Here is a 60,948-nt window from a genome sequence, read left to right as displayed (position 1 = left end):
CATACATTTCTTAATGAAAGGTGTACATTTAAAGTGTATTCTAATCATTTCTATGGTATTTATTAGAAGGAAATGGGGTCTGGGAGGTCCTCCCCCGGAGAAAACATAGACTCTTCCATAGTCTGGTTCATTTAAGGTGTTCTTGTCGACTTTTTGCAGGTCTTGATTAATATAAATTCTCTTTGTTTTTGTACTTTCCCCCCACACAATCTTTTTATATATGCATTTATTTGATAGGGACAAGAATGCACAATCATATGTGACTGGTGTGTCATAAAAGCTGTCTGAGTGCTGGCATCTTTGACAGGGAACTTGTAGGCACCATACTTGCAGACAGATGAGGGGCGTGTCCAAGAAAAAGCTGAGTCGGCAACATAAACAGATACAAGGGGTCAGTTTATGAAGAACTCTGACCCTACAATTCTAGGCCAAAGTAAAGCATCACTTGCCACAAATGCCAGTGTTGTTCATCATACACTGCTCACAAAAACTTAGGGCACACTCAAAAAACACAATGTAACTCCAAGTCAATCAAATTTCTGGGATATCAGACTGTCCAGTTAGGAAGCCGCGCTTATTGTGAATCAATTTCACTTGGTGTTGTGGAAATTAAACAGACAACAGGTGGAAATGAGAGGCAATTAGCCAGATCACTCCAAAAGAGGAATGGTTTTGCAGGTGGTGACCACAGACCATTTCCCTGTCTTCATCCTTTGTACCGTATTTTTGGAACACTTTTGCATTTGTCCAGTGTTCTCACCACTAGAGGCATCATGAGGAGCATCTACAACCCACAGAAGTTGCTCAAGGAGTGATGCTCATCCAAAATGGCACGTCCATTCGTGCTGTGGCAAGAAGGTTTGCTGTGTCTCCCAGCGCAGTGTCCAGAGCCTGGAGGAGATACCAGGAGACAGGCCAGTACACCAGGAGACCTGGGAGGGGCCGACCGAGGTCAACAACCCAGCAGCAGCCAAACTGGAGAAAATGTGCTTGATTAAGGCAGGGATTAAGAGGGAACTCTACATCGGTTAAAGTACCTCTGATTTGTGTAAAGTTTTTTCTCAAAATCATCTTGAGGGCCAATGGTTCTATACTGGCTTCTGATTTTGTGCATCATCCATTAGATTTTACATGACATACTCCAACATTTATAGCCACGGTTAATTTATAAAAAGCAAGAATACATTTGGTTCCTCTTCAGAACATGCTTTAGTTTGTTTTTAAAGCCCACAGAGCTTAAAAGTGGACACCAATGACCAGCAATCTTTCAATTCAGGGGTAAATGCTCCGTTATTGTGCCACGAATCACTTATTTGACAATTTAGAGATGCGCCGGCTCAGGCTCTGCACCTAAATAATCTGTGATGAAACTTCTACAAACTTCTCCCTTGGAAAGATGAGCTCATCCGTCTGCTTTTATTGTGGAAATGACCGGAACTCGGGGTAACTCTTGGTGATCAATTATCCCTTTAGCGACCCAACGTGAGCGGGGACACAAGTGCGAGAGGCGCCCAGAGAGAGAGGGAGAGAGTGGGGGGGGCTTTGGTTCTGGTCCAGAGGAGTTTGTAAAGCGGTGGGCGCGGGGCAGCACGGGGCACACACACACACACACACACACAAAAAAACACACACAGGGCTGTCCCGCGTGTGTTCGGAGTGGGTGATCGAGGAGCCGAGGGAGCTGAGGTCCAGTCTGGGTCCCGGGACGTTTCGGTGCGGGCAGCGTTCGCGGGGACGGAAACGAGGCACAGGACAATGCGGAGCCGGGAGTGAGGGGTCTCCGCTCTGCAGACGCTCAACCACAGCCAGGCAGCCAGACTCGGGAAGGTAAGGTTTCACTATCACGCACATCAAAACAAAATCAAAAAGAGAGGACTGAGATGCTTTTAGCAGGTCTAAGCCGGGACAAGGATCAAACTTTTAGAAATGAGGTTTTAATTCTGTGTTTCCGACAGGTGCACGTAATGAAAATGACTCTAGTGAAGAATCACCATCAGTATTTCAGCAGGTGGAAGCACAAGTATATGATGTTTGAGGCTGAAGGAGAAACATTTGGACCAGTTTGGCCTTTCCTAAACATAAAAGTGAATTTAGATTTTGGGGTCAAAGTGTTTGCTCATGTTTGAACTAATCTAAGCTAAGATTAAAATGCTAATGCCAGTGGAATGAGCAGAAATCCCATTGGAATCAGACAATATTCGTTCTTCACAATTAAGAAAAAATGCACTTGTTCCATTTATTTTACCTAAAAAGGACAAAATCTACTCAAACTTTAGATTTAATCTGTAAATTCAAGTAGATTTATGTCACTTCTTCCATAACCTATTAACCCCCACCTGAACCGAGCGCATTTTCTCCAGTTTGGCTTTGGCTTTACTCCAATCTAGAAGCTTCTTGAACAAAGTGACATAATAGCGTCAAATGCAGGAAAAAAAAAGAAAAAAGAAGTGTTACAAAATAAAGAAAATGTGAAGAAAAAGGATAAAAAAGCACGAAAAAAAGCGATGAAGAAAGCAAAAAAAAAAACCTACAAAAACAGTTTTCAAATGAGGCGTTACTCTGGCCTGTAGGCTGTGAGCTCCAGTCCAGAAGCTGGAGAACATGTGGGGGCTAAGAGTAAGATGAATTCTTTTTCCAGTGCAAAAGTGAATCAGACGCTGAGTCATTTGTGAATTTTATACTCAAGCGTCTTTGCATGTCTGATCTGTGGCCCTGATGCCGCAACACAGGCTACATTAAATGGTAAATTATGGATAACATGCCCATCAATTTTCATATTCTTTTTTTTATCATTAATTTTGGTCCGTTTGTCCATTAAAAACATGTTGCTTTCACTACACATACTAACATACTCGACTGAATTGACTCTGAAGCTGCAGTTACACGTATGACCTGAGGTGGCAGTAGTGAGTATAAAATGGCCAACTTGAATCTAGCCCCTTTAAAGCATGTTGAAATGTGTGTTTTTAAATTCGGAACGTAGTTAATGAAGTCATTGACTCTGTGCATGACTTCAAATCATAACCACGCCGACCCAAGACGTGACTTCCTGTTTGGATCCAGCACGCCAAAATAAAAGCACACAGCTCGTCTCATTGATTTGTTCAGCAGGTGCTTGCAACATTAAAGAATATCATTAAATACACACATTTTAAGTGTTTTGTCTGTTAATAGTTGAAGTTGAACTAATGAACTGCTGAACTAATGAATAAGATGGTGCTTTTTTTTTGGCGTGCTGGATCGAAACAGGAAGTCACGTCTTGAGCGGCGTGGTTTGAAGTTATGCACAGAGTCAATTGCTTAATTAACTACTTTCCAAATTAAAAACACGCATTTCAACACACTTTAAAGGGGCTAGATTCAAGTTGGCCATTTTATACTCACTACTGCCACCTCAGGTCATACGTGTAACTGCAGCTTCTATTTTAAGCTCGCGCATGACAGCACTTCGGACCCAAAGTAACAACTTCTTGAGTGACAGTGCAGGATTTTAGAGGCAGGTCTGGGCTCTTTCTACACCTTAGGACATGGCTGGAACATGTAGGGGGAGGAAAATACATAATATTTACATTTTTAAACTCCGAATAGTCCCTTTAACAAAACCAGTCAGTGCCAACAATTGGCTCTAATTGGCCCCCGTAACAATGGGATTCTGAGTTCCCATTATGTAAAAGGAAGTCTTTCAGAGCTGGTTCTTTGGTGTAGAAAATAATACTGTGGTCAAAGTGTAGCCTCGTCATTCTAAAGATGTAACGAGTCTTAAAATAGCACTTTTTGGAGTTCCAAATGTAGCCACAGTCGCCCTGAGGATGACTCACATAAACGTGCACTGAGTCCGTGAAAAATGAACCCTCCAGTTTCACTTTCACACATTCATGACCCGAGCGGTGAAGGGTCAACTTCTCAAGTTCCGCTTTGTAAATGTTTAAGTCAGCTAAAGTGTGAAGTTCGACATGATGAGGCTGAAAAATATCTCAATAGACGATGTAATTGGAGACCATTTTGATAAGTAAACCTTTGTCCTTTAGGCTAAACTTGTCTGAATGAATAACACGTTGTAACAAATCTGAAACACAATATAAAAGTGCAAATAAATGTACAGACGATGAACATGAAGCCCCAAAAAAACATTGTTCTGTTCTTCCAAGAGCCACCAGGCTTAGATTAAGATCAAATCAGGACTAAACCCAGTCTAAAATAGATTTAAATGAGTCTAAACTGGCTGTAAACTGTCCAAATCTGAAAAAAAAAAAAAACGAAACAAAAACAAAACATTGAGCTTGACCACATCCCTAAAGCATAAAGGTCAACAACAACAACAACGTCACAATATTATAATCACTCTATAATTAAAGCTGGATACAGCAGGATAGATTTCTATTGCAGTAACTATGGTAACCGTCAAAACGCTGAATGACCGACTTGGTTTATAGTTAATATCCCTGTAACAGCTGAGATTATCCACATAGTTTTCTACTAAATAAAGATACAAAGACATGGAGAGGAGCAAAGTGGTTCAACAGCCCATAAATACATATAAAACGGAGAGTGCTAGCACGATGCTTTATGTTAGCATCGTGCTAATGCTAGCATTAGCTAACGCTAGCTACGACTGCCATTTTTTTGCTTTTACTGAGCAATCTGCTGTGAATAAACATCCATATGGGCCCGATTTAAGACTTGAATTTATTTGTATGTGATGAATAAATTTATTTTTCATCAGAAATTGTAGGCCACGGCCCCTTCTATGAAATGTTGCAGGTTTGTGAATCCAGTCACTTCCAAATAATTATCAGGGAAAACAACTGGGGCAGACTGACCATTTATCACGTGGCTATAATGTGCTGTTTATATCCTGATCTCTTATTATGTCAGTGCCCTCTGCTGGACACGTGTGGAATTCTTTCTGTTTTTTTTTTATGTAAGCTGCCCCCTAGTGGCTGGAGTGAGCAAACTCGTTATTTCTTTATTTCCATAACTCTGCACAGGATTGGGCTAGAGACTTACTTTTTTTTTTACATGCCCGGGAATTCATGCTCCTCCAAGGGCCGTCCACCTAAGTGGCAGCTTTGGCTAAAACAGTAGCTTACCACCACTGAGTATGGCGTGAATGAACAATGCCTCCAGTGTGGCGCTTTGAGAAACTTGATAACACAGGCTTGTAAAGTGCAATACAAGGGTAAACCATTATTACATTTGTAGGTTTTCTGTTTAGACTTTCCAAAACTGTCTTTCCCATTGAGTTGTATCGGTCCCTGCTCCAACGGAAATTGTGCTGTGACTTTCTAAAACCTATTCAACCTGTTCATTCTAATTAAAATGAAGTCTAATGAAGTCTAAAGTCTAAAAAAGCAGATGAGGCCAAAAACCACAGTTTCAGAAATACAACTCCAGAACAACAACATCACACTGGGCCAAAGCATCGCACCGATACTCAGTTAGAAGTTATTATAGTTGTTGCTGCTGTCCGGATATTGGGCGATACAACAAACAAATCAAAATAAACCTCCAAAACAAACTCCTCTAATTCCATGCTCCAGTGTATTGACCCGCTCGCTCATTTGCATAATAACCACATGTTTACCCACTGCCAGCCTGCATAGCTCCTGTCCGGGCGACCATTCCCTCCGTCTTTATCCCGCCTCCCCGGTCGCCGCTGTGGCCCAGTGTGAGTGAGTAAACTTGGATTAGATTAGGAACCTCGAGCTGGAGAAAACATGTGCCGATTCCTGCTCTGCCCGGAATATTAACGAGGGCCTTTTGTGGATGATTTCTGTGTTTCTTCAACCTGCCCCCCACCCCACAACCCTCACCCACCCCTCGCTCGCTCTGGGCCCGCGCCCGGTCAGAGCAACAGTAGCGCGTTAGCGGACTGTATCAGGCATCACTGTATATCCGAATGCCCACTGTCCATTCACACGCCAACGGGCACCAAGCAGGTTCTGGTCAATGGTGGCTTTTGTTTCTTTTATCTGTGGCTCTAACAAAGCATTCCTGTGTATGCTGAGAAAACAGAGAGAGAGAGAGAAAGAAAGAGAGAGAAAGAGGAGAACAGAAGGAGGGATGGACAGAGGAGGGAGCGTAAACACTAATGTGAGAGTTTGGTCTGAAGAAATGTTTAAGTTTTAGTTAAAATGACTTGAAATCAGAATGTTTTACCATGATTTTAGTAATTTTGACTTGCCAAGTAACAAAACTACCAATAGAACGAGTTTTTATGCACCTAGTAAAAAAAAAAAACTATTTTAAATCAGTTTTATTATCAAGCTTGTTTTTGCGCAAAAATACTTCCATTGGCAAATCATTTTACTTACTGAACAGAAAAATCTATTTCAAGTAAACTTTTACCAACTTTTAAATGAGTTTTTGGAGTGTAGTTCACAAAAAGTGTGACATTAACCTGAAAAGGTGGTGAAAAATACGAAAATATGTAGCTTGATCAGTGTTAATTTCGTCGACTAAAATATTTCATCTTAATTTTAGTCAAAGTGATATTTTTGACGACTAAAATTGGACTAAAACTAAATTAAAAGTTTCTCATGAGACTAAAACTATGACTAAAATGTACAGATATTTAAGTCTAAAATAAGACTAAATAAAAATGAAAAGGAGAGACTAAAATCATCCAAACTTCAATTGAAAAGAGCCTCATATCATTTAAATTCACTGCCAAAGGAGCAGCTCTGAGCTTATGTGGGAGCAGCTCCATGAAGCAGAGGAACAAGATTAAATATGATTATAATGAATATTATAAATGCAAAGTCAACTAAAGTAGTCTTGAATTTAGTCGACTAAATTGACATGCAATTTTAGTCGACTAAAACTAGATTCAAATTGATAAGATTTTTGACTAAATCTCGACTAAAATTAAACTACATTTTAGTCAAAAGATAGAATATGATGTCAAAATCATATTCTATTCTATCATATTTATGTAGTACACTGATCTTGATGTGTTGAAATGACTAGAATATATAATTTCTGACATTAATTTAAGTAATTCTGACTTGCCAAGTAAAAAAAAAATCTGCTTGTGGAATAAAAAGATTTTCTAATTTCTAATTCCATCTAACTTGCCAGTAAAATAAGGTATTTATCTTACTTAAGGTTCAATATTATGATGTTTCTTGTACTTCAACACTGAAATACTTGATCGACTCAAATGGTCAAGTAATGTTATTTCAAGAAAAGTTTTCATATTTAGTTTTTGTGTGAGGTGGGTCTATAAAAAGCAAATGAAGAGTAGAAAATAATGGATTGCCAATTATGGAATTAAATAAAGTTAATTTGGTCTTAAAGGAACAGGCCACAGTTTTCCCATACTGAGATATGTTCTTGCCTGAGCTTAGACGAGTTGATGTGTACCTGTCTGGTCTTTGTGCCCGTGGAAGACCTTGGTCTCTTCTAACTCCACCTCGTTTGGAGCTATAGGAATACACTGGGAGAGGCCAAACGCTAGCAACATCTTGGGTCGTTTTGCATGTCTGAGCGCACGTACAAAGACCAGACAGGTACATATCAACTCGTCTAAGCTCAGGCAAGAACATATCTCAGTATGGGAAAACGGTGGCCTGATCCTTTAAAACTTACAAGTTTTACAAGTGGGCGTGGCCTCGCGGAGGGGGAAGAAAAACCTCTGATGGGACTCACAATTTTTCACTCTTTATAGCCGTTTTCTAGTTGATTATGAATATATTTATCACACAACTAGAGTCAAGCCAAAATCAGGTCCATATGTATGTTTTTTTCACAGCAAAAAGGCGCTTGTTGCCTACGTTAGCATATGTAGCATGAAGCTAGTGTAGCTTCCTGGTTCACAAGTAATTTATGGCCTGTTGAGCCACGTGGCTCCTCTCCATGTCTCTATATTCATCTCGTAGAAATATTCATATTTCAGCATTTGTTGAAGTAAGAAATGGGAGAAGAGAATGGGAGTTTTTCCCTTTTGTTCGTCTTTGGGAAAGAAAATAATCATGCAAGTCGTCCCTGTTCTCCTCCTCTGGAAGCTCTTGATATTGGGGAGCAGTGTCTCTACTCCGAGCACCTTTTTAATGACCGTCCGCAATCCTCAGTGAGCTCAATACTCAGGTCATGCATAGCTCGATAGCGGGTGATTAATGAGCAGTCACAATATGTGCGGGTTAAGCCTTGATGCCCCTCTCTTTCTCTGAACAACTCTGACAGTGACCAGTTCAAAGAGCAGCTCCTCAATGCTCTCATTATGAGCCTTACATAATCTCTGCAATTAACGCCCGAGTTACATCATGTTCATGAATCGCAAACATAAACCTTTACTGTATGGGAGATGCAGAGGAGCACGCACAGCTCGGAGGGCCATCCCAGAACAGGACGAACCTCAAACTCGCCACACACGGCTTTGTGGACTCATGGAGTAACAGCACCATGTCAGCCGCTTCCCTGGCTCCATTATTGGACACAGCGTGGATCTGATATACTCCCGCTACCCACTCCTTGAGGACCTTCTCCCCCCTGTCCTGTCCCAATCACGGGATCAATAGTGAAATTCACTCCCATATCGTCATCCTCAACATCTCAGCTCCATGACTGCTGCTCTGTCCTTGGACAAGACACCTCACACACCTTACCCTGTGTTCATGCTCTGCCCGTCTGTCCCAGGGCAGATGTGACAAGTTTCTTTTCCCCGAGGATGAGAGTGAAAGAATAATGCAATGAGTGGTCAAAGGTGTGAGTAATTAATGTTTACCCGGGGTCACATGACTAACCTGACGTGAGTTAGTGAAGTCGTTGTTAGTTGAACTCGGTCCTGCTCAACTTTCTCTTTCTGGAACTCGCTTGAGTCCACTGTAAATATTGTTAAAGCTGCATTATGCAACTTTTGATGTGGAAAAAAAAGTAAATATTGTTAACCTTAGGGGGATTTCGAGCGGACTAGACCAGTTCAGTTCACCTGAGACCGATTCATTTAGGAAGCGGCAACCTGCAAGTTTGTGTTTCCAGTGTCTTTAGGGTAAAGTGGTCTGGGTCGTTATGGGAGTGGCCAAGGTCATTTATGTTCATGTGGCAACAACCACAGCCTGATATCACTGCTTTAGTCCTGCATCAAAACACCTTTGGCCTGAAATTTGGCCATTAGGTGGGACAGAGCGCTCATCAACAAAAAGATACTTAATACAGTTATTCTATATTATGCCTTTTACATTGTACAGCAATAGGAAAAAAACTAATTATAATATAGCCTCTAGGTTCAATCCATACCGAAGCGAAAGTAAAATAGTATGTTAAAGGAATAGGCCACCGTTTTTACATACTGAGATATGTTCTTACCTTAGCTTTGACGAGTTCTTTAGGACCTGTCTGATCTTCCCCCGTGCCTTCAGTCACGTAAACACAGCGCAGACGGCGTTAGCATTTAGCATCTCCTCCTCTTCTCTATAGCTCCAAAACAGGTGAAGATAGAAGCTACCAAGCTCTTCCACGTTTTCCCTATTTAAATATGGTTACGTGAAGTGTTACACTACAAAGTATAATTACACAAAATTAAACAATGTGGATTTTCTAAGTGGATAAAAGGGGGAACTATATTGTAAGGAGTAATAATATCAGGAGTAGTTCGAAATCCGCGCAGTAATCTTCACTTTACTGTGCGGATGCCAAATTACTCCTGGTATTATTACGCCTTACAATATAGTCCCCCCTTTTATCCGCTTAGAAAATCCACATTGTTTAATTTTGTGTAATTATACTTTCTAGTGTAACACTTCACGTAACCATATTTAAATAGGGAAAACGTGGAAGAGCTTGGTAGCTTCTATCTTGACCAGTTTTGGAGCTATAGAGGAGAGAGGGAGAGGCTAAATGCTAACGCCGTCTGCGCTGTGTTTACGTGACTGAAGGCACGCGTGAAGATCAGACAGGTCCTAAAGAACTCGTAAAAGCTAAGGTAAGAACATATCTCAGTATGTAAAAACGGTGGCCTATTCCTTTAACTTCATTCCGTTGCATCCAAAATAAAAGAGGGAGATACGAGACCTTGTTTCTGTTATTTAGACAAAAAGAAAGAATGCATGGGAAAACTGTTGTGCTAATCAGACGTGAAAAGCAGTAGTTTACTGACATAAATATGAGGAAAATTTTATTGAATGTTTCCACATCAAAATCAGACATAAAGGCTATGAGCAGAGATTTGCTAAAAAATTGTCCATAATATCTGTGAACAAGTCATGATAGAGCCTTGTTTAAATTTGTGAAGAGAAACCTGACTTTCAAAGGCCTGACCTATCAGAGAGGTGACAAGCCCCCCTCCCCTTATCCCCCAAACCGCTCCAGACCCCATGGCCGGCGGTTTGGACCCCTCGATGGGAGCGGACCGGTTCACTTTTGGCTATTGTAACAGTGACCCAGCTTCTTTTGTGCTTAGCATGGCCCTATACTTTACATCCTGGTGGCTTCTAGGACGCTCCAGAACCGATTTTAATTTAGGTTTCTTCGGGTTTCCTGTAGGTTTGCTGGAATGTTTATAACCATGGACACAGGTTCATCAAACTAGAACGCAAAGTAAAGGCGCCATGTTAACCACCCAAGCAGCCACTGTGTCACTGAAAGGTCGAATACGCACAAATAATCAACTTCTGTAAAGATAACAAATGCAATGGCTGATTGAACACTCTTCTCTCTAATTTATACTGGCACCACTGTTGGCACTTGGGCTTCTTTAACTAGACTTCATTTCTTTTCTTTTAGAGACCTTTCCATTTATGCCTGCCTAGTTTAGACATAATTTAGTCCAATTTAGTTTTGCCCTGATTTGATCTTGATCTCGGTCTGCTGGTGCTTCTGAAATCAAATATTTATCGATGTGGTACTTTGTGTGAAAGGTTTGCTTTAGATTATCCGGCCTTTTACCTGTTTGAGAGAAAGGATTCTTAACCAAATCGAATCTCTCGAGGGCACGGCTTTAGTGACGCTTGCCAAGTTTAAATGGGCCGAAGGCAGAGTCCAAGAAAGACGGCGTTTGGATCCGTTCGTCCCAAAACTCAGTGAACTGTCTCTTGTTTCCAGCGCGGAGTCGGTCCCTTGGTGCCGAGCTGGCCTTTCGACTGGGAAATGTCCTTCTTAAAACAGACGGCAGATAAATGTGCTCCCACCTTTATTCACTCGTTCACTGAGGCTCCACAATTGCGACTCTGTGGGATCGGAGCGTCTTCTTTAAAAAGTATCTTCTTCTTTTGTGTCCGTCCCGCGTCTTATCTCCTCCTGTTGCCCCGTCTCCTGTTTGTGGGATGCACTGGAGAAAAGCCTAATGTGTCCAGATAAAACTCAACAATGTCATAGCTTAACAATATTGGATACATTTAAGGGTATGAAAAATACACAGCGTCACCAAAACAATAATCACTACCTGGAATTAACACATGATTCTGTTTTACTGGATACTTTAGTACATCTTAATGCACAGAGTCCGTAGTAGCCATGAAAGACCCAGCTTTATAAAAGTAAACAAACAAATATGAGCTAAAGACATTTGAGATCTACAATTTTCTTCTTCTGAGACACTGAAGAGGCACCAAGAGCCCCCACACCTGCAGCACTGGAGGCGCGACAGGAAACAAAAAAGGGACAAATGACGAGAAGATGTTGAAAGACTGTTGTGGAGCGGAGGGAGCTGCGCAGGAGGAAGAGGAAAGAGGAGGAGGAGCTGACCAGTGAGGGACACCATGCTCTGAAACAGAGACAAATCCAAGAGGTGCTGCACCGTTTCAGAGAATCAGAGGAGACTGAAGGCTGTACTCCGGGTTCACCTACGTCCAAAAACATCAGGACTAACCCAACACAAAAATGACTTAATAACTAAATAAATCTAATAGTGGCAGCGCGGCTCAGCTGCAGCAGCTCAGCACTAACACCTGAACACATGTCGTTGTACGCCTGTACAATGACAATAAAGCACTTACTTAGGCCCTGTCCCAATATTCGCACCCTCATGGGTCTTTCACTCCGCCCCCTTCGCGCCCCTGATCCACCCTGCGCCAAAGCCTGCATCCAAGTGGATTTTGGCAAAGCATATTGCCCATAATGTGGTCATAGCACCTTTGCTCTGCCCAATCCCGTCAGACCTTGGAAGCTAAGCAGGAAGGGCCTGGTCGGTACTTGGATGGGAGACCGTTTAGTAGCACCAGGAAGCCTAGCGAATGTAGTGTGTGAGTGAGTGGTTGGTGGTGGTCGGAGGGGCCGACGTCAGTCTACCCCAGGGCAGCTGTGGCTACAATAGTAGCTTACCACCACCGAGTATGGAGTGAATGAATAATGCATAGGAAAAAGCTTCTTTGAGTGTCCAGAAAAGCGCTATATAAAACCGATGCATTATTATTATTATTATTATTATAATTCTTTGCGGTATTGCCCAAAATGGCGGAAAAATAAACAATAAACTTAGGATGTATAAAAACATAAAACTTACCAGATACCAGTAGTTACCCACTCTACATTTACATTTTAAATTATACAACTAGCTCAGATAAATGACTCATATCCAATATACAGTCAGCTCATTAACTACTACTTTTTTTTGACAGGGCCGGATGAAATTATCTTCAATTTTATTCACTTGAACCTTACATGCACTTCAAACAAGTGCACACTTCATAGAGGGCGTAACGCGCTGTGTGGGTATTGGGACAGGGCCTTACTTCTTGCTTACTTAGTTTAATTTAAAATGTCACATGAGTTTCCTTCGCAGGGTGGCTGGGCGCACCCTCCGAGATCGGGTGAGGAGCTCAGCTACCCGGGAGGAGCTCGGAGTAGAGTCGCTGCTCCTCCACGTCGAAAGGAGCCAGCTGAGGTGGCTCGGGCATCTGTTTCGGATGCCTCCTGGTCGCCTCCCGCGGGAGGTGTTCCAGGCATGTCCTAGTGGGACAAGGCCTCGTGGAAGACCCAGGACACGCTGGTGGGACTATGTCTCCGAGCTGGCCTGGTGTCGCCTCGGGGTCCCCCCAGAACAGCTGGAGGAAGTGTGTGTGGATCGGGAAGTTTGGGCATCTCTGCTGAGACTGCTGCCCCCGCGACCCGGCCCCGGATAAAGCGGAAGAAAATGGATGGATGGATGGATGGACATGTGTGTATACACATGTGACACCACCACCAAAACTAGAAATAAAGTGAACTGTCAATACAATGGCCCTAAACCGACTAGAGGGTTACTATTTAAAATAACAAAGCAAACTATTTCTAAAACAGGAAGTAACAGGTGCACACGCTCAGGAAGAGGAAGTTAGCCTGTGTCGCTCTGATCACATGACCACACCAGGCCTCCATATGTGGCAGGGTGACATAAATGGATTTCTTCTTCCCTGATGGCACAGGCATATTCCAAGATGACAATGCCAGGATTCATCGGGCACACGTTGTGAAAGAGTGGATCAGGGAGCATGAGACATCATTTTCACACATGGATTGGCCACAACAGAAGAGAATCTTTGGGATGTACTGGGGAAGGCTTTGCACAGTGGTCACACTCTCACATCAATACAAGACATGAAAGATGAACACAAGCCTGGATCTTTTGACATCACAGAAGTTTATTTTAAAGTATTATTTCTGTAGTTTGAATAGAATTTGTATATACAGTAAATCATGTTGTTGCCAATAACACAAACAGTTCTTAATTGTTCTCTGGAGCAGTTTGACCTAATCTTCTTATGTCATGTACTTTTCTTTAGTTAATTGGCAAATAAAAGACGTTATTATCACGTCATGTGTTAGTCGGGGAAACCTCTCTGTGTTGATCGGAAAGTTATGTGGAGACCAGAAATACCACAGGTTGTTGAGGGACTTTTGTCTGCACTTGATGCTGTTTCATGATTGTGATAGTGAGTCACCAGGTGGTCAGGACAGAAAAACAAATGGTTTCCCCCGATTCTCCGAGTGATCAAAGAAACAAAATCGAAATAGTTCTATACTCGTTCTGTCTGGGAAACTTTTACAACTCTGTCAACAAGGTTATGGTTTCCGCTTTGTGGAGTCCAGTTTGCATCAAGCACAGAATCTCCTTTTAACAGGTTAATGATGGAGAAACTAAATGCTCTGAAATCACCACGCCACACTTTTATATCGGGACAGACTTCACCAGTCATTTATCTGTGGAGAGAATCTGGATCGAAGGTTTGACAATGCAAATTAGCAACAACAGGGAACCCAAGTGTCCGCACGTCACGGAAAGTGCTTTGAGCAGTATCGTTAAAGAGCGGGTATTGTGTTTAAAGGCATTTGGTAATGATCTCAAACACATCTTTATCACCATCTTACACTTTGTTGGTTAGAAAATGAAATATTGATCAAAAACAGCTGAAAATATAAAAGTCCTGATTTTCAATTCATCTTCCCATAAGCCCCTCCCACATCCACTCCTCTCGCTGTTTCTATAGAGATCATCTTCTGGTCATGTGGTGGGTGCAGGAAGTAAAAATACAATTTATTTTCTGCATTGACTTTTCAAAAAAATTCAAATGTGCGTAGAAGACAATTTAAAAAGTGTCTTAAAGAGTGACATGGTGTGCCGGAACTTTTGTTACTTTTTGCAAATATTAGAGTTTAAAAACACAACGCAGACTAACGCGCGGATATTTTACAAGAAAGAAACTTGAAAGTACTTGAAAAGTGCTTTTATAACGTTTTAGATACATTTTCAATGTTTCAAAATTGTGTATCTTATATCGATGAGTTAGCACAGAGCTGGAGCTGATTAGCCGGCGTAGTGAGAAATCTATGCATAGAATTTTTACTTTTGGGACCCACCAAATGAACAAAAGTGGACGGGACAGACCAATGGACCGACATCCATCCATCCATCCATCCATCCATCCATCCATCAAAGTTTATTTCAATAGCACTTTACAACAACACTTGGCAGACCAAAGTGCTTTACATTAAAACACCATTGAGCTCTATAGAGAGAAAGAAAAAAGGCTGTAGTGAAGCTATAGTGAGTGTTTTCACTTTGCAATGAAAGGATTAAGCTTAGAAAGAGATGGAGAGGTGAGGATTGGCTTGGATGCGTAGGACCTCAGAAGAGAACAAATGCTAAATGCTTAGATTAATCCCTGGAGAAGATTCAAAGATGACTCAAAGATGTGCGAGTGGCTTAAAACACAGCTCCTGGTCTGTTTTTAATAAGAGAACGACATTGTGCCATGATAAAAAGCTCTAAAAGTGTGATGATACCCCTCCCTTCAAGTTTCTATAATCAAACCTGTCCTGTGTCTCCGCTCAGATGACGTCGTCCACGCCCTCCTCGTCTCGCAGCTCGTCCCCGAACAAAGTGTGCCACTCCCAGACACAGACGGATGTGCTCAAGCCGCTGCTGGGGGGGGCCATCCCGGGGGTCATGGGCCTCAGGAAGAGGAGGCGGGTCATGTCCAAAGATGGCCGCAGTAACATCCGCATCGAGCACGTGAGCGGCCGCAGCGCCCTCTACCTGCGGGACCTGTGGACCACCTTCGTGGACATGCAGTGGAGGTACAAGTTCTTCCTCTTCACCGCCACCTTCGCCGGGACCTGGTTTCTGTTCGGGGTGCTGTGGTACCTGGTCGCTCTGGTGCACGGGGATCTGCTCGGTAAGAAAGACGTTTATGTTCATGGAACTCCTGATTTAAGTCGAGACTAATAAATGTGTCAAGATGCTGTTCATTTGCCTATTACATGTCTGACCTCATTATTGACCTCTTACCCCCCGGTGTTGTGTCAGAGTTCGACCCGCCGTCCAACCACACCCCGTGCGTGATGCAGATGCAGACTCTGACCGGGGCCTTCCTGTTCTCGCTGGAGTCTCAGACGACCATCGGCTACGGCTTCAGGTGCATCACAGAGGAGTGTCCCGCGGCCATCATCCTGCTGATCGTGCAGCTGGTCATCACCATGCTCATGGAGATCTTCATCACAGGGACGTTCCTCGCAAAGGTGCCGCGCTCTCGATGTTAAAGCTGTTTACAATAATACATAGATCGGGTGAGGAGCTCAGAGTAGAGTCGCTGCTCCTTCACGTCGAAAGGAGCCAGCTGAGGTGGCTCGGGCATCTGTTTCGGATGCCTCCTGGTCGCCTCCCTCGGGAGGTGTTCCAGGCATGTCCTAGTGGGAGGAAGCCTTGTGGAAGACCCAGGGCACGCTGGTTGGACTATGTCTCTGAGCTGGCCTGGTGTCGCCTTGGGGTCCCCCCAGAACAGCTGGAGCAGGTGTGCGTGGATCGGGAAGTCTGGGCATCTCTGCTGAGACTGCTGCCCCCGCGACCCGGCCCCGGATAAAGCAAAGAAAATGGATGGATGGACAACAACACATACAGTAGTCTCAAAGTCAACTTGGAAATGCACAGTACATTACTGGGGTGCAAGTTGGAAAGTAGCAAATATGTTTGTGGGTATGTTGCACCATTTGGACTTGTATTACAAATCTGAAGAATCTGTAAACGAGAAAAATGTGCAAATAATTCTATTATGAATCCACTTTTGCATGTGCTTCTTGTTTTGAACATGAGACAACTGTTGGTCAATGAGAGTTTCAAAAGCTCATGTGAAACTGACACTATAAGTCAAGTCCAACTAGACAAGTTAAAAAATACTGACATACAATGAGAAGAAGAAAGTAAGAAAACCCATAAAACAACATCTGTTTCTCATGATTTTTTCTATTACATTGTATGAAAGTATGTGAGCACTGGTCTCAGGTTAGATTTCAGTTCCTGTATATCAAAAAGATCGGTAGCCTACAGGGCATTGGTCTGAATAATTTTATCGGGATCAGCAGAATTGAAGGCACACGCCCAAAGTCAGGTGTTATTCTCAGGTAAAACCTTTGCCGCTCCCAAAATGGCCGCCTTTCTTCTTCTCTCAGGTGGCACGGCCGAAGAAGCGTGGCGAGACGGTGAAGTTCAGCCAACACGCCGTGGTGTCGTCCCACGATGGAGTGCCCTGTCTCATGATCCGAGTGGCCAACATGCGCAAGAGTCTGCTCATCGGCTGCCAGGTAAAAGCCCTATACTTGACGTCATTTTCTTTTTGCAGGGTAGCAGTCTTTTTGCCACATAAAAGTATGTTGTTAAAGTACTAACTGTTATGGCTGTGACAGTTGAACAACTCATTTCATCATCATGAAGTTGGTCAAGATGACTATAGCCAGTCTCGGGACAATACACTGTGGTCTTGCGCTATTGCAAGATGATTCCTTTTGATTTAATTTTGTCAAATGCAGAGGAAAAAATTAGGAGGATAAAAATCTACAAATAAAAGGTTTTTTGTCTTAGAAATTAAAGGAGAAGCAGTGTTCGATCCAGATATATGTGGACATTTAACAAGTCAACTCGTCCAGGAAAGATGTCAGAGTCCGTTAGCCAGCTCAATGTGTTTTCCCTATAGCCGTTAGCATTAGCCATCAACATAGCAAAATATGAACGATCCAGATGTTTTCAGCTGTTATCAACCATCTACCACATTTAAATGGTGTCAAAGTTAGAAATGATTCATGAATGTACAGACCTTTTGAGATTTTACAAATTAGAGTAACAACAGTGGCCTCCAAGCAGTGTTAATTTCGTCAACCAAAATATTTACTCTTAAATTTAGTCAAAGTGATATTTTTGCCGACTAAAAATAAATTAAAAGTTTCTCATGAGACTAAAACTATGACTAAAATGTCTAGATATTTTAGTCGACTAAAATAAGACTAAATATAAATGAAAGGGAGAGACTAAAAACATCCAAACTTCTATAGACAGTGTGAAAGAGCCTCATATCATATAGAGTCACTGCCAAATGAACAGGTCTGAGCTTTGTTCATGTGGAGCAGCTCCATAAAGTCGAGGACCTGGATTAAATATGATTATAATGAATATTATCAATGCAAAGTCAACTAAATTAGTCTTAAATTTAGTCGACTAAATTGACATGCAATTTTAGTCGACTAAAACTAGACTAAAATCGCAAAGTTTTTTTTTGACTAAAATTAAATTAAATTTTAGTCAAAAGACTAAGACTAAAACTAAAATAAAATATGTTGTCAAAATTAACACTGCCTCCAAGCTAAATGTTAAATCATATTCATTCAGGTTTCTGCTTTTTGTGGGGTCTGATATACATGCAATGGCATTTAAACATCATCTTAAAATATATTTATGATAAAGAAACCACATAAATTATATAAATGCGATGAAATGAATGGAAAAACCTTTGTAGGAACAGGCTCAGAGAGCTAAAGATGTTTCTAAGATTTCCATGGTTTTGTGAGAGGAATTGTCGGTAAAAGGCTAATAAGCGAAAACACAGTTAAAGTTAGAGTTCAGAGTCAAAGTTTAAGTATTGTAAAGGAAAGATCTCGGTAAAGATTGTTGGGGACTTGGTTTCAGGTGGCTGGTAAGCTGCTGCAGACCTCCCTGACCAAAGAGGGGGAGACTGTGCGTTTGGACCAGAGGAACGTGCCCTTCAGCGTGGACACCTCCAGTGACAGCCCCTTCCTCATCCTCCCCCTCACCTACTACCACAGGATCGACGACTCCAGCCCTCTGCGCGCCTGGGCCGACAAAGGTGAGAGCTCATCGGTGTGAACCAATTATGTCAAAGAGCCGCTTAAAAAGGCATTCAGAACTTTATAGGGATTTCTTTTAAGTGGTTTGAGGCACGAGATATAAAAGGGCACATGGAAAAAATCTACACTTTAAGGCAATTTATGATCATTTCGATTCATTCACGCAGAAGTTACTCTGTTTACTTTGGACATTGGGTCTTAAAAACTCAGATCCAGTGTTAATTTAAGTGATATTTTTGCTGACTAAAATTACAGTAAAACTAAATTTCAAGTTGTTTATGAGACTAGAGAAATATCCAGCTATTTTTGTTGACTAAAATATGACAAAATAAAATGAAAAGAACAGACTAAAATCATCAAAACTTCCAAAGACAGTTTGAAAGAGTCTCATATAATGTGAATTCTCTGTCTTCTCTGTTCAGAGAAGAGGCTTATCTGCAACCAAAATTTATCACAAGGCAGTGGATTTATTAGCATGCCATTGGAGGAAGTGAAATTAAGGCTCACATACTGTTTTTAGCATGTTTAATTCCCCAATACCAGTGGAGGGCACCCTAACCAAACTTTGACCCCCAAAACCACCTTAGATTTATGTGATAAAGTCTCTATGTACAGACTTTTCTCTTTTAAGTTACATACATTAAAAACAACAACCCACGGCTCAAATGCACAGAAAAAGGTACATGTCAACATTATGCATGATAATAATAAAATAAAAATCTGGACTTGTTTTACCGTTTGAAAAATGTGTAAACATAAATAAACTTTGTGCCACAATAAAAAAAAAAAGAGTCCACAGCTGCTGCTTTCACTCTCACTGCCTGCTCTCCTGTTTGTTCATTTATAGCTGTGCAGACCTTTACCAAATTTAAGAAAAAGATCCAGCACAAAGAACAGACGGACAGACATTGCGGAGTATTTCTACCATTTAAAAGTACTCTTAAACACTGTAATGTATTTTAAGTAAAGGCTTTAGTTGACCACAGACTGTGGAGAAAAGCTGTTAGTTAGAGGAACAGGAAGTTTCAGTTTCCTTTGAAGTGATGGGGGTTGATAGTGGTTGTAAAACATGCAATTTGAGTCCACACAACAAGCCTGAGCCAGTGCAATCTTTGTGTAGTTCCCAAACCTGGAGAAATTGAAGGAGATGCAGCACCAATAATATTCAGATCAGTATATCCTGAAACAAATGCTAATTAATTATGGCTGAACATGTAAATGTAAATGATGAATGTAGAAATCTATCTTGCTTTCTGTCTATTTTTCCTCACTAGAATTGCTTTGTGGTTTTAGTTTTTGAAAGGCCATAACTGCGTGCCAGGGAGTAAATGCAATACTGGTGCGTGCGTGCAGAGCTTGCTCTTCCTGTGTCTGGGTGGGTCTGACAATATAAGGGGAAGTTCAGATACACGACTGAACCTTTATCTTGGTCTTACACTAACTACACACAAAAATAGAGATGTTAAAGATGAGATGAAACAGAAACAGCAATTTGAATTGCTGCAAAAAAACAAATTGCATCCGTTTCTGCAGTACATATACCTTGAGTCTTTCTATGTTTAACGCCTGCTAACCCTGTACTAGATAAAATGTCTTGAGTCATCATCTGTTGAAGTGTAGGATGTTTTGCTTTCATCCAAGAAACTTCGTCAGTGACACCAAAGAGTTCAGACAACAGGCGGACTGAACAGAGACCGATGGGAGGGGTCAACTTGTTTTATTCCCACCCCTTTTATTCTACTCTCAACCTGTTGATAAACAAACTGAGTTTCAGTCTCCATGACCCGGCCCTCACCTGATCAGTGAAGAAGAAGAAGAAGAAGAAGACGAAGAAGAAGGAAGAAGAAGAAAGAAGAAAGAAGAAGAAGAAGAAGAAGAAGAAGAAGAAGAAGAAGAAGAAGAAGAAGAAGAAGAAGAAGAAGAAGAAGAAGAAGAAGAAGAAGAAGAAGAAGAAGAAGAATCGGACACCTCCATTTCTTTTAATGGAAGTTTCAAGTAATAAGCAGTGAGCAGGTGAGAGTAGGGAATAAAAGTGGTGGGACAAGGACAAGCTAGCCCCTCCCAGTGTCTATATCTAGTCCGCCTGTGGGCTGAACTCTTTAGTGTCACTGACGAAGCCTTTTGGATGAGAGGCGAAACGTCTTACACTCTAACTGCACAGTACAGATGATGACTCAAGAACATTTGTCTTGAATGGACAATTCCTGTACGACTGAGAACTTATGCAACATTATAGATACAGACGGCATCTCTGGAATCACCCATATATGGTCATGTTTGAAAACAGTTAAGGGGGAAAACAATTTGGAGAAAAATCTAAACTTTCTCTAATTTTTAAAAAACAAACGCTAAATTATGAATATGGTTTTCTACTAAATAAAGATACAAAGACATGGAAGGAGCAAAGTGGTTCAACAGCCCATAAATACATAAAAAACGGAGAATGCTAACACGATGCTTCTTGTTAGCATCGTGCTAATGCTAACGGCTAGCTAGCGCTTGCGACGACTGCTGTTTTTTCACTTCTACTGATCAATCTGCTGTGAGAAAGTATCCATATGGGCCTGATTTACACTTTACACAAAGTTCATATTCCACCAGAAAATGGCTAAAAAGAGTGGAAAATTGTGTTTCTAAAACGATTCTATTTTCCCCCTCGGTGAAGCCACGCCCCCTTCTATGACGCAATGCCGTCTGTATCGATAGACTTCTGTACATGTATCTGAACCAAAAATCCAGGATCTTTTCGTGGTGAGAGGAAATATCAGCCACTCTGTAAATGTATCTGCTGTAATGCTCTGTTTTCTCCACCAGGGGGCGGCTGGTCTGACCCGGAGCTGGCCGACTTCGAGCTGATGGTGATCATGAACGCCACGGTGGAGTCGACGTCCGCGACCTGCCAGGTGCGCACGTCCTACCTGCCCGACGAGATCCTGTGGGGCTACGAGTTCCCCCCGGTCGTCTCCCTCTGCCCCAACGGGAAGTACGTGGCCGACTTCGCCTTCTTCGACAAAGTGTTCAAGACGAAAACGTCGCCCATGTTCATGAAGCCCGGCAGCTGTCAGAGCAACGGAGGCGGGACCATTTCGGAGGTGAGCGAGGCCGGGGAGAAGATCCGTCTGGAGCAGTGCTTCACACAGAAAGGAGACGAGCGCGGACGCCGCCTCAGTGTCCGCATCAGCAACGTGTGAGAGACCAGAGGTTTCTGTGACAACATGGACATTAGAAACCACTGTAAAGATGGAGATGTAAGAAGCAAGTCTATGCAGAAACGTACCAGATATGCAACAAGAGTGTTCGAAAAACTAGATAGGATAACACTGACATGAAGCCAAGGGACCAGTTCACCCAAACATATCTGCAACATCAACTTTTTTGAGCTGTGTTCCTTCACCAGAAACAGACCAGGAGAAGCATTTCAGTTTGAGCGATCCTGTTAACTTGAGTTGTTTTTAGTTTTAGGTGTTTTCTTTGACTAAAAGCGTTTACAAGAGAGAAGGGTCACTGAGACTGAGAACAACAAAGGTTGAGAGTAGCCTTTAATAGAGGGGAGGGACTTAATTTACCCTCCCAGTGGTCTTTATATAGTCTGCATGTGAGTTGTAAACCTAATGTTGCCGATGAAGTCTTTTGGATGAGAGGTGAAACGTCCTACACTTCAACTACAGAGTACAGATGATGACTCAAGAAACTTCATCTAAACCATAACTCAAGAAAGCGCCACCAGAAGGGAATAAAAGGCGTCACATCCCCCTATTGGAGGAATTGTGTAATTGCATCTATGTAATGATAGATTCTAATGGCTTCTCCCACTAATTGTGGGCCGGTGTCAGGTACAGTATAACGGGCCTTATCTTGATCTTGACTGGCCCAACCAGCCTAAAAGTACGTCGGATCACCAAGAAAACTCCCGAATCTCCTGATGGCCAGTCCAGCCCTGATCGTCAGGTTTACAGCCATTTCTTTGGCAGAAACTACACCAAGTTTTGGAGTTGAGACAAAACGATGGAAGATATTTGTGTGTTAATGATACAGTTTGAGCTGAGGTCAATGACTCATGCTACATGCAGTTATTTTAATTGTGAAAAAATATAATTGAACCCAATATTGAGATTGATCCTTTCTTTGCATAAACTTTATTTTGTTATTATTACTGCTTTTTTCCCCCTTTTTTGCAGAATATGTCCACTTTAAACGGACAATACAGAGTTTAAAAAATTCAAAATGATGTATTTTCCTGTATGTTCCAGCAATGTCCTAATGTGTAGAATGAGCCCAGACCTGTTCACCACAACTGCCTCTAAAATCCTGCACTGTCGCTCAAAAATCTGTTGATTCGGGTCCGAAGTGCCGTCATGCACGAGCTTAACCCTTTAATAGTTTGCTTAACCATTTGGTAGAACATACTTCATTGAATCATGTGTTGTTTCTGATTCTGCCTATCTCTACCATTCTCTACTAAGTGAGTAATACTCAAAATATCCAGTTTAGATAAGGGTTGGACTAGTTTGGACTGGTTTATGCTGGTTTGGACTGATAAAGACCTGGTTTGGACTGGTTTAGATCAAGTTTGGACTGATTTCGGCTTCTTTTGACAACTGTTAGACTGGTTTAGACCAGTTTTAGACTGACTTAGATCTGGTTTGGACCGGTTAAAAAACATTATTTGTCTCCCAAACAAGGTTTCTTGGCGGAGGCCGATTTTCTTTATTGTAAACAGACCGAGAGCTGAAGCCGCTGATTAATAGCCCAAAGTAAAGCACAACACTGGAAACTTAACCTCTTAAATGAGATAAATGTCTTAAAATTGCTTGAAATAAAGTTTTTCTATATTGAATTTGAGTCGGTTTGAACTAATCCAAGATACAAATGCTATAGCGCCAATGGAACAAGAATAAAAAAGAGAATAACGACTACTAGAGGTTTTATCTCGTCTAAGACCAGACCAAATCTACTCAAACCTTAGATTTAATCTGTTAATTTAAGTAGATTTATGTCATTTCTTCCTTGAAACGATTATTCTTTTTCCAGTGCACTTCTTTCAAATGCCAGTGTTGTACATAATATATGATCTCATCGGGTGTGTTGACAGTATTTCTAACTTTTTTCTTCCATTTAACTCTAATATGATTTGTGTAATAATGTTTCTCAAAATCATCTTAAGGGCCAGAGGTGCTGTGCTGGAGGGCCAGATTTGGCCCCTGGGCCTGACGTTGCCTACCCCTGCTTTAAAGGGTTAAGATAGAAGCTCAAGCTGAAGTTACACATAAAACCTGATGTGGCAGTAGTGAGTATTAAATGACCAACTTGCATCTAGTCTCTTTAAGGTAGGACTAAGTTTACCTTTAAACAAAGCCTTTATGTTATAACACATCATCTCAGGGCATGTTTTAAAGCCCTTTTGTGCTGTTCTGATGATTTCTGCACTGACACTCAGACACCAGCTCCTCTGTTATAGTCTCCTCATGCAGTGACTGAGCAGCTCAAACCAACATTCTCTATATGGAATAAGTCACCCTGTTCACCATGATACTAGTTTGCTAGGGTGCAGTCGAATCTGTTTTTTCTTTTTTGTTATCTGTGGCTACATTCATTTCTGTCACAGTTCTGAGTTTGCTGCATGTATTTTGATACTGTGCCTGTTTCACATACATTTGCAGATTGTGAAAACAGCCGTTGCACCAAAAACCACTCACAATTTCCTGTACCTTCCCCCAGTGGTGGTAAATTTCTAATTGGTTGAAAAAATTTGTCATCACCATATAGGGAAGGCTGCTATGCACGATACTGAGCTGAACTTCCTCTCTCTCTATATTAAGCTCGTGCAGGATGATATTTCGGACCCGAATTAACACTTTTTTTTTGTGACAGTGCAGGATTCTAGAGGCAGTTGTGGGTCTGAGCTCGCTCTACACATTAGGACATTGCTGGAACATATAGGGGAAAGAAAATACTTAATTGTGTATTGTCCCTTTAAGTTAGTTTTAAAATCAATTTGACCCGAAAAATGAAACTAAGCCTTGAAATGGTGGTACTTTCAAAACCCAAGTCCATAATGTCCTGTTTTCTGACAGGCAGTGCATTTACAGCAGTGGAGCTCAATATATAAGGCTAATGTGTGGACGTGAAGGCAGTTTGAGAGCAGAATTGATCATGTGAAGGTGTCTGGCTGTGGGGGAGAACTTCCTGGAAAGCAAGGGTACCACATCGGAAGGTGGAGCATCTTTACTCAAGCATCAATGGAACAAAGCTCAAAAAAGTTCAATTCAAAATAACCATGACGCCCTCGGCTTACTTCTGTATAAAAGGACCTAGTTTTAGATCTTTATAGAGACTCATTGAATGTATTTTCCGAAATGTGACGGACGAGACATGAGTGGGAAAAACAACATGTAAATATTGCCCACTTACAGACACAGGGGAAAAAGAAAAGGGGAATAACACAACCATGACTGCACATTGTTTTGTAGTAAATTTGAATATATTACAGGAAACATTAGGGTTTTCAGACACACTGTAGGGGTATTTTTGTTACATTCGACAAATGCATAGTTTTGTATATTTGTTATATTTGGTACAAGGGGTTTGCACAGAACACCACTTTCTAGCTCAGACAGGGGCCTAATCACATAGCTTTCCATTCCACTAGTCCCTAATCAACCTAAAACATACACAACAGGTTTAACCGTCTAGGTTGCTGGCTCCATGACAGCAACATTAACGGCTGGGCCAAATGTAGAGTTCTTGATAAGGCGAGTCACCGACTGTAAATTCAAATGTCTCATCTGTATCCACATGATAAAACATTAAAGTGACATGAAGCTTCTGTTGAACAGTGTAGACCAGTCAGCAACAAAGAGACATTATTAGTCTTCGATCTCAAAGGATGAAGGATTTTTCTTATGAAGTTTTGTAAATACATGTTTCTAACTAACAGAATAGTCTATCTTTCTGTGGTTGGTGATGCTGAGTGTGAGAGGCCTGAGGTATAAAGAGCAACAGGAGACTGGATTGTTATTTACAGAGGATGTTGACGCGATGTAAAGCAGTGGCTTGTTTTTATGTGGATTAAATGCTGTAAGTATGTACGACCAAGTGAAAGGACTGACCAGTGAAATGTAAAGTGTGTTTGTACAGAGATTAATGATTAACTTTTTAAACTGATTCAATAAAATGTGAAACAAGACATTTTGTGTTGTGATGTTTCTAATTTGAGTGTGTATGTTTGTTGTGCAGTGAAGATGTATTTTGCAGTGGTGGCTGGTCCATTATGGGCGGTGGGGCGCCGCCCCTCCTATCAATTTTGCAAATAAAATAAAAAGTTTTAAGTTTAGAAAAGTCATAACTTTCTTATGTACAGGTGTTTTTTACACTGAGGGAGGGAGAGCGGAGGTGAAGGAGCGTGTCATTTTGTCTGCCTGGTTCATCTTGTGCTGTAAGTGTTGTCAGCCCATTTTCGACAAAGTATTTAAGCGCTTTCTTATTGTTGGTAAATGGTTCACTGTAAATAACAGTATTTATTAATCTTTTCGCTAAAATTAAACACTGTCTTTTATTAATTGAAACCGGAAGCACGTCAATCACGTGACCTGTTGATGCTAGTTTAAAAGAGCTAGGTCCACAGCCTCAGGGCAGAAGCTGTGGCGCAGTAGTCGGGCCGTGGCCTAAGCCTTGTCACATCTGGGACGTGTAAGTGTCGTTTTATCTGTTTGTCCATTTTAACTTAATCCATAGTACGCTAAACTATTTTATCCTTTATTCACAGGGGACCTATGTTTACCCTTTTCTTTTCTGTAATATTTGAGCTCGAAATAAACTTTGAAAAGCCAACTGATTCTCCCTGGTGATTTCGAGGGGGCAACAAAATCTTGGTGTTTCTGCCCGGTCGGATTAAGTTTGTGGATGACCTGGATCGCTACCGTGGATTGTGGCTACCGGAGCGCGTGTGTGGACTATATTCGTGAGTGGAATACGCTACGAGAGACACCAACACGAAGCTATCACGGAGCTAATGCTAACGGAAGCGAGGTCAAGGAAGACGACACAACCCACCGCAAGTCACGATCAAAGCCAAGGTAAAAGACTTTCCAATCATGCCAGACTTTAACGAACAAGTGTCTGAATGGGATAATATGCTGGAAGAAATCGAGGGAAAGCTAATTGCCTTACCTGCTTCGGAACTTCTTAAAATATGCACTACACTTGAAATCAACGTTGAAGATGAAGAAAAAAACTCACCTCGCAAATTGAGAAGGCTAATTCTGCAGCATTTGGAGTGTGAGGATGTCACGTCGCTTGAAGATGGAGGAATGTCATTTTTATTGAAAATAAATGACAGAATTGATGAACTGAGAAAAACGCTGTCTACGTCTGGTCCCACGTCGCCACGCCGCCCTCTGGCGGACACAGCTGGTACTGCGCCCAGCAACACGGAACCTGTGGTAAGACCACGCACCTCTGCCACCACGCTTACTGCCGCTAATAATTTGTCTGAAAGAACTCAAACTGTTGTTCACCCAATGTATAGAAAAGACTTGAAAATTAATGGACAAATTGGTGAACATAATCAAACGGATAAGCTGGGATATGCAAGTTTAGAAAGACAAATTACAAAAGCATTAAAGAAAGGATATGATGAATGCGAAATTATTGATGCAGTCCTTCAAGCTATTATTCCAGGAACAAAACTGCGAAGTTATCTGGAAAGTAGAGATGATTTGTCATTGAAAGCTCTGAAACAAATATTGCGGACTCATTTTGTTGAAAAAGATTCTAATGAGCTGTACCACTCCTTAACTCGTGCTGCACAAGATCACGGAGAGACTCCAGTCCAGTTTTTAGTTCGAGCTATGGACTTGAGGCAACAGATACTCTTTGCTTCAGAAAGAGCAGACACTGGCTTGAAGTACAGCCCAGAGCTCATCCAAAATCAGTTTTTGCAAACCATACTTACCGGACTCCAAGATGACACCATCCGTATTGACTTAAAGCCATATTTGCAAAATCCAAGAATAACTGATGAAGTTCTGCTGGAGAAAATGACCGCCGCCTACAACCTGGAGATGGAGAGGAAGGGCAAGCTGTCAAGCAAATCCAGAGCCAAGGTGTTAGCGGTGAGTAATGATCCACATTTCACTGATTCAGAGAGCAGCAGTTATGACAGTAACTCTACCAGTTATAAAAAGCAAAAGTTTGAAAAACGTGACACATTGATGGAGAAAGTAGACCAGGGGAACAAAGCAATCTGTGAAGCCATTCAGAATCTCACCACTCAGCTGTCAAGCCTGCACCAGCCACCCGGACAACCACCACCATGGGGACAAGCCAGCCACAGCTACAACAGACCACCACCAAGGACACGCCCCAACCGGCAGTGTCACCAGTGCCAGCGGACCAATCCAGGGGGGAAATGCGACCACTGCTACAAGTGTGGGAGCATAGACCACTGGGCCGTTGGTTGCCGCAGAGCGCCTAGGAACACCACAGCCTCCACCAACAAGATCGAAACCAGCGTACATCTTGGTAAGAACACAGACATATTCTGCACCACAGCGCCCCTCACTGGTAAACAACATCAAACTGCTAAGCTGGTGGGGAGGAGGTGCCTTGTTCGAGCCACAATGAACAATGTTTACACCAAAGTGCTGTGGGACACTGGCTCACAAGTGTCCATTATTGGAGATGAGTGGAAGCAGAGACACTTACCCCATGTTACTGTGAGACCTGTGGAAGAGTTACTGGAAGAAGGAGGGCTGGATCTGTCCGCAGCAAATGGGACAAAGATTCCATACCAGGGCTGGATTGAAGTGAAGTTTGCACTGTCACAAGATGCTGTTGCTGGGATGAGTGATGAACCAGTAGTTGTTCCTATCTTAGTCGCTTCTACAGATCTGGAACGTCCTATTATTGGATTTAATGTAATTGAGGAGCTGGCTTTGGCAAATGAGGGTCTTGGAAGCTGTTTTCCTTCTGGTCACATGGTAAGGAGATTTTGTTCAGCACTTGATGTGGGTCAGGAAACTGCGAGGGCTGTTCTAACTGTTTTACAGAAGCCGTCACCTGAAAACAACCCCCACATTGCTCGTCTGGGAAGAATGCCAGTTACTGTCCCAAAGAGGAACGCCATCCAAGTGCAATGCAACTATCTACAGCAAGGTTTGCTCTGTGGAACTCACGTCGTGTTGGAGCCTAACCCGGAGACACCGTGGCCCACAGGACTCAAAGTAAGAGAACAGCTCATTCAACATCAAGAGAATACAAGGATTAAGGTAACTGTTGAAAACACAACAGACTGTGATATTAAACTTTGTGGCCCCACAACGCTTGGCTGGTTACACAGTGTTGATGCTGTTTATCCACTAGAGCCCAAGTCACCAGAGGGCAGTGCCACATCCTCACCGGAGCAGCCCAGTCAAGCACCACAGAGGGAGCCCTGGGTCCCGCCTGTAGATCTGAGTCACCTCTCGGCAGAGCAGCAGCACAGAGTTCGTCAGATGCTGATGGAGGAGGGTGACGTGTTTGCCAGAGATGAGTGGGATGCTGGTTGTGTCACTGTTTTGCAAATGGACATTAATTTGAAAGACTCTGTTCCTGTCCAGAGAACATACAATGCCATACCCCGACACCTGTATCAGGAGGTCAAGGCTCACATTCAGGATTTGTTGAGTAGAGGTTGGGTTCAGAAGTCCTATTCCTCTTACTCTTCACCGGTAGTCTGCGTCAGGAAAAAGGACGGCACTCTCCGGTTATGCATTGATTACAGGCTGCTGAATGAGAAGACCTGGCCAGACCGTCATCCCATCCCCAGGATCCAAGAAATCCTGGAAAACTTGGGTGGAAACTCCTGGTTCACCGTCCTGGACCAGGGCAAAGCATACCACCAAGGCTTCATGAGCGAGAAGAGCAGACCATACACAGCCTTTATTACACCATGGGGACTCTATGAGTGGACCAGGATCCCATTTGGCCTCTCAAATGCCCCGGCTGCTTTTCAACGCCACATGGAGGGATGCCTGGGAGATCTGAGGGATGAAGTCTGTGTGCCCTATCTGGATGATGTCCTTGTTTTCAGCCGCACATTTGACCAACATGTGGAAAACGTCAGACAAGTCCTGCGGCGACAGAGAGCCTGTGGGATGAAGCTGAGAGCCGAAAAATGTGAGTTGTTTAAGCCACAAGTAACTTATGTTGGTCGTGTGATCTCTGCAGAAGGATACAGGATGAACCCAAGAGAGGTGGAGGCAGTAAAGGCGCTCACGTACCAGACCCCAGCTACAGTGAGAGAGGTGAGGAAGCTCCTGGGATTCTTGAGCTACTACAGAGCTTACATCCAGGACTTCTCCAGGACTGCAAAGCCACTGTATGAGCTGCTGGCAAAGCCCAAAGGTGAGCCAAAACACTGCCACAAAAAGGGGACAAAACATTCAGGTGCTCAGCTCCCACCCTTCTCTCCGGTTCAGTGGACAGAGATACACAGAGCAGTTTTAGAGACGCTTGTGAACCAACTTACAAATCCACCTGTTATGGCATATCCAGACCTCGAGCAGCCTTTCATTCTCCATGTTGATGCCTCAGAGCAAGGGCTCGGTGCTGTGCTGTACCAGCGACAAGATGGCGCACTGAGAGTCATTGGCTACGGATCCAGAACCCTGACGCCTGCAGAGAAGAACTACAAGCTGCACTCAGGAAAACTGGAATTCCTCGCACTGAAATGGGCCATCACAGAGCGTTTCCGTGACTACCTGTTCCACGCGCCACACTTCACAGTCTACAGTGACAATAACTCACTCACTTACGTTACCAGGTCGGCAAAACTCAACGCCACGGGTCACCGCTGGGTTGCAGAGCTGGCAGACTATAGATTCACACTCAAGTACAGACCTGGAAACTAACACAGATGCTGACTTTCTCTCTCGCAGACCTAAGCCCATCAAAACCATCATGCAGGAGTGCACGGAAGAGTGTGAGCCGGAGGTCATGGACAGCATCTGTAAAGCAGTCAAAAGCAGCCAAACAGGTGAGATCAACTGGATTTCTGCTGTCACCTGTAATGTGGATGTCCTACCACCAGATGGCAGTGCTGTACCACCCCTTCAGCCCTTCTCCGTCCAAGACATCCAGGCCCAGCAGAATGCAGATCCAGCCATCCAGAGGGTCTCCAACCTGAAAAGAGAAAACACTTACCTGAAGTACAGAGACAAAGCTGCAGAGAGTGAGCAAGTCCGGGTTCTCCTGAGAGAATGGCCAAAGCTGCAGCTGGGTGAAGATGGACTCCTGTGGAGGAAGACCAACAACAGGCTGCAACTGGTGGTGCCAGAGCCCTTGAAGCCCCTGGTGTACAAGTACCTCCATGAGGAGATGGGACACTTGGGTGCTGACCGGATGGTGGCCCTGGCCCGAGAGCGCTTCTTTTGGCCAAAAATGAGGCAGGAGATGGAGCACTACGTTACACGTGTCTGCAGCTGCATCAAAAACAAAAGGCCCAACAGAGTCACAAGGACACCACTTCAAAGCATTGAAACTTCTGCACCATTCGAGATGGTCTCAATAGACTTTTTACATCTGGAGAAAAGCAACGGAGGGGAGGAGTATATCCTGGTTTTAGTGGACCATTTCACTAAATACGCTCAGGCCTACGCAACCAAAGACAAGGCTGGGAAAACTGCTGCCAGAAAGCTGTTTGACGAATTTATCCCACGCTTTGGGTTTCCATCCAGGATCCACCACGACCAAGGAAGAGAGTTTGAGAACCAGCTGTTTCGGAAGCTCCAGGAATATGGTGGTATTCAACACTCTCGCACTACACCTTACCACCCCCAAGCTAACCCTGCCGAACGTTTTAACAGGACTCTGTTGAGTATGCTGCGGACACTGGAGGAGACACAAAAGGCCAGATGGAAGGAGCACCTCAACAAAGTAGTTCATGCCTACAACTCCACCATCCACGAGGCGACAGGGTACTCCCCTTTCTTCTTGCTTTTTGGACGTGAACCAACCCTCCTAGTTGACCTCTTGTTTCCCAAGAAGCTCGGTGACGCAGAGAAACAGACCCCTGCTGGCTATGCGGAGAAGTGGAGAGAGGCAATGCAGGAAGCCTATGCCATTGCCCTGACGAACATGAGGAAGTCTGCAAAAAAGGGCCAAGATTATTACAATCAGCGCGCCTGGAGCTCCACGCTGAACCCGGGTGACCATGTATTGGTGAGAAATCTCACGCCTCGAGGTGGTCCGGGGAAGCTCCGCAGTCACTGGGAGGACACTGTCCATGTGGTGAGGGAGAGCAAAGGCCCTGGAAGCCCTGTCTATGTGGTTGAGCCTCTGAATGCTGTAGGGAGAAGACGTGTGCTGCACAGAAACTTGCTCTTACCTTGTCCTTACCTGGTTGAACCAGCGCCTGTCGTCCCCAACCCTAAAAGGAGAAGCAGGAGAACCAGAACGTCGCCAGGAAGAGGGACAAGTGTTAAGTGCAACATCCAGCCTGCAGGTACAGAGAGCTCTAGTGAGGAAGACTACCATCTCGTCCTGCCACCCCAACCCGCTCTTCAGCCGCTCAATCCAACTGCCAGAGAGTTCCAACCTAGAGTCCCCACTCCAAGACAGCCCGAACAGGGAGCTGCACCTGCTGAGGAGAGAGCTGAAGTGGTGATCCTGATCCCAGAGGTTGACCCTGAGCCGGAGCCAGAGCCAGTGCAGGAAGCGGATTCATCTGAGCGAGAGGCATCCTCCTCAGACTCCTCGGAGGGATCTGCAAGACCTGTCAGAACTAGACGGCCCAGGCGCTTGTACACCTACGACCAGCTTGGTGAGCCCACGGTCCGGGAAGTGCAGACCTGTCCTGTCGGTGTGTCCAAACCAGCGAGGGTCCGAGACGGCTTCTTCAGCACCTCGGCCAACCTATATCCTTTTTAATTCCCAGTCGTAATGCAGTAGTAACATGCACTTTATGTACCTGCTAATTGAGTTGCACTTTGCACTTTGCACCTTTTAAAGTAGGTGGCTTGTGTGCAATAGAGATATGTGCAATAGTAGTAAATGTACTTTAATTATGGTTTAAGTAGTACATGCTATTTGTTTAGTTGATTTGCTATGCTGCTACAAAATCTTGGGTAGAAGGTATTTTCCTTGAGTCACTTCTGAAGATTCTGGGGCCCACCAATGCTTCAACGGACTATCTACCCAAATACGGAAATGGACCTTTAAACCTGCGCGTACCGCCGTGCCAAAGGACTCTTGGATAACGGACACTATTCATTTAGCCTGGACTCTTTTGTGAAGTATTGTTGTGGTTCAAATTGTTTATTTGCTACAATTTATGGTCTAAGTCAAGTAAGACCCCCCAGTAGGATTAAGGGAATGTTGGTTTAACATTATTTTTAGTGGGGGAGGGTGTTGTCAGCCCATTTTCGACAAAGTATTTAAGCGCTTTCTTATTGTTGGTAAATGGTTCACTGTAAATAACAGTATTTATTAATCTTTTCGCTAAAATTAAACACTGTCTTTTATTAATTGAAACCGGAAGCACGTCAATCACGTGACCTGTTGATGCTAGTTTAAAAGAGCTAGGTCCACAGCCTCAGGGCAGAAGCTGTGGCGCAGTAGTCGGGCCGTGGCCTAAGCCTTGTCACATCTGGGACGTGTAAGTGTCGTTTTATCTGTTTGTCCATTTTAACTTAATCCATAGTACGCTAAACTATTTTATCCTTTATTCACAGGGGACCTATGTACCCTTTTCTTTTCTGTAATATTTGAGCTCGAAATAAACTTTGAAAAGCCAACTGATTCTCCCTGGTGATTTCGAGGGGGCAACATAAGCGCTGCAACAGCCTCATAAATGTGTAGTTTTGTGCTTGGGGCGGCAGGAACAGCGCCCACGCAATCTAACCAATGGCGCTCTACTATGGTATAAAAACGTCACTGTATATCATTAATTCAACCAATCAGAGACGCGCAATAATAAATCCCCGATGGGCGCTGAGGCCAAGCGCCCATCGGGGATTTAACAGGTGAAAGACGAGGAAGCGTCTCCTGTAAACAAACGCGAGTAGCCCGTTGTGGGAGCAGCTCTGAGCTCACGGACGATCGGAGGAAAAACTTCTTATTTGAGAGACGGAGAAGCTTCGTGTTGTTTCCTTAGAGGAGGTGAAAGGATTTAGTCAAACTAATGGACTTGGGACAACTTTCTTCAGTCAGAAGTCACGTCTAAACGGACTTTCCTGGAGGTAGCATGACGATGCTAACTAGCTCATCTGCTTTAGCTGCTGCTTGTTTATCTCACACTTTGGGAAAACCCTCGCTGACTTGGACAGACAGTTCTGTCCCAGGACGTGGACATTTGATGGAGAGAAGATTCAGGACCGTGAGGAGGAGCTACGACAGGAGAGGGAAACTTCATTCGAGGAGGAGGAGGAGGAGGAGGAGGAGGAGGAGGAGGAGGAGGAGGAGGAGGAGGAGGAGGAGGAGGAGGAGGAGGAGGAGGAGGAGGAGGAGGAGGAGGAGGAGGAGGAGGAGGAGGAGGAGGAGGAGGAGGAGGAGGAGGAGGAGGAGGAGGAGGAGGAGGAGGAGGAGGAGGAGGAGGAGGAGGAGGAGGAGGAGCTTCTAAACGTGAGCTGCACATTATTTCTGAGCGGATCATTTGTCTGACGGTTTATACGGGTTTAAACCTGTGGCTCTGAGGCTCATAATGAAACCATAGCAGGTCTGGGACTAAAACTGTACATGAAATCAAAGAGGAAACACCTCCTGCCTTTGTTCTGGTTCTGTTGGTACAAAACACAACTCAGTGGTGCACAACAAAAATATGTATAGTGACTATCATTACACTTAAGGCAGAAATTATTTATTTTATTGTTGAATAAAACTAAACAAGTTTTGAATATATTCTACATAAAATAATGATATTATTACATGCCCCAAAGATAACTTTCTTTTTTAAGTTAAAAACAATGTTTATAAGCATCTTCTAAAATATAATTGAAGGTAGGTAGAGGCAACAGCCCCCCCTGGTTTAAACATCACCAGCCGCCACTGGTATTTTGGTTGTAAGTTAACGATACTGTACTTACAGAGGCGTATAGGAAGTCAGTCAACGCCTCATGTTCCGACTTCCTCAACACAATTTGCCTGACAATGAAAGATGGGACTTCGACTTGGTGTATGTTTCCTCCTCTGCGTCTACTTTTTTGAAATTAAAGGTAAGGCAACTACATTTTTTGTTGTTATGTCATGTTTGTGATCACAGCTCTGGCCCGTGCTGAGTCTTGAAGGCGATCGCTTAAAACTAATGTTTATGTGCAACTTCCTTGTTCTAAAGAGACAAAGTTTAATTGAAATGGTAACGCTTTATTTTATTGAACAGTCATATATCATTGTACTTTGACAGAAATAGCATCCAATCCAACTTTATTTATAAAGCACTTTAAAAACATCACAGTCGATCAAAGTGCTGAACACAAAATCGTGCTGCAGAAAATGAGTAAAAATCAACGCTCAGGCTTAGTCAAATGCCGAAGAAAATACACACATTTTCAGAATAGATTTAAAAACAAGGAGAGAATCAGCCATTCTAATCTCTCGTGGGAGCTCTCCGTTACTTCTTGGTGGGAGAGCCACAAGTCAAGCCTGATCTGCCGTCTGAACTGAGCGACCACACAGCAGCTGGAGGGCTGATCCATGCAGACATTTCAATGCATATGAAATAATTTTAAAATCAGTACATTTAATAATAATACATCGGTTTTATATAGCGCTTTTCTGGACACTCAAAGACGCTTTACATTGCACTATTCATTCACTCCATACTTGGTGATGGTATGCTACAGTCAAGGGGTCTCATAGTGCCTGTAAGAGTAAGAACATAGTGATAATTTGTCGGGCAAAAAATGTACGCAAAGCAATTCAAAGTGCAGGAAGGAAGTGTTATGAATGCATTTGAAATTCAAATTGAACAAATAAAACAAATACATTATTTATAATTACAAAACAATAAACAATTTTTAAAAGTGAAGCATGCCGACAAAGTACTTTTATTTGTTTTACAGGTGCTCGTCATATATTGGAATATCATGAAAAAGTGCATTTACTTCTGTTATTCAACTTAAACTATGACACGAATATATGATAGAGACTCATTACATGCAAAGTGAGATATTTATAGCCTTTATTTGGTTTATTATGGCTCACAGCTTGTAAAAAACCCAAATTAAAAATCTCATAAAATTAGAATATAGAAAAGGGACTGTAAGCCACAATCATCAAAATTGTGGCTAGAGACATGGCGCCGAGGCAGGGCGCCGTAGCAAGAGCTCTCCTGTGTGCTGTTTGTTTTATGTTTGTACTTGTTTTCGATGCACTTGCCACTTTAAGCTATGGTCGTGAAACACTTTTAAGGATTCGCGAGGAAGTTTATGAACTGTCATATGTCCATCCGGGACTGAAGTGCGCTGATTTCGATGCGTGCCCCACTCGAGACAAGCGAGACCAGGAGTCAGGCTACGGAGGACGGGAGCAGAGCGAGGGGACTGGGCGGAGGCATCGCCACACACGCCGCACACCTGAGCCCCTGAGCCGGGACGCACCGGGCAACCAGCGGCGGAAGCGCAGACATCGGGGGAAGCGAGGGGGGCTGCTTGTGAAGCTACGCAGCCGCCAGTCTAAGACCCCGCTGCCGTCCATCTACCTGGCGAACGTCCAGTCTTTGCCGAATAAGACGGACGACCTGCTGAGTCGCATCCAGACCCAGCGCGAAGCCCGAGACTGCTCCGTGTTCTGCCTGACAGAGACGTGGCTACACAGCGGCGTGCTGGATTCTTCTTTCCAGCCACCGGGCTTCTCTGTTCACCGCTTGGACAGGGTGAAAGAGCGCACCGGGAAATCGAAGGGAGGGGGTGTGTGTTTCCTCATAAACGAACTTTGGTGCACGGATTGTGTTATCGTGAACAAAACCTGCAACGCTAACCTGGAGTGTCTTATTGTGAAATGCCGCCCCTTTTATCTCCCCCGGGAAATGTCCGTGCTGTTCCTGTGCGGAGTTTACATACATCCACGGGCGGACATTTCTGTGTCCTTGAATGAATTGAGTGGCATTGTACACAAATTTGAGAACTCCCACGCTAATGCTGTGGCTATAGTAGCTGGTGATTTTAATAAATGTAATCTTAAAGCTGCTTTTCCCAACTACTATCAGCATGTTAAACAGGCAACTAGGGGAGCACACATTTTGGATCATTGCTATAGTAATATAAAGTCTGCTTATCGGTCCAGCCTCAGACCAGCTTTTGGAAAATCGGACCACTCCTCTGTACTACTTCTTCCCACATATATCCAGAGGAGTAAACAGTCAGAACCTTCTTTATGCACTGTTCAGTGCTGGACGAATGAGAGCGAAACTAAATTGCAAGGATGCCTTGACGCTACTGATTGGTCTGTGTTCCATTCAGAAAACTTGGACGAGTACTGTGATGCGGTGACTGGGTACATTGATTTTTGTATTGATTGTTGTGTTCCAAAAAAGGAAATAAAGCGGCATGCCAGTCAGAACCCGTGGTACAATGCAGATGTGAATAGGAAAATGCGACAGCGGGCTGAGGCTTTTAAATCTGGTAACGCTACTGCTTATAAACTGTCCAGATATTCTTTGGAGCGGTCCATTAAAGCTGCAAAACGAGCCTATGGAGCCAAGATAGAAGGACATTTCATGGAGGGGGACCCACGACAGATGTGGCAAGGGTTAAATTCTATCACCGCTTGGAAACCTAGAAGAGGATCCATCACAAATGTTGATCCATCTTTGCCAAACGACCTAAATGAGTTTTACTGTCGGCTCGAAATTGAAAATGTTGAACCTGTTGTTTTTCCTGTTTGTAGCGAGCAGAGCCTCACCATCATTCAGGAGGATGTCCAGAGGCTCCTGTCCAGGACGAAAGTTAGGAAGGCCCCTGGACCGGACTGTATTCCTCCCCGTGTCCTTAAACTCTGCTCCGAGCAGCTTGCTCCAGTCCTGACAGATCTTTTCAACATGTCACTTAGGAAGTGTACTGTTCCTCTTAGCTTTAAAAGATCGCTTATAATTCCAGTGCCCAAGAAGACTCCTGTGACTTGTCTGAATGACTATCGGCCAGTGGCCCTCACATCTGTCCTGATGAAAACTTTTGAGCGGCTGGTGTTGAATTTTATCAGAGATCAAATCCCTGTGTCTGTGGACCCGCTACAATTTGCGTATAGAAAAAACAGAAGTGTTGAGGACGCCATTTCCTTTGCTTTGAACTCTGTCTACAAGCATCTTGATGAACGGAAAGCATATGCTAGAATGCTATTCATAGACTACAGTTCAGCCTTTAACTCAATGGTCCCAACAAAGCTCATCGAAAAACTCAAATACTTGGGCCTCGATGATGCCATTTGTAATTGGATTTTTAATTTTCTGACTTGTCGGCCACAAAGGGTCAAAATCAACGGTTGTGTTTCTGATGAGCTGTTCGTTAGCACTGGTTCCCCGCAGGGGTGTATTTTGAGCCCCCTGCTGTTCACACTGTATACTCATGACCTTGTCGCATCTCATGATAAAAATGTGATCATCAAATATGCCGACGATACGACCATCATTGGGCTGATCAGTTCAAATGATGAGTCTCATTATCGTGAGGAGGTGGAGAATGTTGTTCAGTGGAGTAGAGAAAATAACCTACTTTTGAACACTTCAAAAACATGTGAACTTGTTATTGATTTTTGTCACAATAGGAATCAGTTGCCTATTACTATCCAAGATTCTGATGTGCAGATTGTTGAGAAATGTAAATTCTTGGGTGTGACTCTTTCTCATGACTTGAACTGGAGCTCACATACGATGAACTGTGCTAAGAAAGCGAGACAGCGCCTCTTCTTTTTACGCAGGCTTCGAGAGTTTACCCAAAATACCAGGATTCTTCTGAACTTTTATTATTGTGTAATTGAGAGTGTCCTGACCAGTTGTATTACTGTGTGGTTTGGTAATCTCACTCTGAAAGAGAAGAAGGCTTTGAACAAAGTGGTTTGCTCAGCCAGCAGGACCATTGGCTGCACTTTGCCGCTCCTGGAGGCCACATATAAAGCTCGACTACTGAATCGAGCTTTAAAACTAGCAAATGATGCCTCAGGCCACCCTGCTAAAGCCTTTTTTGAGATGCTTCCTTCAGGGAGAAGGTATCGCTCCATCATATGTTCTACTGATCGACATATGAACAGTTTCTTTCCTCAAGCTGTGATCACTTTAAACAAGGCACTTTAAACAGGCACTTCTATTATATTTATCGGTGTGGACTTTTATTGTACAATGTTTTGCCCTTAGGCTTTTAATGTGGCATTGTCTGTTTGTTCTGTTTTTTATATTGTGTCTTTTTACTTGTTTTACATATTGCACTTTGAGCTCTTTGCACATTTTTTTCCAATGTGGTTTTTCAAACTGCAAATGGCCAATAAATGAATCTGAATCTGAATCTGAATCTGAAATTATATAAACAAAGGCTTGACATATGTCACTTTGCATGTCATGAGTCTATATCATATATTAGCTTCACTTTCTAAGTTGAATTACAGAAATAAATGAACTCCATGATATTCTAATTATATGACGTGGACCTGTATCCATAATTAAATAGTATAGTAAAAAAACAGTTTCCAGCCTGGATGGGAAAATCAACTTATAGGAAGACAGTTTCAGATATTAGCAACTTAACACTGAAACATCACGTTTAGTCCTGACTCTGTGACCAGCAGAATCAAAAATGTAATTTGATGCTAGACCTTGAGGAGACTTGGACAGAAGCAGAGCCGCAAAAAAAAGTCTGTTCTCTGAGCGACAGGAAGCCAGAGAGCTGATCTAACCATCATAACCTGGCCCTATATTCTCTGTAAACAGTCCACAATCCTCTCCCTTTAGTCACTTGTTCCCAGATCTCTCCTTTGCTGTGCAGGTGATTTTGTCCTCAGATTACCAGCAGCGCTCTCTTTGTTTTCTGTGATGATGCTGCTGTTGATGTGGCCCATGATCTCAATAATGTGATGTTGCTGTTGAAAAGATGAGATTTTACAGAACAGCATAGTTTCTGCGCATTCAGCTTAATAATCAACTTTTTCATGTGAGGAAACTCCTTTGGTCCTTTTTTAAAACCTTAAAGGCCACACTGCACAAATCACAGGACATTTGTTGCTATGTCATGAAAGCAAATGAACAGCACGGCCATAATACCACATGTCTCTGTCTACCACAATGACTGGATACATTTGACCTCAAGAGGATTTCACACAGAAGCTATAATCAACAATGAAACAAGACAGATCTTTTCCTTAACAATGTTTTATTATGTGTTTTTTTCAGGGTCCAGTTCACAGCCAAGATTTATCCAGACCAACAGAGATCTACGGCTGACTGTGACAGAAGAGGTTCAAATAGGATTATATTCATTTTTTTGGAAATTTAACAACAGCAATAATATAATAAGTCTAAATGGAGACATAGTAAATCGCTTTGACTACCAAAACAGAGTGGAGTTTTTTAAACAAAATCTGTCTTTGATTTTGAAAAATGTCCAGCTGAGTGACAGTGGGATCTACACAGCTATAGTGTCTAAAAGTAGAGATGAAATTCTCTCCACACATGACGTCAGAGTTCAAGGTGAGTTCAAACACATCACCACAAACATAAGATTTACATAAATATTAATTGTAAAACTGTCAAATCTTCAGACCCAGTGTCTCCAGTGCTGCTGAGCGTGGACTCTGTGTTTAACACTTCAGAGTCCTGTAACTTCACTGTGAGCTGCACGGCTGAACTCTCCCCCTCCATCAGCATCAGCCGCTCCTTCACCTGTGACAGACACACCTGTAAGGAGGCAAGCCCCGCCCCCTATAACCCCACCCCGTCCCTGCAACTTAACCTGTCCGACGTGTCAATCATCTGTAACCATAGCAACCACATCAGCTGGAGAAACGACACCAAAGACATACAACAAGTGTGTCCATTGTTCGGTAATGGGTTTATTCTGATGTTTGACTTTGTTTTCAACTCGATGCTCTGGAGACGTCATCAGTGTTGTTTCTCTACAGGCGCAGAAGGTTCAGCTGTTAAAAGCACTGCTGATATCGGAGCGATTGTTGTAGGGACTGTCCTCCTTTTATGTTTTCTCGGTCTTATTGGTGGTGGAGTTGTGTTATGGAAAAAACGAAAGAGTAAGTGACAAAGCTCATTCCTTCACTTTTTAGACTTAAAGACGTGTTTCTCAGTTGAAGAGCTTTTGTTTGGTGGGTTCAATCCTTCATACTGTTGTTTTAGAAAAAGAAATATGTTTTTCACTCAAAGATAGTTTAGTTCAGATTTGGTGCTGATTGGTTTAAACAAAAGACTTTTAAAACACTTCAATATCAGTGTTGAAGTTTTAAGAGTTCATTTGCAAAAGCAGATTTCTCCCTTTCAGATATTTGTTACTCGACAGAAGACACTTGTGAAGTTAAAGTTTTGTAAATTTGATTCAAAACTCGTGACTTTATATTTTTATGGCGCTGAAACAAACCTGGTGATGAAACAACACACTATATGTAAAGTCTTTTCAATGGCATTTATCTGTTTTTGCAAATGAACTCTTCAGAAACATTAAAACATTCACATCAAAACTGCCAAAGCACAGTTCGAAGTAAAAGAAACCAAAAAGAAAATCAATCTTATCATTTCTGCCTCTTGTCACGATAAAAACACATCAGTTGTATTTTCACACTCAAGTTGCACGTTCTCAATACATTAATTTGGGGGAAAATATTTCAGTTTAATAGTTGCTGTGCATATGTTGTATTATATATCAGGCCCTTTGTATCGTGATAAAAGTGTGACGTTCACAACCGAGCGGCTCTTTAAGGTGAACGGTTCAAACCGGATCTCAATTGTGAAAAGAGCCGGATCTTTTCAAGAACCCCCCCAAACAAACACAGGTATCAGCCCAACAACAGAGCAGGCGACACAAGTGAAAACGTTTTGCACTAAAGTCAAAGCTAAATCCATTAAACATTATTATGTCAGACAGATACAGCCTCGTTCTATAAGTTGTGGCACAATTTTCTATTCACAAACACGTTTTTCAAAGCGTTAATATCAGTCCCATTGTAATTTTAGATTATTTAAATAAAAACATGTGCCTTTTATCGATCGCGTCTATTGTGAGTTATCTGGCTGGCATTAGTAAAATTTTATATCAAAAAGAACCAGTGTTTTGAACACTAGACAGAAGTGTATCGTCCCAGCTCTAGTATTTACTGTGACTGATGTAACTGTCTCCAGTAACAATGTTTCTGTGTCTTCTCTTCAGATAAAAGGTTTAGCATGGAGAACACAGTGTATGAGGCTCCTCAGGTGAGTTTGTTCATTTCTTTAAAGGGGGGGTATTATGCAAAATCGACTTTTTCATGCTTTACATCATGTTATTATGTCATTCCCTCATTAAAACCATGCCTGAAGTGTTGCCTGGGCACATTCACGTATTTTCGAGTAATCTGTAAAAACTCTGATGGCGGCCATTTTAGGGATAAAACGCCTGATTCCTTCAGGAAACGCCTCGAACCTCCAGGATACGCCTCCGACCTTTCGTCACCAGCCGAGTAACCAACCACTGCTCCTCAGCAGAACCCCGTCCCCGCAGTGTCTAGCCCTAAGATGTAAACAGAGTCATCATGGAGGATTAGCTTCATGTGTTGTGAACCGGAGCCACAGCAGACTTTTACAAAGACACACATTAGTGTTTCTGTTACCGAAACACCCAGGATTCAAACCGGTGACAAGAACACTTATCTCAGTGTCTGGTTCTGCGCTGGGCCTTGATGATGCACTGAGCCTCCGGAGAAAGCTAATGCTAAGCTAAACCTCGAGTCATCACGTGAAAACGAGAAATATGCACACATTAAGTCAATAAAACCACCACACACATAAAGAACCGTTTAACAATGATCACACACGGAGCCAGGCTTGTTGATTTGGAAGTTTATTGCTCACATTTCATCTACAATGGGTCATAGACGAGTGGCTTTCTCCCGGAGCTAACAAGCTAGCCGCGACAAGCTAACGGGAAAATTCACTGAATACAAGCAGCATATTATGCACTAAAAACGCCACTACAACAGGCAACTGCTTGAAGCAGCCTTTATGATGATCACACACGGAGCCTGGCTTGTTGATTTCGTAGTTTATTGCTCACATTTCATCTACAGTGAGTCGTAGCCGAGTGGTTTTCTCCCGGAGCTAAGGCACTATTAGCCGCGACAAGCTACCAACCTTCACCTTCACAACATTCATTGAAAACAGGCAGCATATTATGCACAAATAACGTCAATAAAGCAGGCAACTACTTGAAGCAGCCTTTACGATGATCACACAATGAGCCTGGCTTTACACATTTGTGGTTTATTGCAGACTTTTCATCAACAATGAGCAGTAGTCGATTATAACAAGCTAACGGGTAAACTCGAAAAACCATTGTCCACCTGCGGAGATAATGTCCGTCTTTGAATCGTATGGGCTCCTGCAGATCCTGGTGTCGTCCATGGGGTATAGTTAGAGATCCATAGGGCATGGCAGATGCAAAGAGATAACCTCCAAACAGCAGTTATTTTTCAGGCAAGAGCCCCTTCCAAGCGTCCGGTGTGGAAGGTTCGTCTCCAAAAAATATCCTGTGTGGCCATTGTTCACAAAGTGATAAACAGTAGCTCCTTTCCAACAATAAAAATTAAAATGCACCGATCATAGTTTCAATACTGTACGCAGAGAACGAGCGGAGTGTTGTGATGCCACAGACAGCGTGTGGAGGGGGCGTGTCGGAAAGGGTCAGAGGTTCTTAAAGAGACAGAGGCCTATTTCAAGTCCTTTGCTACCGCCATTTTGAAAGAGTAATTTTATACATGGCAGTTATTCTAATTTACTGCATTTACAGACCAACAGAAGGTTTCGTCATCATTGTAGTGTGATATAGACTGGTGCTATGTGGCTGAAAAAAGCATAATACCCCCTCTTTAAATAATCAAAACTGTCCAATAGACAGCGTCAAGTTATCGTATCTTCCTCTTGAGTTGGGAAAAAAGTCACAAACACGAGCTTCACTCCAGAACTAACCCTCCATCAGATCTACACCATCATTGTACTGGCCACTTTACCTTACTTTGTGCAAATATGGTCAGGATTTATACTCTGAATTAGTCTTGCCAACCAGACTCCGCTTCTTTACAGAAGAGGGTCTGGCAACACTCCATTGCGCGCTTTCAAAGGAAGTGACGCAGCGATAGGGAGCCTACCGACCAATCAGAGCAGCTCCCTGAGCGTCATGTTATTGCTCCTTTGTTTTGTAGTTTTTCAACACAAGCAACCACTTCATGTAATGCTCCGGTATTCTTGTATTCTTAAGTTTTTCTGACATAAACGACAGAAGTCATTTACTGAACTCCGTGTGGCAGGAGCGCCGTTGTTAATGTCCGAATGATACAACTTTCTTGTCGCCGTTTCTGTCGTCACATCCGCTATGTTCTCATTGGCTGCTATGCGCTTCGGTTGTCCCACATTAGTCCCGCCTCAGGCAGTAGCTTTTCTACGACAGGGTCGCCAGACTAGTCTCCCGATTGTTAATTAATAAACATCGGAGATTAGTCTGGATGCCAGGCTAACTCTGAATACCCCCTCAAACCTATACACTACTTAATTTGCTTTCAAACCGCTTTTCATTGTGAAATGTTAAAGGAATTGAGACATCAATATCTATTTGATCCCTGAATTGTGTAAAAATATTTCTTAAAATCATCTTTAGGCCAAGAGGTTTTTACGCTGGAGGGACAAACTTGTCTCCTGGTCCTGATGTTGCCTGTATCTGTCTTTAGAATACAGTGGAGGGGCGTAGGGCAGTGAACATGTTGAGCAAAGGAAGAAAATCGTTATAGCATTTTCTAACCAACACAGTAGCACAGTAATAATGAAGATGTGTTTGAAATTATGAACAAATTCTTGCAAAAAGCATAATAAATGTTCTTTACAATTTATAGATGCTGCCCTCTCGACCTGCCGGCAGGGACATTGTTCCCACCGAGAGTCCGACCTCGATCTACAGTGAGGTGCAGCCCCACACTGGCCCTGGCCCGGCTCCGGCTCCAGCCCAGAATCCAGAGAGTCTGTACGCCACCGTGAACAAGCCCTCACACCCCACCCCTGATCTGCTGTCTTCAGCATAACTTTAAGCTGGGTTTACATTCTTTTCTTCTTTCTTTTTTTCTTTCCCTCCCACCAGAGGCACAGGCAATGACAATGTTAAAGACATAGCACCACCCAGTGTTCAGATGACAAAACAACTCCATTTCTAAAAAAACAAACAGCAAGAGGAAGTTATAGTCTGTAGTGTCAATACAATACTGAACCCCCTGTTACCTCAGTCATATTGTGATGGGTTCTTTATTTTCACAGTTAGAATAAGTTTCGGGCCTGAATTGCCTCATTAACTGTAGATAATACAGACTTTTATTATTTATTTTTACAGTGGCATTTGCTCTGCTATTTATTTCCATGTGTCCATGTGTGCCTTATGTGGACGTTGCTGTTTGTTTAAGTCCAATCAATCGACTTAATACTTACTTTCAAACACGCGTTGGTTCAATTGACTGGACCATGACTGAATGTTTTATCTCTTTTGCTGTATTTTGTAAACTTTTTGTAGCTCCTAGTGAGGCTGCATGATTATGGAATGCTATTTATTTGAACTTTTTTGGATATGGACCATAAAAGATCAAAAGTGTCCAGCAGAAGGCACTGACTTAAGAACTGGGGCTGCCAACAACCAAACATTTTCTTGGTCGACCAAAAACATGCTCTGACCAACGATTAGTCGACTAAAAGGGGGCGTGGCACAGCGCTGAAAAAACTACAACTTTTCTGACCCAAACTCATCGAACTATATCCCAAACTGCAGTCATAAGACATGAAACTTTGGGAGCTCGTGCTGTAACTACTAGTTATACATAGAAGCAACGCAAACGGTGTATTTATGTGTAAAAGGTCACATTAACAACACCTTTGCCTTTTATGTCAGACTCCAGCTCCCTGCCTCACTCCTGCTGCTGTCCATACATCCATATAATCCAAATAAAGCGGTAGTTTTGTCTTCCGTCATCGTCCCTGTTCTCAAATGTCCTCCGGGTAACATCTCCTGTGACGTTTGTCTCTGTTCAGGGGTGGACTGGCCATATGTCCATCCTGGAAGAGCACAGAAGGGCCACTGGCTCTAGGGCCACCGGTCTGGCCTCTCACTTTATACCTTGCCCATACCCCCGGGCATAAACGAGCTTTACCCAAATCTAAAAGCTTACAAGAAAAGCATCCAAAAACAAAAATGTGCTGGAAAAGCAACAAAATGTGATGAAAACGTGACAACAAAGCATTGAAAAAAGCGATGAAAAAACAACAAAAACATGACCAAAAAAAATTAAAAACAAGAGACGAAAACACAACGAAACAGTTACAAAAAAGCAGCAAAAAGCAACAAAAACAAACAACAACAAACAAGAATGCAGCGACAACGTGACAAAAAGTTACCATCACTTTTCTAGATTTTAGCTTTCAAATGAGGCGTTACAGTGTTGCTCTCCAGTCAAGAAGCCTTTGGATTTGGGTAAAGCCGAACTGGATAAAATGCTCTCCGTTAAAGGGGTTATAAGGAGTTTAAAAATGTTAAAACTACTTTAAAGTATTTTCCTCCCCCTACATGTTCCAGCTATGTCCTCATGTGTAGAATGAGCTCAGACCTGTTCACCACAACTGCCTCTAAAATCCTGCACTGTCACTCAAAAAGGTGTTACTTTGGGTCTGAAGCGCCGTCATGCACGAGCTTAATATAGAAGCTGCAGTTACGCATAAGACCTGAGGTGGCAGTAGTGAGCATAAAATGACTAACTTACATCTAGCCCCTTTAAGGCGAAGACACCGCGGGTCTATGAGCTGCTGCGCCGTTGGTTACTTTCGGTTTCGTTTCTCCCGTAGAGCCGCAGACAGAGGAGGCGTCAGACTCACGTATTGGCTATTTCCAGGGGCGGACTGGCCACATGTCCATTCTGGAAGAGCACAGAAGGGCCAAAGCTAAAAAAAAAAAGCATCAAAATAGCGAGAAAAAGAGGATGAAAAATTAACAAAAACATGAGAAAAACACGGACAAAAAACCCCCTACAAAAACGTGAGGAAAAAAAAAATGATAGAAAAAATTATTAAAAAGACAACAAAAATATGACAAAAATGTGGCGACGTGACGAGAAGTTCTCCAGTCGAGAAGCTTTTAGATTTGGGTAAAGCCCAGTATAAAAAAACATGAATCTAAAAGGAATTCCGAGGAGTATGGTGTACCACAAGGTTCAATTTTGGGACCATTATTATTTATTATTTATATTAATGATTTTGCTTCTGTTTCTACGACCACCTTTCCCGTTCTTTTTGCTGATGATACCGATCAAAGAAATAATAATTAAAAGCCGAACTGGGGAAAATGCACTCGTTAATGTTAAGGCGGGTGGCAAGAGGTTAAAATATGTATTTGTGGAAGTGTCACAATTACGCTAATTTGGGCCAGGCTGGTCAGAGTCCAGGGCTGTTTATCAGTCCCAGTCCGCCCCTGGCTATTTCACTGTAGAACCAGGGTATCTGAGGTTAAAACATAAAACAACTGTAAAAGTCTGACCTACTCCTCATTTCTCTCCTCGAGGGTTTTTTTGTTTGTGTGATTTGCTTTTGCCAAAAAAACAAAAAACAATTCAAACATCACTTGTCTGTAGAACTTTGATATATGTTTTTATCACGAAACATTAGCCCAAGGTAAAAGATCTGTTGTGTAAATTGGGAAGGTGCGTGCATTTAGTCGACCATTGAAAGTCTTGGTCGACCACGACAACACCGACCAATTAGTCGACTAAACGACCAAAGTTGGCAGCCCTGATAACAGCATGGTGAACGGTCAGGACAATAAGCTTACCATAACCGAGTAAAGGGGTGAATGAATAATGTGGCGCTTTGAGAAACTTGTGACACAGGCTTGTAAAGTGCAATGCAACTGTAAGCCGTTATTTTTGATTAGGCCACAGTCCTGTCGGACTTTGGACCAAATCAGCAGTATTTACTGATTTACTGAATGTTTCTCAATAGTATTTTCCTGTTTACGTTATATGTGGCACTCGACCCGTGAGTTTTACACCCCCGTCTTCAGCAGGAAACTTATTTGTACTTATTTGTACTGCTGAAATATTTGCAGGCTTTGCTTTTTGCTCAAGGAAACCATTCAATTTGAGATTTCAATTTAATACACATTAGTTGTGCAGCCGCTTGTATAAATGCCTATCTACATCAAAAACTTAAAATTCCCTATACCTGATAGTTTTTCTTATGAACAATGAAGCCACTAAATTTAAATGTTACTTGTGCCCAGGGGTGGATCTAGAAAAAAAATGACGGGTTGGCAAGAAGGGTCAGGGATCATTTCTGGGGTGGCAAAACATTTTACAATGTCGAATGTTTATAGTAGGGGTACGCAAGTTTTGCTTGATCGCAAGGTAATTTTTCCGTTTAGATGCAGGCTGAGCCCCCCCAAAAATATAGTAGCGTTGTTCATGATATATGTAGGGGGTCTCTAACTCAGGTAAAATTGAAACTTTTGTAATATAAAAAAATAAAAAAAATAAAATCATCATCTTTGGAGCCACAGAAGTTGCACCTGGCTCTAAAGTTGTCACAGAAAAAAAAAGGGACACCGAAATGCTGTAAAACTCTCCTGTAGAGTTTTTCCCACAAATGTTTGAGTTTACAATATGTAAAGGAGGACCAAAATGGGTTTTATCACTAGAAAAGAAAACCTTTGCACGTATATAAGATACAGCAACAATAATGCAGACTGTGAATGTGAAAAGTCAGGTCTTGCACTCCGTTAATAAATTGCAGTAAAGTGAATGCATTTCAATATCTTTTGTACAGTGTTGTAATGACATGTTGTTTTAATGTTTTAATGCAGTGATTCTTTTGTTTTATGCAACTGTTTCCGTCAAAGAATGTGTCATTGAAAAGCTTTTATAAGTCGGTTTCATCATTTCATCATCAAAGTATGTCACTGAAAATGTAGTACAAATGTTATTTTTTTACTTATCGATTATGCAATTTCTCCATCTGTGAGATCAATAAAGTATCATCTTATCTTATCTTATCCTGCTATGAACTGTATTATGTGCTCGGTTCAGGTGGGAACCGAGCACATTTTCTCCAGTTTGGCTTTACCCCAGTCCAAAAGCTTCGGCAACAAAGCTGAGACGAAAACAATGATGGAAATGTTTCAAAAAGTGAGAAAACATTGACAAAAAAGTGACGAAAAATGTATGAAAAAGTGGCAAAAATGTCACAAGAAATTGACAAAAAATGGACGAAAAAATGACAAAAAATTGACAAAATTGACAAGAAAAATGACAAAAAAGTGACAAAAATGTGACAAAAAAATGATAAAAAATGGACGAAAAAATGGACGAAAAAATGACAAAAATTTGACAAAAAATGGACGAAAAAAATCTGCAGTATTTTAAAATTGAAAAATTGATTTAGCTGTTTCCGTCAAAGAATGTGTCATTGAAAAGCTTTTATAAGTCGGTTTCATCATTTCATCATCAAAGTATGTCACTGAAAATGTAGTACAAATGTTATTTTTTAACTTATCGATCCTGCTATGAACTGTATTATGTGTAAACTGGGTTGTTATAAGCGCGGTTTTCCACTAAATGCACAAACGTGATTATATTCGTTTCTTGTATTTATGCAACTGTGAAGCACTTTGAATTGCCTTGTGTATGAATTGTGCTCTACAAATAAACTTGCCTTGCCTGCCCTTTCAAAGCATCAGGTGATTCTTTTTGCTGAACACATGGGCTGCCTGCGACTCATTTCAGTGTCAATGCAGAAAAGCAGAACCTTTAATATCAGCCTTGTACTTTAAAATGTTTCTTTCAGAACAAATGCTAGAGAAAATCTGTACATTTTTTAACTTTCAAAATAAAACCTATATGTAAAACGCAAAGCTCAACTCACAATGATTCACCAACTAAATACTTCCACCTTTCAGAGTATTTATACTCCTATAATGCACAGAAGGAGTTCCCCACATGTTTTTGCTCATGTTCTTCTTAGTGTTGGTTCATCTCAGCTCACAACAGGTCGAATGCAAAGCAAAAAAACTCCACATTTCTTTAACCCCTTAACTCCCACCTGAACCGAGCACATTTCCTCCAGTTTGGCTTTACCCCAGTCCAAAAGCTTCTGGAACAAAGCTGAGACGAAAACAATGATGGAAATGTGACAAAAAGTGAGAAAACATTGACAAAAAAGTGACGAAAAATGTATGAAAAAGTGGCAAAAATGTCACAAGAAATTGACAAAAAATGGACGAAAAAATGACAAAAAATTGACAAAATTGACAAGAAAAATGACAAAAAAGTGACAAAAATGTGACAAAAAAATGATAAAAAATGGACGAAAAAATGGACGAAAAAATGACAAAAATTTGACAAAAAATGGACGAAAAAAATCTGCAGTATTTTAAAATTGAAAAATTGATTTAGCTGTTTCCGTCAAAGAATGTGTCATTGAAAAGCTTTTATAAGTCGGTTTCATCATTTCATCATCAAAGTATGTCACTGAAAATGTAGTACAAATGTTATTTTTTAACTTATCGATCCTGCTATGAACTGTATTATGTGTAAACTGGGTTGTTATAAGCGCGGTTTTCCACTAAATGCACAAACGTGATTATATTCGTTTCTTGTATTTATGCAACTGTGAAGCACTTTGAATTGCCTTGTGTATGAATTGTGCTCTACAAATAAACTTGCCTTGCCTGCCCTTTCAAAGCATCAGGTGATTCTTTTTGCTGAACACATGGGCTGCCTGCGACTCATTTCAGTGTCAATGCAGAAAAGCAGAACCTTTAATATCAGCCTTGTACTTTAAAATGTTTCTTTCAGAACAAATGCTAGAGAAAATCTGTACATTTTTTAACTTTCAAAATAAAACCTATATGTAAAACGCAAAGCTCAACTCACAATGATTCACCAACTAAATACTTCCACCTTTCAGAGTATTTATACTCCTATAATGCACAGAAGGAGTTCCCCACATGTTTTTGCTCATGTTCTTCTTAGTGTTGGTTCATCTCAGCTCACAACAGGTCGAATGCAAAGCAAAAAAAACTCCACATTTCTTTAACCCCTTAACTCCCACCTGAACCGAGCACATTTTCTCCAGTTTGGCTTTACCCCAGTCCAAAAGCTTCTGGAACAAAGCTGTGAAAAAAGCAACAAAACTGAGATGAAAACAATGATGGAAATGTGACAAAAAAGTGAGAAAAAATGTATGAAAAAGTGGCAAAAATGTCACAAGAAATTGACAAAAAATTTACGAAAAAATGACAAAAATTTGACAAAATTTGACCAAAACATTACAAAAATGTGACAAAAAAGTGACAAAAATGTGACAAAAAAATGATACAAAATTGACGAAAAAGTTGACAAAAAAAAAGACAAAAATGTGACAAAATGTGACAAAAAAAAATTACAAAAATGTGATAAAAAATGACCAAAAAGTTACAAAATTGAGTTGAATACCCAACAAAAAAATGATGGAAAAAAAAATCTGATGACGTGAGGAAAAAGATCCTCTCGGTTCAGGCGGGAGTTAAGAGGTTAAATTCATAAAGTCCTCTAACTGGTCAAGTCTTTGTCTCCAGAGCTCAAACCACCGTCTGATGTCAAATGCTCTTCTGTTTAGTCTTTAAACTGCCGTTTATTCAGGCTCAGATGATTCTGAGAAAAAAACGAACACATCCAAACAAAAAGTCTCCAAAAATACTGACAACATTGTACATTTCTTCACAATCGAGAGAATCTGTAGATTTAAAGTTATGAAATGAATGGAAACTCGAGAAACTACTAAGACCTCAGTAACTCCAGTGCTGCTCCGAGGAGTCAAGAAAAAGTGTTCAATTTACAAGGCTGTGAGCAATTCAATAACATCCCTCCCTTTCACTAAAGATTGGATTGAATAAAATATCAGCTAAGTGAATGAAAGTGTTGATATATGAGAGTTGATAATTTCCATTCTGTCTTTAAACACTGATATGTTGGTATCACAGTAACAGTCAGTGAGTGAAACACTTCCTCATCCTCCGCTTGTGTTAATCCTGTAGTTTAATGAACAACCCTCTGTATCTGACTGAGCCACAGCAGCGTCTGTTCAGAAAGTCACTCACCATGGACTGTGTAAGTGTAAGTGTGGCCGTGGTCTGTCTGTGTCTGACACTCACTTTAGGTGAGTCAAAACTGCTTTATTTACTTATTTATTAGCATTTCTTTTTTTCCATTTTTTCTATTGTATTATTTTTAGGTTCATTCGTTTCCTTTGGTCATGGTTGTGCAGAACCTTTGAAAACTCTGGAACTGATTTTAAACATGCTCCATTTTGTAGTGTGACTAAAAATTCTAGATACGACCAAATTTTGTCACACTCAAAAATCGAGCACATTAACATTGATCATTGATTTAACTTTCTACCGTCATATAATGTATGATTGTCGTTGCACCTTGTCACTGCTGCTGTATTCTCTTGGTTGTTTCTGTCAAATCTGTTGGCCCTCTGGGGGCCCCTGCTGGCTTGGGGGCCCCAGGCAGCTGCCTGCCTAGCCTAAAATCTACCACAGGTGCTTAAATTGATTCTGTTTATCGGGTGAAATGATTTGATTTGGCATTACTTGATTTTCTCAGTTGCCTAAATGTTCTGCTGCACAAAGATAGATAGATAGATAGATAGATAGATAGATAGATAGATAGATAGATAGATAGATAGATAGATAGATAGATAGATAGATAGATAGATAGATAGATAGATAGATAGATAGATAGATAGATAGATAGATAGATAGATAGATAGATATCACTTAAAAGCTAGGCTAAAACTCTTGGCTACTCTACACATCTCTTTATTGATCTGTATCTGCCTTAGTTTGAACACTGAGGTTGATGACACGCTGTAAAAATTGTGTTGTCAGTGCAGCTGATCAAACATGCATGTTTTCTGTCACTGACATGTCTGTCTATATTGATATTTATTTTGACAGGTTAGTTGCTCATGTGACACATGACCTTATGATAGGAGTTTCCTGTTTGAAAGTTTTGTCAAGAGCCTCTGCTGCTTCTTCCGTGTTGTGTTCACACTTCCCTCTTATGCATCATGAGAAACCTTCAAACCCTTGCCGTTCGCTTTTTCCTCTGCTTTATTGGAACATCAGGTAAGAAAAACACAATTACTTCATTTGAAGGTTCAGATGTTTAAAGGGGAGCGGGGGTTAGCTAGTTAGTGTCTAAGTTAGTGTGTAGGTTAGTCAATTAGTTAGTTACTCAGTTATTAAGTTAGTCAGTAAGTAAATCAGCTAATTTGTGTTAGTGTTGGGCGAGTCAGACAAAGAGCGGGTCAGAAGCCCCTTATGAGAGACCAACAGGCCCGGTCAGAACCATGAGGCCGTCCTTCTGTGGACCCACCACCTGCAGGAGGAGCCAAATGTGCTGGTGCAATATGATTTGGGAAGCTCCAACAGCTGCCCCCACGACCCGGCAACGAAAAAGTGGAAGAAGATGGATGAATGGATGGACTGTGCAACAAAGATTGTTAAACATCAAAATTATTTATACTGTAATTCAACCTGGACAGACGATGTGAAAACAGGAAATGACCTCCCTCTCTCCTGGTGCAGCTGTATTGTTTGCCTTTTTTCAGTGAGCTGCATTTGTGATTTCTGCTCCGTGTTGTTTTTCTGGATGCTTTTGTACGTCTTTACCGTGTTTTTGTGGCGGTTTGGTGGATTTGTTTACTTTGAGAGTTCTTCACTTGAAAAAAGTCCAAAATGGTCCTGAAGAAAGCTGCTCTTTGAAGGTAAACAAACTGCTAGCTCATCAGCTAAACCCATTTGAAATGTACAAATATCTTCTTCTGAGACACTGAGGAGGCACCAAGAGCCCCCCACACCTGCAGCCCAGAGAAGGGGTCACGAGAGGAGCTGCAGGAAACAAAAAAGGGAAAAACGAGGAGATGGTGAAAGACTGCGGAGGGAGCTGTGCAGGGTCAGGTTGACGAACAGTGGCAGCGCGACTCAGGACTGACACCTGAACACTATTTCGTTGTACGCTTGTGCAATGACAATAAAACACTTACTTACTATTTTGTTTTGGCGATCAGACCCTGGCAGTAGACATTGATGTACAGTATGTATTGAATTGATACTGTATTGTATTGATGAACGCTTAGAGTTAGGATGTTGGGATGTCTTCCCCGGAGCCTGGACACTGGTGGTGGTATAGAGCAGGGGTCACCAACGTGGTGCCCTTTGGGGCCATGTCAAGTACCCTTGAGACCTTTTCTAAGGTTTAAAACACTTAGGGCCAGATCTTGTGACTGGCGCAGTCCGTGCTCAACTCTAGTACACGCGCGATCTTGCATGTGGCGCAGGTTTTGCTGCGCCACTAGGGAGAGGGCATTTTTTTAAGAAAGAGGCCGACTGAGGCGTGGTTCATGACAAGCAGCACTCGCCCTACTCCTCTATGGCAACCTTCACATTATGTTCCTCTTTACATCGCGCTGCCTTGTCTTCTTCCTTAGAATTGACGTCAAATTGAAAACAAAAGCGAAATTGCCTTGAAAAGTCTGTTTGAACGTAGGATACGCACGGGTTTACTTTGATACTGTAGATCAACGCGCACACCCCTAACACCAAGACAACAACAGTTTTCCATCAATAAACCACATATGCCTTCAAGTGCCACAACACCACGTCTAATATGTGTTTTAAGGTGACATTTCCATCGTGTGTCAGTCTTTACCTCCTGATGATGCTCCTTGTGTAGCCACAGCTCAGTCCAAAAGGAAGACGCCCATTGCAACTTTTTTTTTCAGCTGCTCCAAGAATCCTGCAGCTGTAGCGCAAATGTTCCAATCCGCTACAGCTTTCTTGCAACTACTGCATAACTCTGCAACTCCTCTGAAGCCGATATAACAGTTTCTGATCAATTAAATCCTGTACATTTCGTAACTTTGCGCATTCGAACGGTGTCCAACGCGAGGCTGCTGCCTCTCTGTCCCGCTCAATCATCTTGGATCTGCAGCAAGTGGCTGCAGCAGCGGAGGGACAGTTTTATGTCTTTTATCTTTATTAAACATTGCGCGCTGCATCACGCATGTTACGCGTTTACAGGAGAACCCCTCCCTGCAAACCACCGCCTTCCTCAGGTCTGGGGAAAGCATGGGGAGGGGGCGGCACCACAACATCGCAATGCGAGTCTGTCCCCCCCTCCTGTCCAGCCCACTTTTTGCGCCAGGTATGACACTGAAGATTGCAAGGAGCGCCACCCGTCTGCGTACTCGTCTTCTCTACAGCCTGTGCTATGAACCACAAGATCTGGCCCTTAATTTTCTTGAATCTGATTCTTAAAAATACAATTATTTCTGTTCTTGTGACTCAGTATGAGTTTAAAATAAATCTATTGATATAATATGGAGTCAATATCCTATAAGTAAACAGTGCACATTTTAAGTTTTAACGGGTAGCTCTCGAATAACTCAACGCACTTGAAGTGGCCCTCGGCTGAAAAAAGGTTGGTGACCCCTGGTATAAACCCGTGAAGATGCAGCAGGGAGAAGCCGTGGGTGGAAGAGCTGGAGATGGGGTGGAGGTGGGTCACAGCGCAGCAGAACGCGAACGATCCATGAGGAGGCTTAAAAGTGGGACCGAGGATGATGATTGGCTGTGACAGAGGTGTGGCTCTTACGCTGATGGGCTGAGGTGGAGGTGTGGCCCTCACGGAAGCGATCATTGGCTGAAGGTCAGTGATGCTGAAATTAGTCTCCCAGGTTGAATTAATGCATATGGATTGAGCAATAAAACAACAAGAAATCCTGAGATAAGTGAGGCACAAAGTCCACAATCCTCTCCTTTGTCGTCGCTGTTATTCAGTCCATTGACCCAGTGAACTCAGAGATGAGCGTTTTTGTTTATGATTTTGAAATCATGATCACGTAAATATATTGGGCTTCGTATGAGTGGAGGGACGTCTTGTTCTATACATGATCCAACTGGCCACTAGAGGGGGGCGGAGAAGCATCAACATTTACTCAAGAAAATATCTACTGAAGTAAAAGTAAAAAAGTAGGAGCCTAAATCACTACATAAGTAAAAAAAAAAAAATACGAAGAGAAATTTCTTGGTTTGGTGTTGGTATAATTTCAGACCCAAAACATGAACTACACAAACAAAAATTCAGATCTTAAAAAAAAAAAACTTTACTTACGCAAAGTTACTCTAAGACACACTAGAAAACACAAGAACAACTTTCTCATTTGTTAAATCTGCATCATTCGTCGTGTCCGCCTCGACGACTGGATGTTTTTGGACTTTTTGTATTTGCAGAAAAACAACAATGAAACTATGAAGCATTTCTTTCCTACAACAGTTTTTTTTATATAAAATTTGTGTTTTTCAGGTTCCAGTTCACAGTCAATATTCATACAGACCAACAAAGATCTACAGCTGACGGTGCCAGAGGGGGGTCAAATAGGAGAAACACTTTACTGGGCATTTTACAAAAACAGTATATCACAATCAAATGGACAAAGAACTACGAAAGACACAAATTACAAAGACAGAGTGGATTTTTTTCCACAAAATCTGTCATTGATTTTGAAAAATGTCCAGCTGAGTGACAGTGGGATCTACACGGCTGTGGTGTTTCGTGGAGGAGATGTAACACTCACCACATATGACATCACAGTTCAAGGTGAGTCCAAACATATGTAATAGATTAACATAAATATTAATTGTATAACTGTTAAATGTTCAGCCCCAGTGTCTCCAGTGCTGCTGAGCGTGGACTCTGTGTTTAACAGTCCAGAGTCCTGTAACTTCACTGTGAGCTGCACGGCTGAACTCTCCCCCTCCATCAGCCGCTCCTTCACCTGTGACAGACACACCTGTGAGGAGGCAAGCCCCGCCCCCTCTGACCCTGCCCCCTCTCTGCAGCTTTCCCTGTCCGACGTGTCAATCATCTGTAACCACAGCAACCACGTCAGCTGGAGAAACGACACCAAAGACAAACGACAAGTGTGTCCGTTTGGTAATGAGTTTGTTCTGATGTTTGACTTTGTTTTTTTAACTCGATGCTCTGGAGACGTCATCAGTGTTGTTTCTCTGCAGGTACAGAAGGTTCAGCTGATAAACTCAAAGGCACTGCAGATATCGGAGCGATTGTTGGAGGGATTGTCCTCCCTTTATGTTTTCTCGGTCTCATAGTTGGAGTTGTGTTTTGGAAATAACAAAGTAGTGAGAGTAAGTGACTAAGAGCTTTTGTTTGGTGGGTTCAATCCTACATACTGTTGTTTTAGAAGAAGAAATATACAAATGTTTTTGACTCAAAGATAGTTTAGTTCACATCAGGTTTGATGCTGATTGGTTTAAACCAGACCTGGGCAAAATACGGCCCGCGGGCCACACCCGGCCTGCAAGATGGTTCCACAACTTGTAGAAATAAATTCAAGTTTGTAAAAAAAAAAAAAAAGGAAGTTTCTAGCCCATTCCTGTGCGGAGATATGATTCCACAGGTGTCCAGCAGAGGGCACTGACATAATAAGAAATCAGGATATAAACAACACATTGTGTGACTTGCAAGTGGGAAATGGACAGTCTGCCCCTGGGCAGCTGTGGCTACAATGGTAGCTTACTACCACAGAGTGTGGAGTGAATGACTAATGACTACAATGTAGCAGAGACTTGTGACACAGGCTTGTAAAGTGTCATAAGTGTAGGCCGTTTTATGAGGCTACAGTCCTGCCAGGCTCATTATTATTCATTTATTGAAAATAAGTCCTCAATGTATTTTCTCAATCAAAAGATTGAGAAAATCTTTTGATTAGGAGCTATATGCCATCCCATAAGCCACTGCGCCAATCCCCCACCCCCCTCGCCCCCACCCTCGAGTGATTCATGCACAACCACTGTTGATTGACAGGAGCACATTTAATAATAAAAGCCAAACTTTAGAAAAGTGACAATATCCATGTTGTCGTCCCCACAGCTCAGTCACACGTCAGTGTTAAAGAGTAAACTCAGTAAATGGATTAAATGCTTTTGTTTTGATTTAGTAGAAACTTAAGCCACATGGATCATTTGCATAATGTAGCTTTATGAAACAGCTGTTGAAATAAAATAACACTAAAGGGAAATATATGGAACCTAACCCTTTGTTTGGACACTTTGTTGTTGGACACTATACAGTAGTGCAGACATGCACTTTTGTTTGGCCTGCACTCCACCATTAACTTTAAAGAAGAAGAAAAACAGGTGTTGGTGATGTCACTTCCCTTTCCCCTGTTTAAGGACGGACGGATTGTTGAAAATGCTGCTGAAGCTCTAGTTCACTAACTGCATAGAGATCTAACAGATGATCCCATGAAAGGTTAAGGCGTTAGTTGCTTGTGTTAGTGCTTAGAGGCTACAATCTGATGGTTTCAGACGCAGCCGCTCTTTTTGGACCAAGGCGGGACACTTGTCTTGAACTGGAAGGAAGAGAGTTATAAGGCTTCTCTGCAACCAACATTTATTTATCACAGAGTCATAGATGAGCTAGCATACCATTGGGTAAAAATGAAGGCTACAATAAAGTTATAGTACTGTACAATAAAAACAACAACACACAGCTGAAATGCACAGAGAAAGGTACATGTCAACATTATGCATGATGTGTCTACTTTCATTAAAAATCTCATTTTAAAAAAGTCCACAGCTGCTGCTTTCACTCTCACTGCCTGCTCTGCTGCTCTTTCTTCTGTTTGTTCATTTATCGTATAGCTGTGCAAAACTTGAGAAAAAGATCCACACGTTATAGATACTGTCACAGAACAGAGTTACAGACATTAGGGAGTATTTGTAGAAATGTATTTGCAGAAGTTAAGGCGCACAGTTGGCCACATTGTTGAGAAGAGCTGCTTGTTAGAGGAACAGGACGTGATTCTGTTCCCTCTGTGGTGAAGGTGAAGGTGAGAGTGAAACACAGGACACTTGTTGTTGCAGTACATAGATGAGCCGGTGCCATTTACGATTCTGCATCAAACCTGCAGAAATGAAAAGAGAAACAGCTCAACGAGTTTCCAGATTACAAACAAACACTAATTAACTATGGCTGAACATGATAAATGATAAATGTAGAAAATCCATTCTGCTTTCTCTTTTGTGTTTGAAAGGTGAAAACTTGAGTGAGTAAATGCAACACCTTTATCCACCTTTATCGGGGGGAGAAATGTATTAAAATTACAATCTCTATTTTGGTCAATCTCAATAATTATCATGGGACTTTATAATCGTATATAAAAATATAATGGAACCCAATATTGAGATTGATCAATGAGAGATGAGACAAAACAATGTCATTTTTTTCTCTGTTCTCTGCTACACAAACGTTATTTCATTATGATTACTTTTTATTATATTTTTTTTTGCAGAATATGTCCACTATGTCCACTATGCGTGTGACCTGCTTGTTTTCGAGCCCCAGACCCGTCGCAGAGGTTCTTTGTCATGTCAAACAAACTCTACGGGCAAATGCCTTTTGTACGTTTTGTGTGACAGAGTGGAAGGTTTTAACTTAACACAGTAACACGTTAAAAAGGACCACAGGCTCGTTCATTGAAGAGGCAAGTCCTTCCAATAATTGTATCCAATTTATTTTCAGGTTTATAATTTATGTTAAGTTTCAATCATCAGTTCCAGTTCAGTTTGTGTCTTAAAAATAAAAAGGTAAAACAGGTTGACAAAAGTCCGTTCATTGGCACACATTTTCCAGACACTCTTCGCTGTCATTTCCGTCCGCATGAACAAAGCAGCAATGGTTGTGGTTTAAGTGAGAATCACATCCCTAGACCAGGGGTTGGCAAGTTTTCTTGGCGGAGGGGCCAATTTTCTTTATTGTAAATAGACCGAGGGCCGAAGCCGCTGATTATTCGCCCAAAGTAAAGCACAACACTGGAAACATGACCATCTTAAATTAGATAAAAGACTTAAAATTGCTTGAATAAAAGTTCTTCTATGTTGAATTTCAGTCGGTTTGAACTAATCCAAGATAAAAATGCTATAGCGCCAATGGAACAAGAATAAAACCCACTTGAAATCAGACAAATAATTGTTTTTCACTTGAAATGACACAAAATTATCTGAATTAAGAGAATATCTACTACTAGAGGTTTTATCTCATCTAAAACCAGAACAAATCATTTCTTCCTTAAAACAATGATTCTTTTTCCAGGGCACTTCCTCCATATGCCAGTGTTGTACATAATATATGACCTCATTGGGTGTATTGACAGTATTTCTACCTTTTTTCTCCCATTCAACTCTAATATTGTTAAAAGTACTCTCTGATTTGTGTGATAATGTTTCTCAAAATCATTTTGAGGGCCAGAAGTTCTGTGCTGAAGGGCCGGATTTGGCCCTCTGATCTGACGTTGTCTACCCCTGCCCTAAACCAACGAGCCATGAGACTAAACAACCGTCTGAATTGAGGACAGAGCGCGCCGCGTTGTGCGCCTTTACTTGTGGAGCAGCAGTGCCCTCTGGTGGCCATCATTTACTTCACTTACGGTCCTGTCAGTGAGAAACATACACCACCTACCTAAATGTAATCCCCAGAGTACACCCATTTGGAATTGTAGATATGTCATAAATAGAAATAAATCTCTTTATAACTATAACTAATTTCCCAATGGCCATTTTGCTCCAAATATATATGAATGTGACCTCACAGACAGGGGCGGACTGGGACTGAAAAAGGGCCCTGGACTCTGACCAGCCTGGCCCAAATGAGCGTAAATGCAGCACTTCCACAAAGACATATGTGAACCTCTTACCTCCCATCTTAACCGAGTGCATTTCCTCCAGTTCGGTTTTACCCAAATCTATAAGCTTCTCCACTGGAGAGCAACAGCATAACGCCTCATTTGAAAGCTAAGACCAACAAAAGTGATTGTACCCTTTTTTTTACATTGTTGCAGCATGTTTTGGTTGTTTTTCATTACTTTTTTTGTGGCTTTTTGTTGTTGTTTGTTGTGTTTTCGTCAGTTTTTTGTCGGTTTTTCGTTGCTTATTTCGTTGCTTTGTTGTCATGTTTTCGTCACGTCTTGGTCACTTTTTTGTCCCATTTTTGTTGCTTTTCTAGCTCACTCGTTGCTATTTTGATGCTTTGCTTTTAAGCTCTTAGATTTGGGTAAAGCTCGGTTAAGGCGGGGTTTTAATAGGTTAAGGAGAAAATTTAGACTGGTGG

General features: G+C 42.0%; 2 protein-coding genes across 2 annotated transcripts; both read left to right on the top strand.

The window, feature by feature from the left end:
- Window positions 1-1,605: 1,605 nt before the first annotated feature.
- On the top strand, window positions 1,606-21,931 carry LOC306973024 (ATP-sensitive inward rectifier potassium channel 10-like). The gene is made up of 6 exons (XM_079569822.1): window positions 1,606-1,827; window positions 15,248-15,590; window positions 15,722-15,933; window positions 16,861-16,992; window positions 18,368-18,545; window positions 21,361-21,931. Exons 2-6 carry the CDS (start codon window positions 15,248-15,250, stop codon window positions 21,735-21,737), a joined length of 1,242 nt encoding a protein of 413 aa, XP_079425948.1. The 5' UTR covers window positions 1,606-1,827; the 3' UTR covers window positions 21,738-21,931.
- A 29,894-nt stretch (window positions 21,932-51,825) lies between these two features.
- On the top strand, window positions 51,826-56,962 carry LOC306973079 (uncharacterized protein). The gene is made up of 4 exons (XM_079569894.1): window positions 51,826-51,907; window positions 56,125-56,418; window positions 56,482-56,754; window positions 56,835-56,962. Exons 1-4 carry the CDS (start codon window positions 51,850-51,852, stop codon window positions 56,951-56,953), a joined length of 744 nt encoding a protein of 247 aa, XP_079426020.1. The 5' UTR covers window positions 51,826-51,849; the 3' UTR covers window positions 56,954-56,962.
- Window positions 56,963-60,948: the final 3,986 nt, after the last annotated feature.

Source organism: Gobius niger (genome assembly GCF_951799975.1).
Source record: "Gobius niger genome assembly, chromosome: 13".
In the NCBI taxonomy this organism is placed as follows: Eukaryota; Metazoa; Chordata; class Actinopteri; order Gobiiformes; family Gobiidae; genus Gobius; species Gobius niger.
The sequence above is the reverse complement of the archived record's forward strand: the minus strand, read 5'-3'. Positions and strand labels throughout refer to the sequence as shown.

Excerpts from the sequence above, each read along its gene's own strand:
- LOC306973079 (XM_079569894.1), top strand. The coding sequence starts at position 51,850 with ATGGACTGTGTAAGTGTAAGTGTGGCCGTGGTCTGTCTGTGTCTGACA. Across the intron at positions 51,908-56,124 it reads GTGTCTGACACTCACTTTAG|GTTCCAGTTCACAGTCAATA; the intron begins GTGAGTCAAAAC and ends TGTGTTTTTCAG. Across the intron at positions 56,419-56,481 it reads ATATGACATCACAGTTCAAG|CCCCAGTGTCTCCAGTGCTG; the intron begins GTGAGTCCAAAC and ends TTAAATGTTCAG.
- LOC306973024 (XM_079569822.1), top strand. The coding sequence starts at position 15,248 with ATGACGTCGTCCACGCCCTCCTCGTCTCGCAGCTCGTCCCCGAACAAA. Across the intron at positions 15,591-15,721 it reads GGTGCACGGGGATCTGCTCG|AGTTCGACCCGCCGTCCAAC; the intron begins GTAAGAAAGACG and ends GTGTTGTGTCAG. Across the intron at positions 15,934-16,860 it reads CAGGGACGTTCCTCGCAAAG|GTGGCACGGCCGAAGAAGCG; the intron begins GTGCCGCGCTCT and ends TTCTTCTCTCAG.